At 37.7% G+C, this 72089-nt stretch overlaps 1 protein-coding gene and 1 pseudogene across 1 annotated transcript; one reads left to right on the plus strand and one right to left on the minus strand.

Moving 5' to 3' along the window:
• Positions 1-8211: 8211 nt before the first annotated feature.
• LOC128069505 (F-box/WD repeat-containing protein 7-like) lies at positions 8212-12123 on the plus strand (annotated as a pseudogene).
• A 120-nt stretch (positions 12124-12243) lies between these two features.
• Positions 12244-50978, minus strand: CYLC1 (cylicin 1). The gene is made up of 4 exons (XM_052662678.1): positions 50903-50978; positions 50375-50493; positions 47403-49136; positions 12244-12348 (listed from the first exon to the last, which is right to left on the minus strand). The coding sequence occupies exons 1-4, from the start codon at positions 50976-50978 to the stop codon at positions 12244-12246; spliced, it is 2034 nt and encodes a 677-aa protein (XP_052518638.1).
• Positions 50979-72089: the final 21111 nt, after the last annotated feature.

Raw genomic sequence — 72089 nt, forward strand, 5'->3', positions numbered from 1 at the left:
TGTCTGTTATTAGAGTGGTGTCATCTGAAGTCATGGAGATTGAATTTTCCAACTCCTAGGTTGTTGATATTTCTGATGTTGTTGATATTTCTCCTGGAAATCTTGATTCCAGCCTGTGATTCATTCAGCCCAGGACTTCACATGATATGTTCTTCTTATAAGTTTAAAAAGAAGGGTGGTAACATGCAGCCTTGTCATAGTCCTTTCCAATTTTGAACCAGTCAGTTATTCCATGTCCAATTCTAACTGTTGCTTCCTGACCCACATACAACATTCTCAAGAGACAAGTAACGTGGTCTGGTATTCCCATCTGTTTGAGAATTTTCCACAATTTGTTGTGATCCACACAGTCTAAGGCTTTAGCATAGTTAATGAAGCATATGTAGATTTCTTTTTCTGAAATTCCATTGCTTTCTCTATGATCCATCAAATGTTTGATATTTTCTCTCAGTTTCCTCTGACTTTTCTAAACCAAGCTTGTACATCTGAAAGTTCTTGGTTCATATATTGCTGAAGCCAGCTTGAAGGATTTTGAGCATAACCTTACCAGCATGTGAAACGAGTGCAGTTGTCTTATAGTTTGGACATTCCTTTTTGGTTCCAGTTCTGTGAAAAATGCCTTTGGTAATTTGGTAGGGATTGTATTGATTATGTAGATTGTTTTCTGTGGTATACTCATTTTGACAATATCGATTCTTCTATCAAGAACATGGTGCATGTGTGCATGCTAAGTCACTTCAGTCGTGTCTGACTTTTTATGACCCAGTGGACTGTAGCCTGCCAGGCTCCTCTGTTTATTGGGGTTTTCCAGGTAAGTATACTGGAGCAGGTTGCCATGCCCTCTTCCAAGGGATTTTCCAGACCCAAGGATCAAGCCCATGTCTCCTGTGGTTTCCTTGTTGAAGGTGAATTCTTTACCACTGAGCCACCATGGAAGCCCAATAATATGGTATCTCTCTCCAATTTTTGTGTCATCTTTGATTTTTTAAATCAGCATCTTATAACTTTCAGGGTACAGGTTTTTCCTCTCTCCTAAGGTAGGTTTATTTCTAGTTATTTTGTTCTTTTTGAGGCTATGTAAAATGAAATTGTTTTTTTAAATTTCTGTTTCTCATTTTTTATTGGTGGTGTATAGAAATACAAAAGATTTCTCTATTTTTTGTATCCTGTAACTTTGTCCAATTCATTGATGAACTCTAGCAGTTTTCTGGTAGGATCTTTATGATTTTCCATGTATAATATTATGACATCTATGAACAGTGAGAGTTACCCTTCTCTTTTCCAATTTAGATTATTTTATTTCTTTTTCTTCTCTGATTGTTGAGGCTAGGACTTCCAACATTATGTTGAATAAAAGTGGTGAGATTGGATATTCTTGTCTTGTTCCTAATTTTAGAGTAAATGCTTTTAGCTTTTCACCCTTGAGCATGATGTTAGCTGTAGGTAATTATTATTATGTTTAGGGATTTGCCCTCTATGCCCACTTCTGGAGGGTCTATTTTTTTTTTTAATCATAAATGTGTGTTGAATTTCATCAGAAGCTTTTTCTGCATCTATTGAGATGTTCATATGATTGTTATTCTTCAATTTATTGATGTGGTATATCAAATTGATTGGTTTGCAAATACTGTAAAATCTTTGCATCCCTGGAATAAATCCCTCTTGATTATGGTGTATGAACCTTTGAATGTATTATTGGATTTGTTTTGTAGTATTTTATTGAGAATTTTTGCATCTATGCTCATGAGTAATATTTACCTGTAAATTTTCTCTTTTTTAATTATCATTGCTCACTTACAATCCTCACAGGGTCAGAGTAATGACTCCCACAGAGCAACCCACAATGATGGGGGGATTCTAGGTGTCCCATTAATGTTCTCTTTTCTCCTTTGAGTGATCTGTGATTCAGGGGAGAACTCTCCATGTTGTCTCTGCTCGCCTAGTGGATGGGGAAGGTAGTCACTTTGTAACTGCTTCTCTTAGCCCTTCTAATGTAGTCTGTTTCAGTCTCTGTGGTCCTTTAGCCTCATGTTCATATTCTAGGATTCATTTATTGGTGTCTTTTTCTAGAAAATGTGTTAGTTCTTCTTGTGAAGGAGAACAAAGTCAGAAACAACCTATGCTGCCATCTTGGTGATGCCACTCCCTTGTCTATTTTTTTAATTAAGTTGTTTAAAGTGGAAAAGTTCAATCTCCTCTGGGGAAGGGAATGGCTATCCTCTCCGGTATTCTTTCCTGGGGAATCCCATGGACAGAGAAGTCTGGTGGGCTACAGTCCATGGGGTTGCAAGAGTCAGACATAACTGGGTGACTAACACTCACTTTCAAGGTGCGAGGGAAACTCACTCTTGCTACTTTATTGTGACAAAATAGAAACCTATGTTTAATATTTGAGCTACTAATTCCATTTCTAAAAGATATCCAACAAATATACATAAAAATTTGAAAACTACTTTCACACATAAGGTTGGCTGTTGTTATGAAATACAAGGGGAATATAGAAGTAAATAAGGAACATCCACATAATGGACTACCAAGTAAATGCAAAAGAAGTGAGGAAAACATCTGTGTTTTTTGCTGAAACTATCTTCAGGGTGTATTGTTAAGTGAAAAAAAGTGAGATTAGATTTTAGTTTTATGCTGCCTTCTGTAAATACAGGGGATATAAATATCAGTTCATGTTTTCAATATGTAACAATTAAAGAGTAAACAAAAAGCTAATACAAGTATTTATCTGTGGGAGAGAGGTAATAGTGTGCAATATAGAGGGGTAGAAATGAGATTTTGGAATGCAGTATGTTACATCAATTTTATTTTTCAAGAATACAAAATTTTTACATAATTAAAAATAAAATTTAAAAAGCAATCCTTAGAAATTGAAAATTAAATGTGGCAAATAATCTTAACTGCATATTATATATATCTACTATACAGAGCAATCTCTTCTCACTTCTCCATCATCTTAGTCACACCCTGACAGATCTGCTATGTCACTTAACTGTAATGACATCTTTACAAATAAACAAAAAATCTTTATAATAACTGTGGCACAACTACACAGAGAAAACAATTGTTTCAATTGACTGTAGTTTAAAAAAATTTATTGATGACCTAAATAAATATGTCCAGCAACAAGATCCATAAACACAATGTTACTTAAATAATTTTAATTGTATTTTCCTGATGATCATTATGTTTGGTCACCTGTCTATTTTGTTTATTGGGAATTTGAATGTCTTCTTTTATGAAGTGCATATTCAAGTATTTTGCACATCTTTATTGTAGGAATTTCATTTATTTCTTACAGATTTGTAGGAGCTCTCTATGCAGTCTAGATCCAATCCTTTTTCTTTACTAGAATAGAAAGTATCTTCTTGCTGTCTGTGGCTTACTCTTTCACTCACTTTATGTAGCATATGATGGAAGAAATTATTAATCTTAATTTAGTCACATTTGCCAAGTTTTGAAACTTACTGCCAGCAATAGTTTTTGCTGTTTAAGAAGTCTTTGCTTACTTCATGTCGTGATATTTCATATTTTCTCCTAAACATTATAGCCTTACCTTTCATATATAGGTCTGTGTGTGTGTGTGTGTGCACTCAGTCCTGTCTGACTCTTTGCAACCCCATGGACTGTAGCCCACCAGGCTCCTCTGTCCATGGAATTTTTCAGGCAAGAATACTAGAGCAGGTTGCCATTTTCTGCTCCAGGAAATTTTTCTCAACGCAGGGATTGAATCCATGTCTCTTGCATCTCCTGCATTGGCAGGTGGGTTCTTTACCAACTGATCCCCTAGGAACAGTCCATATGAAATTTATTTTATATATATCTACATTTTAAAATCAATTTATTTTATTTTTTTTTCATATAAACTTCTAGCAAACACAAGTCTGAGACCAGGTGGCTTTACAGTGGATTTTTATCAGACATACAGAAAACTAATACTTATCCTTCTGAAGCTATTACAAAAAATTTAAGAGGAGCGATATTCTACAAGGCATTATCCTGACACAAAACCAACGATACTGTAGAAAAAGAAAATTAGAAGACAGTATCTCTGATAAAAACAGATGCAAATATTTTTAAGAAAGTGCTAGAAAACCAAATCCAACAATATATAAAAAGGATCAAACACTTTGATCAAACTGGATTCATTCCAGGGTTACAAAAATAGTGTGATATTTTAAAAGCAAATCAACAAGTGTGATGTACTACATTAACAAAAGGTAGAATAAAAATCACATTATCATCTCAAAAGACACAGTAAAAGCACTGGAAAAAATTTAACATCCATTTATGATAAAAAATTCTCATCGAAGCAGGTAGAGAGGAAACATCTCAACATAATAAAAGCCATTTATGACAAACCCACAGCCAACATCATACTCAACAATGAAAAGATGCAAGACTGCCCACTAGATTCAAGAACAAGACAAAAACACCCACTCTAAACACTTCTATTTGCTAAGGAAATTAAAATGGAGGTAGTCTTATTCAGATTTCAGAAGCAGGAGAGCAGGCCTCAAACCTTTCTTCTGACCTGCCTGTACATTGCCCAGATTCCATGCTGCCTATAAGCACAGCAAGGCAAGAAGTACTTTAAATAAGAAGAGGAGTATGTCTTGGAGTTCTTGAGCCGCTAGAGGTCTGGCCCACCACTCAGGGCTTAATAAATCCTATGACTCACAAGATAAAGCAAACAACATTGTAACAAGATTGAAGTAAAACCAGAGCTGCATCTTTGCCTGAAAACTGATAATGATATCACTTTGTGCCCTGGGATTATAAGTGGGAACCCCTGAAACTGCAATTTTGAAGTTTCACCTGTGGATTAGACACATTGCCTGGGACTTTTTCCCAATTGGGACTCCAGATTGCTGTTAATCTGGATGTTGATTGGCCCTGTACTCTTTCCTATTGTTTCTATTCCTCTTCCTTTAATGATCATATATTGAAATTAAGTCAATGAATCTTCTACTAAATATTGAAATTGTTTATTGTGTGTAACGAGTGGTTTCTTTTGGTAATGATACATTTATTTATTTTTTGGCTGCATCAGGCTCCTCTCCAGTGGCAGTGTGGACTCTTCCTGGTCAGTCTCCACCTCCACCACTGCCACTGCCTTGACCCAGGAAGCCAGGAGTGCTTTGAACAGTGGGCCACAGTGATGCTCCCCCTTGTCAGGATGTGGAGCCAGGCTCCTAAGCTGGGGCTGTGGAAAGGGCACGGTGGCCCAGCTGACTGGGCCTTCCCAGGTGGTGCAAGAAGCCAGACTGCCCCACCTCCACCGGACTGCATCAACCTGCCCAACTTCTGTTAATGATTTTTTTGAATGTGAAACAAAGGTAAAACTCTTGCCAACACTATTTAAAATAGCATTGGAAGTAATAGCCACAACAGTCAGACAAGAGAAAGAAATAAAATGAATCCAAATTGGAAGACAAAACTGTAACTATTAGGAGATGACTTAATACTTTGTATAGAGAAACCTAAAGCCTCCATTCAAAAAATGTTAGAACTCATAAATTAATTTAGCAGAATTGAAAGATGCAAGATTGATATAGAGAAAACTCTTGCTTTTCTATGCATGAATAATAAAATATTAAAAGTATAAAATTTAAAAATCCAGCTTAAAATCACATCAGAAAGAATGAAGCAACAACAAAAAAAGAGTTCCCTAAGGAGGTGAAAGACCTATACTCTGAACAGTATAGAAAATTGATGAAGAAATTTGAAGATTCTATAATGAAATGGACAGACATCCAATGGTCTTGGAATGGAAGGATTCATGTTTTTAAAATGTTCATACTACCCAAAGTAATCTACTGATTTAATGGAATCCCTATCAAAATATCCATGACATTTTTCACAGAAGTATAACAAATAATCCTAAAATTCAGATGGAACTACAAAAGACACAGAATTGCAAAATGAACTTGAGAAAAGGGGAGAAAGTTAGAGTTCTAACCCTCCTGGACTGCAGAATATAAAACAAATCTCTAGTAATCAAAATAGCATGGTACTGGCACAAAAGCAAATACATAGATCAATTGAACAGAATACACAGCCCAGAAGTATCCATGCACCAATGGTCAACTAATCCATGACCATTGTAGGTAAGAATATGGAAAGAGTGTCTCTTCTACATGTGGTGTTAAAACAACAACAACCTGGACATTGGAGGGAGGGAGACAGCAAACTGATCTCCGGTGGCTACTGCTGCTGTGGCCACCTCGGAGAGCGTAAGAGCCAAGGAGCATCTGAGAGACCCAGAGCCCGTGCACTGGCTGCAGCCAAGACCTCTGCATTAACCTGGGCCAAAGGCAGCCGTGGTCACCCCTCCTCTCCCTCCCTCACCTTTCTGGTGACTGAGCTGGAGCCTGTGGCTGGAGACAGGGAAGTGGCCAGGACTAGTTGGCTGCTCCAAGGTGAGAGGACACTGAGGAGGGGCCAGAGCTTCTGTTCCTCCCGGGGCATGGGGCGAGGGACTCCCAAGGTGGAGGGAGGGGGTCCCAGCCACAGTGACATGTTCGGGAGCTGGGAGCTGGGGCAGCACCAAGCGGAGCCAGCACTCCCCACCTCACTGCCGCTCAGTTCACTGTCTCCCTAGCCCTGATGTCCAGATTGTTGTTGTTTTAACACCACATGTAGAAGAGACACTCTTTTCCATTATATATTCTTGCCTACTTTGTCATGGATTAGTTAACCATTGGTGCATGGATACTTCTGGGCTGTGTATTGAGTTCAATTGATCTATATATTTGCTTTTGTGCCAGTACCATGCTATTTTGATTACTAGAGATTTGTTTTATATTCTGCAGTCCAGGAGGGTTAGAACTATAACTTTCTCCCCTTTTCTCAAGTTCATTTTGCAATTCTGTGTCTTTTATAGTTCCATCTGAATTTTAGGATTATTTGTTATACTTCTGTGAAAAATGTCATGGATATTTTGATAGGGAGTCCATTAAATCCAGTAGATTATATGGGTAGTATGAACATTTAAAAAAATATATGAATCCTTCCATTCCAAGAACATTGAATGTCTTTCCATTTCATTACAGAAGCTCCAAATTCCTTCATTAATTTTCCATACTGTTCAGAGTATAGGTCTTTCACCTCCTTGCTGCTGCTGCTGCTGCTAAGTTGCTTCAGTCCTGTCTGACTCTGTGCGACCCCATAGATGGCAGCCCACCAGGCTCCCCCGTCCCTGGGATTCTCCAGGCAAGAACACTGGAGTGGGTTGCCATTTCCTTCTCCAATGCCGGAAAGTGAAAAGTGAAAGTGAAGTTGCTCAGTCGTGTCTGACTCTTAGCGACCCCATGGAATGTAGCCCACCAAGCTCCTCCATCCATGGGATTTTCCAGGCAAGAATACTGGAGTGAAGTGCCATTGCCTTTTCCGTTCACCTCCTTAGGGAACTCTTTTTCTTGTTTCATTCTTTCTGATGCTATGCAGGGGGCCATAACATCTCGCCACCGGAGTGTAATAGCTGGGGCTTCAAGCTAGGCAAATGCCCCCTGATGGAGGGGTGGGGGTGGGAACCCCGATGTGAAGCAGCATCTCGGCGGTGGGGACAGCAGGACTGGTACTGCAGTCCTTTCCTTCCCTCCCCCCTGCCCTCTGACCCCTCGCGGGTCTTCTTTCTGGGCCAATCGCCCGACTCCTGGCTTCTTGGCTTGACTCAGGGAGGAGTTCTTAGCGCTCCCTCCCTGCTCTAGCCCCGAGGGCTGTGGTGTTGGGGAGGGGACCCGGGGGGCAGGCTGCAGCCTCCGCCCAGAAAAAACTAGAAAACAAAAATCCGGAGCCTCCCAAACGTGACTGTTGGGGAGAGTGGCCTGGGACGGTACCCAGCTTGAAGAGACCCAGGAAGAGGAAAAGAGGAGGTAAGCAGGGCCCCAGCCACCTCTGTGGAAGAGACCCGGGTGGCCCGGATTGGTGATCCCAGCCCCACTTCGTGCTCAGTAACACAGTGGAGCTGCCGAGGCTGCTGCCTGGGTCCCAAGAAGGATAGGAAGCACCTCATTTTCTCAGCACCACTGGTTCTTCTCTAAATTGGAGTCTCAACCATCAGAGAGATTTATAAAAGGCTATCAAATATTTCGAATACTTCCTTAGGATAAATTGCCAGAAGTGGGTGAGAGGAATGTGAAAACCTTTGCATCTTCTGATAGTCTAGCCAAAGTCCAAGAAGTAGCAAGCTGGCTTTTGGAAATGAATCAAGAATTGCTCTCTGTGGGCAGCAAAAGACAACAAACTGGAGGCTCTCTGAGAGGTAACCCTTCCTCAAGTCAGGCAGATGGGGAGCAGATGAATCATGTGGTGGAAGAGGAAGAGCAGCAGCAGCAGCAGCAGCAGCAGCAGCAGCAGCAGCAGCAGCAGCAGCAGCAGCAGCAACAGCAGCAGCAGCAGCTCAGACACCAAGAGGCAGAGCACATTGTGAGGAATGGTGAAGTCGTTGAAGCAGAATCTAGGCCTGGACACCAAAATGATTCTTAGCAAGGACAGCTGGCAGGAAACAACAACTGGTTTATTTTGGTAGATGAAGACTCCTCCAGAAACCAGGAAGAACAGGAGGAAGCAGAAGAAAATGCTGTTGAACAAGATGAGGAGGATGAGGAGGAAGAAGAAATGGACCAGGAGAGTGATGATTTTTTATCAGTCTGATGACAGCAGCAGGGAAGATGAACATACATATAGTAACAGTGTCACAAACTCTAACAGTATTGTGGACCTGCCTATTCACCAACTCTCCTCCCAGTTCTATACAAAGACAACAAAAATGAAAAGAAAGTTGGACCATGGTTCTGAGATCTGCTGTTTTTCTTTGGGAAAGTAACCATGCAAAGTCTCAGAATATACAAGTACCACTGGGCTTGTACCATGTTCAGGAACACCAACAACTTTTGGCGACCTGAGAGCAGCCAATGGTCAAGGGCAACAATGACATGGGATTACTTCTGTGCAACTACCTACAGGCCTCCAGGAATGGTTGAAAATGTTTCAGAGCTGGAGTGGACCAGATAAATTGCTTGGTTTAGATGAACTTATTGATAGCTGTGAACATCATATGTAAAATATATGATGCAAGTGATAGAATCCCAGTTTCAATGAGACTTCATTTCCTTGCTCCCTAAATAGCTGGCACTTTATGCACTTTAATTCCCGGAACCTGAAGACCTGCTACAAGCAGCTCAGACTTGTCTTTACTGGAGAATATTGGCTGAAGACAACTTTCTCTGGAGAGAAAAATGCAAAGAAAAGGGTATTGATGAACAATTGTACATCAAGAGAAGAAAAGTAATAAAAGGAGTTTTCATTCATAGTCCATGGAAAAGTGCATACATCAGACAGTGCAGAATTAATACTAACTAGAGGTGAGGAGAATGCAGGTCTCCTAAGGTGCTGAAAGGACATGATGATCACGTGATCACATGCTTACGGTTTTGTGGTAACTGAATAGTTAGTGGTTCTGATGATAACAATTTAGAAGTTTGATCAGTAGTCACAGGCAAATGTCTGAGAATATTAGTGGGACACACAGGTGGAGTATGGCCATCACATATGAAATCCACATATCATAATTAGTAGATCTACAGATTGGACTCTTAAAGTGTGGAATGCAGACATGGGAAAATATATACACACCTTATATGGTCATACTTCCACTGTGCGTTCTATGCATCTTCATGAAAAAAAGAGTTGTTAGTGGTTCTCGAGATGCCACTCTTAGGGTTTGGGATATTGAGACAGGCCAGTGTTTACATGTGTTGATGGGTCATGTAGCAGAAGTCTGCTGTGTTCAATATGATGGCAGGAGGGTTTTGAGTGTAGCATATGATTTCATGGTGAAGGTGTGGGACCCAGAGACATCCCTTTGCCAACAAAGGTCCATCTTGTCAAGGTTATGGTTTATCCAGTAGTCATTATGGATGTGAGAGTTAGATTATAAAGAAAGCTGAGCACTGGAGGATTGATGCTTTTGAACTGTGGTGTTAGAGAAGACTCTTGAGAGTCCCTTGGACTACAAGGAGATCCAACCAGTCCATCCTAAAGGAAATCCGTCCTGAATATTCATCGGAAGGACTGATGCTGAAGCTGAAACTCCAATACTTTGGCCACCCAATGCGAATAACTGACTTATTTGAAAAGACCCTGATGCTAGGAAAGATTGAAGGTGGGAAGAGAAGGGAATGACAGAGGATGAGATGGTTGGATGGCATCACTGACTCAGTGGACATGAGTTTGAGTAAACTCCAGGAGTTGGTGATGGGCAGGGAGACATGGCATGCTGCAGTCCATGGGATTGCAAACAGTCGAACCTGACTGAGCAACTGAACTGAACTGATTCCTAGGAATATCTCTGGACCTGTTGTGGGCAGTGTGAGATCAGCTCAGATTCAGATTTGGCCTTACTCTAATTTGTACTTGCTTCCAGAGTCAATAATTGCCCCCATAGTCCACAGTCTCAGGCTAATTGTGGCAGTTTAATCTGCTGCACTTGTGGCTGCTGGAGTTCATTCCCTTCTACTTCTTTGGTCACACAACCCCAGGTATTGTGCTTTGGTTTTGTGCCTGCCTCTGCTTGTAGGGTACCTTCTGGTTTCTCTTCACTGCCCAGACAAGAGATGAGGCTTATTAGAGCTAATTTGCTCAGTCAAGTGGGGAGAGGTGGTATGACAGCCACAATTAGACTGTAGTAGGGACTGCATGTGGCATTAGATATCTGCCAGATTTTTTACAGTCTGAAGGAGGTTGTGCACTTACCTCAAGGAACTAGCCTAGAGTCATGGGTTCCTAGGTTGATCCAAGTTGATAAGGCTCTTGGCAAGGTGTGAGCCCTGTGCCCATTCACAGCTTGGTGGCAGCTGCCACCTCTGGGGTCAGGACTGTAGTGGCAGCATTTTGCCCACTGCCTCAGGCACTCTACCTGGGTTTGGCAATGACTACTGGCTTATGTTTCCCCATCTGAGGTAGTAAACTGCAGTTGAATCTAGTCCCACCACTGGTGCTCCTGCCGGCTTTGTTGACTGCCACTGGGGGCACAGCTGCTCTTTGCAAGCATGTAGTATTAGAATGTACCAACAGCAATGATCTCTTGCCTCTCTGGGAGGTCCAGGCTTTTCTCTGGATTCCTTCAGCTGTGTCATACTAGCCTCCTCAGAGTATCTTCATGGGAGTCAACTGCAGTCCTCTCCCTAGGCCCTACCCCCAAAGCCTGGGCCTGATCACCCTGCCCCTACTCACTACTGTAGGCATGAGCATGTAAGCCTTTTCTTGACTGGGAAGTCCTGTTCATTGTGAATTCTTTTTGCTTTGCCTTCTGAACACCTGTTGCTATGCTCCCCACTGAAATTCCCAAGTTCCTTCCTATCCCCACCCATGTGGGGATCTGTGAGTGTGTGGAAACTTTTCAGGACTCCCTTCTGGGAGCACAGTTCTCTGTCCTAAAATCTTTTATGTCTCTCTTTTTAAAATCTTCATCTTTTGCCCTTCCTCATTCTAAGGAGATTGGCCTGCCTTTTTGAAGTCTGGTTTCTTCTGCCTTGTTCAGAAGGTGTTCTGTAACTGTTGCATATGCAGATGAAGATTTGATGTATTTGTGGAGAGGGAGATGATCTCCCTATCTTATTCCTCCACCACCTTGGAAGTCCTCTCTAGATTTATTCTTGATGTATTTGTCTGTAGACTCTTTAATGATGGCCATTATGACTGGTGTGAGTTGATTTTCATTGTAGTTTTGATTTGCAATTCTCTAATAATTAACAATATTGAACATTTTTCATGTGTCTATATATTTTCTTTGGGAGAAGAAATGTTTATCCCTTCTTTAAATTTCCACTAAGAAGGAGAACCGCAGATGAAGTTTGGATGAGCAAATATGGATGGAGAAGTGGATCCTTTTATTGATAGTTATGGGAGTTTGCTGCTCAGATCTCACTTGGAGATCCTGCTGTGAGCAGTGTAGTCACCTGACAGTTTCTAGCTGTTGCAAATTTGAAATCCACCAGTGTGGAATCTGTGTCCACACTCTCACTAGACTGCTCCCAGCCAGTAATTGAGCAGCATGGAAGCACTAAGACCAGAATATTCCTGCCCAACACAGAATCCTGTGCTCCTCATTAGCCTAGTTGAAACTTTCTCTGAGCTATAGTGCAGTGTGGCTCTTCCTACTCATCTCTCCTTTCTTTCTGTTTTCCTTTCATAGCAGCCAAAACTGCATGGTAGTTTAAAGGCGCTCCCCAGCTACTCCTGCTCCCCTTTCCTTTTCTTCTCACCAGTGTTTCCCTCAATAAGTCTTTTATACTTCTCATTATATTTTAGCGTTTGACTCCTTGTGAGTTCCTGGAGCTTTAGGGGAGGAGGCCAGAATGACATTTAAGGTATAGGGTAAGCAATATAAGTGCCATTTACCAACTCTTTTGGAAGTATTTTATCAAAAAATATGGCTTGATTTGTGCATGCTAGCTGAATATCAGTACAGGGTCTGAACTTCATTCTTGTCCCTCATCTATTCATTTCTTGAAACATCATTCCTCCTTTATTGGTAGGTTTATTTATGTGAATTATATATATATATAATGCCATTTTAAAAAATACTATAGCTCATACACCATATACTCTCTTCTGCACCTTGACTTTTTCACTTATATTTATACTGGACATGTTTCCAGCTCACTACATAGAGAGGTAACATTCTTTGTCACATCCATATGACATTTCCATGAGAAGTATTTTTATATATCAACCAATCACTTATTGATAGATTGGATTGTTTCTAAACTTTCTGTATTTACAATGTCTAAATGAAAAACCTTTCACGTGCCATTTAGAGCACATGTAAATTTATAAAATGGGCTATAAAAATGATACCTATTTAAGAATTAGATTTGAAATCTAGTAATTTCTAAGAAAATGGAAGTCAATATAATAATAAAAGGACAGAAAGCAGACTGGGTAAAGTGAAGGAAGTCACCAAGTTTTTATCTGTCTGTGGCCACCATCAGGTGGCCAAAGTATTGGAATTTCAGCTTTGGTCTCAGTCCTTCCAGTGAATATTCAGGACTGATTTCCTTTAGGACTGACTAGTGGACTCTCCTTATAGTCCAAGGGATTCTCAAGAGTCTACTACAACACCACAGTTCAAAAGCATCAACTCTGTGCTCAGCTTTCTTTCTAGTCCAACTCTCACATCCATACATGACTACTGGAAAAACCATAGCTTCGACTAGATGGACCTTTGCTGGCAAAGTAATGTCTCTGCTTTTTAATAAGCTGTCTAAGTTGGTCATAGCTTTTCTTTCAAGGAACAAGGGTCTTTTAATTTTGTGGCTTCAGTCACCATATACAGTGATTTTGGATCTTAAGAAATTATTTCACAGTTTCCATTGTTTCCACATCTATTTGCCATGAAGTGATGAAACCAGATGCCATGAACTTAGTTTTCTGAATATTGAGTTTTAAGTCAGCTTTTTCACTCTCCTCTTTTACCTTCGTCAAGAAACTCTTTAGTTTCTCTTTGCTTTCTGCCATAAGTGTGGTGTCATCTTCATATCTGAGGTTATTGATATTACTTCTGGTAATCTTGATTCCACTCTGTGCTTCATCTACCCAGCATTTTATATGATGTACTCTGCATATAAGTTAAATAAGCAGGGTGACAGTATTCATCCTTGCTGTACTCCTTTCCCAATTTTGAACCAGTCCACTTTTCCATGTCAGGTTCTAACTGTTGCTTCTTGACTTGTATACAGGATTCTCAGGAGGCAGGTAAAGTGGTCTGGTACTTCCATCTCTTTTAGAATTTTCCATAATTTGTTGTGCTCCACACAGTTGAAGTCTTTAGTGTAGTCAACTAAGCAGAAATAAATATTTTTCTGGAATTCTCTTGCTTTTTCTATGATCCAATGGATGTTAGCAGTTTGATCTCTGATTCCTCTGCCTTTTCTAAATCCAGCTTGTACATCTCTAAGTTCTCAGTTCACATACTGTGGAAGCCTAGCTTGAAGAATTTTGAGCATTGCCTTGCTAGCATGTGAAATGAGTGCTATTGTGTGGTAGTTTGAGCATCTTTGATATTCCCTTCTTTGGGACTGAAATGAAAACTGACCTTTTCCAGTCCTGTGGCCACTGCTGAGCTTTCTAAATTTTCTGTCATACTGAGTGCAACACTTTGACAGCACCATCTTTAGGATTTGAAATAGCTCAGCTGGAATTCCATCACCCCCACTAGCTATTTTTGTAATGAGGCCCACTTGGCTTCAAACTCCAGTATGTCAGTCTGTAGGTGACTGATCAGACCATTGTGGTTATACAGGTTATTAAGATATTTTTAAAATAGTTCTTCCATTTATTCTTGACACCTCTTCTTAATCTCTTCTGTTTCTGTTAGGTCCATACCATTTCTGTCCTTTATTGTGGTCGTCTTGGCATGAGCTACTCAGTTCATGGTATTTTTATTATAGCAATCTGAACAGATTGTCTCTTTGTATGTATGTCTATATGCATGCATGTATCTTTTCTTCCACATGCATTTCCCCTCTCCAGAAGGACTATGAAAAACATATTCATAGGAATCTGTATAATGATTGATAAGCACGTTTTATCTTCCTATGGTCACTTGCAGTTTATCATTAAGTAAAATAATTAAATAAATAATTTCTTTTTATTATTTTTTTACTTTTTAAAATTGATTTATTTTAATTGGAGGCTAATTACTTTACAATATTGTGTTGATTTTGCCTTACATTGACATGAATGCTCCATAGATATAAACGTGTTCCCCATCTTGAAACCCCTCCCACCTCCTTCCCCGTACCATCCCTCTGGGTCATCCCAGTGCACCAGCCCCAAGCATCCTGTATCATACATCAAACCTGGACTGGTGATTCTTTTCACATATGATAATATACATGTTTCAATGCCATTCTCCCAAATCATCTCACCCTCACCCTCTCCCACAGAGTACAAAAGACTGTTCTATACGTCTGTGTCTCGTTTGCTGTCTTGCATACAGGGTTATCATTACTATCTTTCTAAATTCCACATATATATGTTAGTATACTGTATTGGTGTTTTTCTTTCTGGCTTACTTCACTCTATATAATAGGCTCCAGTTTCACCCACCTCATTAGAACTGATTCAAATGTATTCTCTTTAATGGCAGAGTAATATTCCATTGTGTATATGTACCACAGCTTTCTTATCTATTCATCTGCTGATGGACATCTAGGTTGCTTCCATGTCCTGGCTATTATAAACAGTGCTGCAATGAACATTGAGGTACACGTGTCTCTTTCAATTCTGGTTTCCTCAGTGTGTATGCCCAGCAGTGGGATTGCTGGGTCATATGGCAGTTCTATTTCCAGGTTTTTAAGGAATCTCCACACTGTTCTCCATAGTCGCTGTACTAGTTTGCATTTTCACCAACAGTGTAAGAGGGTTCCCTTTTCTCCACACCCTCTCCAGCATTTATTGTTTGTAGACTTTTGGATCGCAGCCATTCTGACCAGAGTGAAATGGTACCTCATTGTGGTTTTGATTAACATTTCTCTGATAATGATGATGTTGAGCATCTTTTCATGTGTTTGTTAGCCATCCGTATGTCTTCTTTGGAGAAATGTCTGTTTAGTTCTTTGGCCCATTTTTGGATTGGGTCATTTATGTTTCTGGAATTGAGCTACAGGAGTTGCTTGTATATTTTTGTGATTAATTCTTTCTTGGCTGCTTCATTTGCTATTATTTTCTGCCATTCTGAAGGCTGTCTTTTCACCTTGCTTATAGTTTCCTTTGTTATGCAGAATATTTTAAATTTAATTAGGTCTCATTTGTTTATTTTTGCTTTTATTTCCAATATTCTGGGAGGTGGGTCATAGAGGATCCTGCTGTGATGTGTGTTGGAGAGTGTTTTGCCTATGTTCTCCTCTAAGAGTTTTATAATTTCTGGTCTTACGTTTAGAACTTTAATCCATTTTGAGTTTATTTTTGTGCATGGTCTTAGAAAGTGTTCTACTTTCATTCTTTTAAAGTGGTTAACCAGTTTTCCCAGCACCACTTGTTAAAAAGATTGTCTTTAATCCATTGTATATTCTTGCCTCCTTTGTCAAAGATAAGGTGTCCATAGGTATGTGAATTTATATCTGGGCTTTGTTTTGTTCCATTGATCTATATTTCTGTCTTTGTGCCAGGACCATACTGTCTTCATGACTGTGGCTTTGTAGTAGAGCCTGAAGTCAGGCAGGTTGATACCTCCAGTTCCATTCTTCTTTCTCAAGATTTCTTTGGCTGTTCAAGGTTTTTTGTATTTCCATACAAATTGTGAAATTATTTATTCTACTTTTGTGAAAAATACCGTTGGTAGCTTGATAGGGATTGCATTGAATCTATAGATTTCTTCGGGTAGTATACTCATTTTGATTATATTGATTCTTCTGATACATGAACACGGTATATTTCTCCATCTACTAGTGTTCTCTTTGATTTTTTCGCCAGTGTTTTATAGTTTTTTATATATGTGTCTTTTGTTTCTTTAGGTAGATATATTCCTAACTATTTTATTATTTTCATTGCAATGGTGAATGGAATTGTTTCCTTAGTTTCTCTTTCTATTTTCTCATTATTAGTGTATAGGAATGCAAGGGATTTCTGTGTGTTGATTTTATATCCTGCCACTTTAGTATATTCATTGATTAGCTCTAGCAATTTTCTGGTGGAGTCTTTAGGGTTTTCTATGTAGAGGATCATGTCATCTGCAAACAGTGAGAGTTTTACTTTTCTTTTCCAATTTAGATTCCTTTTATTTCTTTTTCTGCTCTGATTTCTGTGGCCAAAACTTCCAAAACTATGTTGAATAGTAGTGGTGAGAGTGGGCACCCTTGTCTTGTTCCTGACTTTAGGGGAAATGCTTTCAGTTTTTCACCATTGAGGATAATGTTTGCTGTGGGTTTGTCATATGTAGCTTTTATTATGTTGAGATATGTTCCTTCTATTCCTGCTTTCTGAAGAGTTTTTATCATAAATGGATGTTGAATTTTGTCAAAGGCTTTCTCTGCATCTATTGAATTAATCATATGGCTTTTATTTTTCAGTTTGTTAATGTGGTGTATTAAATTGATTGATTTGCAGATACTGAAGAATCTTTGTACCCCTGGGATAAAGCCCACTTGGTCATAGTGTATGATCTTTTTAATGTGTTGTTAGATTCCGATTGGTAGAATTTTGTTAAGGATTTTTGCATCTATGTTAATCAGTGATATTGGCCTGTAGTTTTCTTTTTTTGGTGGCATCTTTGTCAGGTTTTGGTATTAGGGTGATGGTGGCCTCATAGAATGAGTTTGGAAGTTTACCTTCCTCTGCAAATTTCTGGAAGAGTTTGAGTAGGATAGGTGTTAGCTCTTCGCTAAATTTTTGGTAGAATTCAGCTTTTGTTTGCTGGAAGATTTCTGATTACAATTTCAATTTCCAGGCTTGTGATGGGTCTGCTAAGATTTTCTATTACTTCCTGGTTCAGTTTTGGAAAGTTGTACTTTTCTAAAAATTTGTCCATTTCTTCCAAGTTGTCCATTTTATTGGCATATAATTTCTATAATAGTCTCTTATGATCCTTTGTATTTTTGTGTTGTCTGTTGTGATCTCTCCATTTTCATTTCTAATTTTACTGATTTGATTTTTCTCCCTTTTGTTTCTTGATGAGTCTGGCTAGTGGTTTGTCAATTTTATTTATCCTCTCAAAGAACCAGCTTTTGGCTTTGTTGATTTTTGCTATGGTCTCTTTTGTTCCTTTTGCTTTTATTTCTGCTCCAATTTTTAAGATTTATTTCGTTCTACTAACCCTGGTATTCTTCATTTCTTCCTTTTCTAGTTGCTTTAGGTATAGAGTTAGGTTATTTATTTGACTTTTTTCTTGTTTCTTGAGGTATGCCTGTATTGCTATGAACCTTCCCCTTAGCACTGCTTTTACAGTGTCCCACAGGTTTGGGGTTGTTGTGTTTTCATTTTCATTCATTTCTATGCATATTTTAATTTCTTTTTTGACTTTTTCTGTGATTTGTTGGTTATTCAGCAGCGTGTTGTTCAGCCTCCATATGTTGGAATTGTTAATAGTTTTTCTCCTGTAATTGAGATCTAATCTTACTGCATTGTGGTCATGAGAGGGTAACAGGCAGGAAGGCCAGGGGTCTCAAAATGGAGGAAATAGCCTGCAAGTGTCAGACATTTTTATCTCTCTTAAGCGACAGGAGGAAACAAACTAGTGATATTTTTTCCTTCTGTATGCAAATTTAAAAGGAGATTTCTCTTAAAATACTTGTTGCCATAATAACACCTGTTTTCACCTGAAGTTAACTATTCTCAAACCTTGAGATAACCAATGCATTTTTCTTATGAAATGTTTGTCTTAAGCTATGCTAATGTACTATGCATTTACCCCAGACTCTGTCTTCAAGTCGGTTCTGCCTCATGGCTCAGAACTTACTTGACAAACCAGCATGCTATACTCAGATATTTTTTCCCCTAACTTATGTAACTGAAACTATTTGTATGTTAATCTGTCCTTCTACAAGATTCAAGTTAATCACTTTATGGCCCAGGATGGACCATTTGGTGTCATGATTAGCCCAAAATGCATCTTGCATTTTGGGTGAGGGGCCTGGTGCCATTCTGAGTTTTAGGACATTCCTTTCTTTCATTAACAGACTGCTAGTGACTATATAACATCCAGCTGAAGACTAGGAGTGGAGTACTCTTTCTGCCCCCTTCTGATGCCTATCTCAAAGCTTTCTCTATCTCCTTTATACTTTAATAAAACTGTATTACACAAAAGCTCTGAGCGATCAAGCCTCGTCTCTGGCCCCAGATTGAATTCTTCTCCTCCAGGGGCCAAGAATCTCATCATCTTTTCGTTCAACAACAACCTTTCAGTCAGAAAAGATGCTTGGAATGATTTCCTTTTTTTTTTTTTTTTTAATTATTTATTTACCAAGGCTAGATTTATGGCCCCGGATGTGATCTATCCTGGAGAAGGTTCCATGTGCACTTGAGAAAAAGGTGAATTTCATTGTTTTGGAGTGAAATGTCCTATAATATCAATTAGGTCTAACTGGTCTATTGTGTCACTTAAAGTTTGTGTTTCCTAGTTAATTTTCTGTTTAGATGATCTATCCATAGGTGTGAGTGGAGTATTAAAGTCTCCCACTATTATTGTGTTATTGTTAATTTCCCCTTTCATACTTGTTAGCATTTGTCTTACATATTGTGGTGCTCTTATGTTTGGTGCATATATTTTTATAATTTTTATATCTTCCTCTGGACTGATCCTTTGATCATTATGTAGTGTCCTTCTTTGTCTCTTTTCACAGCCTTTGTTTTAAAGTCTATTTTATCTAATTTGAGTATTGCTACTCCTGCTTTCTTTTGGTCCCTATTTGCATGGAACATCTTTGTCCAGCCCTTCACTTTCAGTCTGTATGTGTCCCTTGTTTTGAGGTGGGTCTCTTGTAGGCAACATATATAGGGGTCTTATTTTTGTATCCATTCAGCCAGTCTTTGTCTTTTGGTTGGGGCATTCAACCCATTTACATTTAAGGTAAGAATTGATAAGTATGATCCCGTTGCCATTCACTTTATTCTTTTGGATTCGAGTTTACACACCCTTTCTTGTGTTTCCTGTCTAGAGAAGATCCTTAGCATTTGTTGGAGAGCTGGTTTGGTGGTTCTGAATTCTCTCAGCTTTTGCTTGTCTGTAAAACTTTTGATTTCTCCTTCATATTTGAATGAGATCCTTGCTCGGTACAGTAATCTGGCCTGTAGGTTATTTTCTTTCATCATTTTAAGTTTGTCTTGCCATTCCCTCCTGGCCTGAAGACTTTCTATCGAAAGATCAGCTGTTATCCTTATGGGAATCCCCTTGTGTGTTACTTGTTGTTTTTCCCTTGCTGCTTTTAATATTTGTTCTTTATGTTTGATCTTTGTTAATTTGATTAATATCTGTCTTAGATACCCCAAGACACATTTTGAGTTTACCCTGTTTTGGACTCTCTGGGTTTCTTGGACTTGGATGATTATTTCCTTGCCATTTTAGGGAAGTTTTCAACTATTATCTGCTCAAGTATTTTCTCATGGTCTTTCTTTCCGTCTTCTTCTTCTGGGACTCCTATGATTAGAATGTTGCAACGTTTAACATTGTTCCAGAAGTCTCTGAGATTGTCCTCATTTCTTTTAATTTGTTTTTCTTTTTTTCCTCTCTGCTTCAATGTTTTCTACCATTGTATCTTCTACCTCACTTATCCTATCTTCTGCCTCTGTTATTATACTATTTGTTCCCTCCAGAGTGGTTTTGATCTCATGTATTGCATTATTCATTATTGATTGACTCTTTTTTATTTCTTTTAGGTCTTTGTTAAACCTTTCTTGCATCTTCTCAATTCTTGTCTCCAGGCTATTTATCTGTAACTCCATTTTTTTTTTTTCAAGATTTTGGATCATTTTCACTATCATTGTTCAGAATTCTTTATCAGGTAGATTCCCTCTCTCTTCCTTTTTGTTTGATTTGGTGGGCATTTATCCTGTTCCTTTACCTGCTGGGTATTTCTCTGCCTCTTCATCTTCCTTATATTGCTGTGTTTGGGGTAGCTTTTCCATATTCTGGCAGTTTGTAGAGTTCTCTTTATTGTGGAGTTTCCTTGCTGTGGGTGTGGTTTGACGGGTGGCTTGTCAAGGTTTCCTGGTTAGGGAAGCTTGTGTCAGTGTTCTGGTGGGTGGAGCTGGATTTCTCCTCTCTGGAGTTCAATGAAGTGTCCAGTACTGAGTTATGAGATGTCAATGGTTTTGGAGTGACTTTGGGCAGCCTGTATATTGAAGCTTAGGGATATGTTCCTGTGTTGCTGGAGAATTTGCATGGTATGTCTTTCTCTGGAACTTTTTGGCCCTTTGGTAATGCTTGGTTTCAGGGTAGGTATGGAGGCGTTTGATGATCTCCTGCCAATTAATGTTCCCTGGAGTCAGGAGTTCTCTGGTGTTTTCAGGATTTGGACTCAAGGCTCCTGCTTCTGGTTTTCAGTCTTATTCTTTTAGTAGCCTCAAGACTTCTCCATTTGTCACTTCCAAGGCGGTTCCCTCTGTTTTAGCTTCTTCTGTTTGCTAGTCTCTTCCATGTCTAATTTCCACCCTGACACAGGAGGGCGGTGGTGGACACTTTTTTAGACTAATTTGTTCATTTGTGCTGTGGGGAAGGAGGAACGCTGCAAACAAATAACACTGGTGTCTGTGGGGAGTGCTCCCAGTGTCTCAGCCACACTGGGTTTGCCCCCGCTCATGGTGTGTGTGCTTTCCCAGTCTATACTGCTTAGACTGTAGGTTGTTCTGCTGGGAGCTGTCTGATGCCAGCCCTGTGTTGCATGCACTTCCTAGATCTAAGCCGCTCACATTCAGATACTCGGATACTTCACAAAGGTGCAGACTTGGTTGGGCCTGCATTTTCTGCCCTTCCCTGGTCTGAGCAGCTCAGGTGACCAGGTGTTTGGTGAACATGGTCGGTGTGACTTATCACCTCCCCTATCCCTGCCACTCAGTTTTCTGGGTGTACAACCAGTGCACCTTCTCAGGCAGATGTCAACCGTCCAGAATCCCAAGAAGTCTTGGTTAGCAATGAAGTCTGCTTGCAGTTTGGTAGATGATGCCTCTCTGGGGCCGTAATTGCCCCCTTCTGGCTCTGGCTGCCCTTGCCTGCTTGTCTCCAATGGGGGATGGGCCAGTCCGCAGCCAGCTAGCTCTAGTCAGTCCTTTGTTCTGTGAGCGGGCCTGGCGGTGTCTTAGGTTAGGGCTTTTCACTTTTTCGCGGGGTAGCTATCCCAGGGTTTGGTTTGCTATTCCAAGTTAGTTCCCTCAGATTGCCCTTGGGGCATTCAGGCCCGGTCCTTACTCTAAGCAATGCAGCCCGTGCCTCCCTGCCCAGCCCCCACTTGCTAGTAGGGGATGCAGGTGTCTGCACTGCTTCTCCCCTGGGAGTTATCATTGGGTACTGGGCCCATAATCTGTGGGTTTTAATTATTTATTTTTCCTCCCAGTTATGTTGCCCTCTGAGGTTTCAAGGCTCACCAGACTCGCCAGTGAAAGTGTTTCCTGGTGTTTGAAAACTTCTTTCTTTTTTTAGACACCCTTCCCAGGATGGATTTCCATCCTTACCTCTTTTGTCTCTTTTTATTTTTTATATTTTTTCCTACCTCCTTTCAAAGACAATGGGCTGCTTTTCTGGGTGCCTGATGTCCTCTGCCAGCATTCAGAAGTTGTTTTGTTGTATTTACTCAGCGTTCAAATGTTCTTTTGATGAATTTGTGGGGAAGAAAGTGGTCTCCCCATCCTATTCCTCTGCCATCTTAGGGCCACCTCTCAAAGTGCATTTCTAAAGATGGTTTGCAACAGTCTGGTTCGGTCAGGAAGAAAGAGCAACTACCAGAAACGCAGTGTAATTGTGTGTCTATATGCATGCATGGATGCATGCATGTATCTTTTCTTCCACATCCAGAAGGAATATGAAAGGCATATTCATAGGAATTTGTATAATGATTGATAAGCATATTTTATCCTCCTATGGTCACTTGCAGTTTATCATTAAAGAAAATAATAAACTAAAGAAATAATTTCTAAAGAAAAATGATTGCACTTGGAATTTTATTTATGTATGTGGGTGGTAGGGATTATGATCTACATATATCTCTGTTTATTTTAATGATGTGAAAGATCTGGTTCCTTCCATTTTATTTTTTCTAAATATAAAGTAAAACAGAAATTTAACAGAACACATACGAGAATCCCAAAGAACATTTGAACACAGAAGTAGCTTCCAAAGTGAAGTGATGTAAAATGCTGCAAACCTTTGTCTTGAGTAGATCAGGCTTTTAGTAAATAAATCATACACCTCTATACATCACATTTATAAATTACATGTAAAAAAAAATCAACTCCTGGTGCTCACAGAAGACTTGTTTTTATTTATTACAGTTCCACAGAAGTAGAAATGCTCATTTGAGAGTAGCTATTGTTAATTGTGGTAAGGCCATTCTGTGAAATGAAGTGATCAGTTGTTCTTTAAAGCAGCTTATGAATCCATTTTGCTTCAGGCTGAGGAATAAAGTAACAAAAAGATTAAAATAAATAGTAGCATTGAAAAAAAGCTAGTAATTATAGAGAGTTCCTGATGTGTTAAAGACCACAATAAAACACACAAGTGGAAGCAAACTTGGATATAATTTTTATGTTTTATTATTAAAAATGTAGATCCCTGGATCCCACCCTAGAGTTAGCATTAAAAGCCTGAGATGGGGGTCAGAAATAGCATGTTTAATAATTTCTCTGCATGATCCTAATGTTCCCTTAAAGATGTGAAGTACTGAATACTAGTCCAACCATCAGCATTTGTGTAGGAACCAAGTCCTAAGCAATGTTACATTATGAACACAACTACTTTAATGGACTAGGACTGCAAAAGTTGATAATATAAAAACACAGAAATACATTTTAAATACTAATAGTCTCTCTAAATTCCACCACATTAATAAAAGTGTTTTCACATTTGCACATTATTGTCTATTGTTTGTGGAGTAGTTGCAAATTTCATCTAGTTGCAAACCTATAGTATTTTCCTCTATGTTCTCCCTTAACATTATAGTATAAACTTTCCCCTCTAAACTCAAGGTCTCACAACTTGTATTTTAATGAATAAATACTATGTTTTATATTTTAGAAACCCATTCTTCTAATTTTCTACATTTAGTTTAATTCCAAAATTTTTGTCTTATAGACAGTACTGCAATTGTCATCTTTATGCCCAGAGGGTTTTTTTTTTTTTTTCTTCTTCTGCTGACTTGTTTTTATTACAATACATTCTTACTAATGGGATTACTGAATAGTACCATCCCATTTGTGACTTTTCATACATAGTCCCATATAGGTCTAGAAGAAATTTAACCAGTTTGTCTTGTTCTTCTTTTGCCATCAGCAGTGAATTAATGGTATAGATATATAGATATACATATATCTGTCTATCTTACTTGGAACTGTTGAGGCTTCAGGGATAATGATGTATTTATTAATTTATTCACTATTCAGAGAGTAGTAGTAGAATTTCTCCCATACATAAAATAGTTTTGGGAGTGTTCAAAAAATGGAAATTTGCCTAAGGAAGGCAGATAATGGAATTAGAGCTTATTCTTGACAATCAGACGTCAGCAAGAAGACATCAAAACTAATGGTGAGTGAACGGAAAGGGTAGATTAGTTGCACACTTAGAGCAGAGCAAAGTAGCAGTGTATCAACACAGTTACATAACAGGTAAAAAGAAATATCTTGAAGCTATATAATTTTTTTAAAAAATCAAAGAATCATCATGAAACAAATCAGTATTTTATTCATCTTCCATTTATTTCTAGTTTAGTATTTCTTAAAACAAACAAACAAACACTGTAACTGTAGGAGAGGTATCACAATTTTCTATTGCTGCTTTTATGCCCCTTAGCCTTGCTTTATGCTTACTATGCCTCTTGCCAACTCTGTGTCACTCCCATCAATCATTTTATCTGCTTCCTTGTCTGGAAATTTTGTTTCTTCCTTCAGTTAATATCATCTTTCAATATCATACTCATATTCCATTTCATGATGCAATTTCATAAATTGGTTTTGGTATTAACTAGTTGGGTATTCTTGAATAGAAACTTCTCCCATTGCCTTTGCCTTTCAAAAATCTTTCTTATCTTTCATAACCCAGATCATATATCACTTTTCACCCTGATTGAATGGGTGAATGAGTAAGTTAATTCATAAACTGGGCAGACTAAAATTTCATACTATCTAGCACCATCTGGAGTTTTAAAAATTCCCAGCAATTCTTTCATTCATTTCTTGCTAATTTCTAATAAATGACAAATTAATTGATTTATTAAATTAATATTGAGTCCCAGCCACTCTCTTGGACATATAAGTAAAGAGTTTTTGTCTTCAAAGAGCTTACCTTTTACCAAAAGATACACACAAAAAAAGCATAATAAATAAGTAAATTACATAGTGGAAGGTAGAAAATTTCATAGGGAAAAAAGTAGATTGATGTGAGGACTAGTATGCTGTAGTGGGGATAGTTGCAATTTTAAATTGTATGATTAGATTAACCTCATTGAAAAATTGATATTTGAGCAAATATTTGAAGAGAGAATTAACCACATGGAAATCTGAGGAAATAAGATTCTAGGTTGAAGTGTGGATTTATGCAAAGTCCTATTCCTGGGATGTACGGAAGGATGCCAGTATGGCTTCATCAGACTGATGAAAAGCTAAGATCAGAGAACAGCAAGTCAGATTATCTAGGATCTTATTGGCAATTGTAAACATTTTGACATTCATTCTGAGTGAAATTAAGTACCAGAGTTTGTTGTTGTTCTCAAGTTTTGGTTCATTAGATTTAATTTAACTTTGTTAATTCTAAGTATATATTTTAATAAACTTTATCAATTAAATGGTGTTCAAAAAATTGAATCCATGTTAAGGACATGAAGAGGAAAGATTAGAATCAAGAGATATCTTAGGAGGCTACTGAAGTAATAAAGGAGAGAGATAATAGTGATGAGGACCAGGCGGGTAGCAATGTGGTTCATAAGCGGTCAGATTTTAGATATATACTGAATCAACAGGATCCAAGAAAGATTGTGAAAGAAAAATAATTAAGATGTTTATAATGAATTATAATATTATTCTTGATCTTCAAGAAAATGTGTCTTGAGAGTTTACTGTTTCCTTTCAGTCTTTGTTAGATAGCTATTATCAAGATAAGGAAACTATTCCTTTTTATTTTATTTTTTAATATAAATTTATTTATTTTAATTGGAGGTTAATTACTTTACAATATTGTGTTGGTTTTGCCATACATAAATTGGTGTTTTCATCTTAAGTAAATGCTGAAATTTATCAAATACTTTTCCAAAGACCTACAATTCCAGTTCTCAAGAATAAAGTAGATGAGCAAAGAACATAAAGATGGAAAGTTTGTGTGGTGTTTTTGACTGTTTCTATTCTCAGGGAGCTTCCCAGGTGGCTCAGTGGTAGCCAAGCAGGAGACAGAAGTTCAGTCCTTGGGTCAGGAAGATCCCCTGGAAAAGGAAATGGCAACTCACACCAGTGTTCTTGCCTGGGAAATCCCATGGACAGAGGAACCTGCTGGGCTACAGTCCATGGGATTGTACATGAATTAAAGTTGGACACGAGTTAGTGACTAAACAACAAAAATTCTCGAGGAAGACTATCTTCAAGATTCTTATTGTTCAGTCACTAAATTGTGTCTGACTCTTTGTGACCATATTGACTGCAGCATGTCAGGCTCCTCTGTCCTTCACTATCTCCTGGAATTTGCTCAGATTCATGTCCATTGATCTGGTGATTCTATCTAACATTCTCATCCTCTGTTGCCACCTTCTTCTCTTGCCCTCAATTTTTCCTAGCATCAGGGTCTTTTCCAGTGAGTCAGCTCTTCACTTCAGGTGGCCAAAGTATTGGAGCTTCAGCTTCAGCATCAGTCTTTCCAATGAATATTCAGAGTTGATTTCCTCTGAGATTTACTCTTTTGATCTCCTTGCAATCCAAGGGACTCTCAAGAGTCTTATCCAGCACCACAGTTCAAAAGCATCAATTATTCGGCACTCAGCCATCTTTATGGCTCAAATCTCACATCCATAGATGACTACTGGGTAAACCATAGCTTTGACTATAGGGTCGTTTGTTGGCAAAGTGATGTCCTTGTTTTTTTAATATGTTGTCTAGGTTTGTCATAACTTTCCTTCCAAGGAGCAAGCATCTTTTAACTTCATGATTTTAGTCACCATCTGAAGTGATTTTGGAGCCCAAGAAAATAAAATATGTTACTGCTTCACTTTTTGCCCTTCTATTTGCTATGAACTGATGGTACTGGATGCCATGATTCTAGGTTTCTAATTTTGAGTTTCAAGCCATTTTTTTCAGTCTCCTCTTTCATCATCATTAAGAGGCTGTTTAGGTCCTCTTCACTTTCTGCCATTAGGGTGGTATCATCTGTGAATCTGAAAAGTGAAAGTGAAGTCGCTCAGTCGTGTCCGACTCTTTGCGACCCCATGGACAGTAGCCTACCAGGCTCTGCAGTCCATGGGATTCTCCAGGCAAGAATACTGGAGTGGGTTTCCATTTCCTTCTCCAGGGGATCTTCCCAACCCAGGGATCTAACCTGGGTCTCCTGCATTGCAGACAGATGCTTTACTGTCTGTGTATCTGAGGTTGTTGATATTTCTCCTGGTAATCTTGATTCCAGCTTGCAACTCATCCAGCGATATTTTGCATAATGTACCCTATATCTGGAAGTTCTTGGATCATATCCTATTGAAGCCTAGCTTGAAGGATGTTTAGCATAACCTTGCTAGCATGTGAAATGAGTGCAATTGTACAGTAGTTTGAACATTATTTGGCATTTTCCTTCTTTAGGATTAGGATTGGAATGAAAACCGATCTTTTCTAGTACTGTGGCCACTGTTGAATTTTCCAAATTTGCTGACATATTGAGTCCATCTTTCAGAATTTGAAAGTAGGGTAACAATATACAGCCTTGTGGTATTCCTTTCTCAATTTTTTTCTGTTGCATCTTGACCTGCATACAAGTTTTTCAGAAGACAGGTAAGGTGGTCTGATATTCCCATCTCTTTAAGAATTTTCCATAGTTTGTCATGATCCACACAGTCAAAGTCTTTAGCATGGTCAATGAAGCAGAAGTAGATGTTTTTCTGGAACTCTCTTGCTTTCTCAATGATCCATTGAATGTTAGCAATTTGATCTCCGATTCTTCTGTCTTTTCTAAACCAAGCTTGTACATCTGGAAGTTCTTTGATCATGTCTTATTGAAGCCTGGTTTGGAGAATTTTGAGGATAACCATGCTAGCATGTTAAATGAGTGCATTTGTACAGTAGTTTGAATACTCTTTGGCATTTCCCTTCTTTGGGATTGCAATGAAAACTGACCTTTTCAAGTCCTGTGACCACTGATGAGTTATCCAAATTTGCTGACATATTGAGTCCAGCACTTTACTCACATTCTTTTAGGATTTTAAATAAGTCAGCTGGAAATTCATCACCTCCACTAGCTTTGTTCGTAGAAATGCTTCCTAAGGCCTACTTGACTTAACACTCAAAGATGTCTGGATCTAGGTGAGTTACCACACCATCACGGTTATTTGTATCATTAATACATTTTTTTATATAGTTCTTCTGTGCATTCTTGCCAACACTTCTTAATCTCTTCTGCTTTGGTTAGGTCCATATCATTTCTATCCTTTATTATGCCCATCTTTGTATGAAATGTTCCCTTGATATCTCCAAGTTTCTTGAAGATATTTCTAGTATCCTATTTTATTGTTTTCCTCTATTTCTTTGCATTGCTTATTTAAAAGCCTTTCTTATCTCTCTTTGCTATACTCTGGAAATCTGCAGTCAGTTGGGTATATCTTTCCCTTTCTCCTTTGCCTTTCATTTCTCTTTTTTTCCCCACTATTTGTAAAGCCTCCTCAGACAACCATTTTGCCTTCTTGTAACTTTTTTACCTTTGGGATGGATTTTGGTCACTGTCTCTTATACAATGCTATGAACATCCATCCATAGTTCCTCAGGCACTCTACCTACCAGATCTAATTCCTTGAATCAATTTATTACCTCCACTGTATAAATGATTTGACTTAGATCATACATGATTGGCCTAGTGGTTTTCCCTACTTTCTTCAATTTAAGCCTGAAGTTTGCAACATGAGCTCATGATCTGAGTCACAGTCAGCTCCTGGTCTTGTTTTTGGTGACTGTATAGAGCTTCTCCATCTTTGGCTGCTAAGAACACAATCAGTCTGATACTGGTATTGACCATTTGGTGATGTCCATGTATAATTATCTCGTGTTTTTGGAAGAGGGTGTTTCCTATTACCAGTTTGTTCTTTTGATAAAACTGTTAACATTTGCCTTGCTTCACTCTGTACTCCAAGGCCAAACTTGCCTGTTACTCCAGATATCGCTTGACTTCCTAGTATTGCATTCTAATATACCCTGTGAAGAAAAGGACAACTTTTTTTTTTTTTTTTTGGGTGTTAGTTTTAGAAGTTTGTCTAGAAGTTTAGTTCTTGTATGTCTTCAGAGAACCAGTCAACTTCAGTTTCTTCAGCATTAGTGGTTGGGGCATCAACTTGTATTACTATGATAATAAATGTCCTGCCTTTGAAACAAACCAAGATCATTCTTTCATTTTTTGAGATTGCATCCAAGTATGCAATCTCAGACTATTTTGTTGACTATGGGGGTACTCTATTTCTTCTAAGGGATTCTTTCCCACAACAGTAGATATAATGGTCGTCTGAATTAAGTTCACTCAATTCTGTCCATTTTAGTTCACTGATTCCTAAGATGGCAAAGTTCACTCTTGCCATTTCCTGCTTCACCACATTCAATTTATCTTGGTTCACGGACCTAACATCCCAGGTTCCTAAGCAATATCTTTCTTTACAGCACTAGACTTTCCTTTCACCATCAAACAAAGTCACAGAAAAGCATCATTTCTGCTTTGGGCTACCCACTTCATTGATTCTGGAGCTATTTGTAATTGCCCTCCACCCTTCCCCAGTAGCATATTGGATGTCTTCTGACTTGGAGGACTCATCTTCTGGTGTCATATCTTTTTGCCTTTTCACACTGTTCATGGGGTTCTTGTGGAAAGAATACTAGAGTAGTTTGCTATTTCTTCCTCAAGTGGACCACATTTTATCATAACTCTTCACTCTGACCTGTCCATCTTGGGTGGCTCTGCATGGCATTACTCATAGATTCACTGAGTCATGCAAGTTCTCTTGTCACAACAAGGTTGTGATCCATGAAGGGGAACTTTAATAAAGAGTACAAGTGAAAGATGTGCTGCAGGCATTTTCATTTCCTGGGAGAAGATCTTATGTTTTACGACAGAAATAGACATGTATCTGTGTATCTGCTTTGTTTAGTTCAGTGTTTGACACAGAATATTTGTTCAAGAAATATTTGTTGACTAAACAAAAAATGAAGACAGATGATTCTACTGAATACCGAATTTTTCTAAATATATTTACAATTCTAAATATAAATTTTTTGATGTAACTGATAATAAAACCAGAGATTGCTCTTGCTCTGGCAACATCTCAAAGTTCATCAGTCAACCTTCCTTACACGGCTTTATTTTTTTTTCTGGATGACTTAACCAAATGCACAAAATAACTCCTATTTAGTGGTGGAGTTAAGTCTCAAATCCAGTTTTTGCGTTTCCTTCAACTTAGAAGTTGAATGAAAGGAGACAACCTACAAGAGTATGGATAAAAGAATAGGCTAGGGATACAGATTTGGAGATGCACACAGAAAGGTGAAATTAAAGACATAATAATAGATGAATGCTTCCAAGTACAGTGGAAGATAGAAACATAACATAGTCAGATTCAAACATGCAAAAAAAGCATATCTAATTATTTAATCCATATCTTTATGAGTGGTTGCTTGTTTTTGGAATAGGGTGTTTGCTCTGACCAGTGCGTTCTCTTGGCAAAATTCTGTTAGTCTTTGCCCTGCTTAATTTTGTATTCCAAGGCCAAATTTGTCTGTTACTATACCTGTATATTTGAACAATTGAACTCATCTCACACGCTAGTAAAGTAATGCTCAAAATTCTCCAAGCCAGGCTTCAGCAATGCGTGAACCGTGAACTCCCTGATGTTCAAGTTGGTTTTAGAAAAGACAGAGGAACAAGAGTTCAAATTGCCAACATCCACTGCATCATCAAAAAAGCAAGAGAGTTCCAGAAAACATCTATTTCTGCTTTATTGACAATGCCAAAGCCTTTGACTGTGTGGGTCACAATAAACTGTGGAAAATTCTGAGAGAGATGGGAATACCAGACCACCTGACCTGCCTCTTGAGAAACCTGTATGCAGGTCAGGAAGCAACAGTTAGAACTAGACATGGAACAACAGGCTGGTTCCAAATAGGAAAAGGAGTACGTCAAGGCTGTATATTGTCTCCCTGGTTATTTAACTTATATGCAGAGTACATCATGAGAAACGCTGGACTGATGAAGTACAAGCTAAAATCAAGATTGCTGGGAGAAATATGAATAACCTCAGATATGCAGATGACACCACCCTTATGGCAGAAAGTGAAGAGGAAATAAAAAGCCTCGAAAGGGGAGAGTGAAAAAGTTGGCTTAAAGCTCAACATTCAGAAAACGAAGATCATGGCATCTGGTCCCATCACTTCATAGCAAATAGACAGGGAAACAGTGGATGACTTTATTTTTCTGGGCTCAAAAATCACTGGAGATGGTGACTACAGTATTAAATTAAAAGATGCTTGCTCCTTGGAAGAAAAGCTATGATCAACCTAGACAACATATTAAAAAGCAGAGGCATTGCTTTACCAACAATGGTCCATCTAGTCAAAGCTATGGGTTTTCCAGGAGTCATGTGTGGATGTCAAAGTTGGACAATAAAGTGAGTTGAGCACCAAAGAATTGATGCCTTTGAACTGTGGTGTTGGAGAAGACTCTTGAGAGTCCCTTGGCCTGCAAGGGGATCAAGCCAATCAATCTTAAAGAAATCAGTCCTGAATATTCATTTTAAGCACTGATGCTGAAGCTGAAACTCCAATACTTTGGCCACTTGATGTGAATAACTGACTCACTGGAAAATACCCTGATGCAAGGAAAGACTGAAGGCAGGAGGATAAAGGGATGATAGAGGATGAGATGGTTGGATGGCATCACCAACTCGATGAGTTTAAGTAAGTTCTGGGAGCTGGTGAAACCTCCAGGGAAGCCTGGAGTCCTGTAGTGCATGGTGTTGCAAAGATTTGGCCACAACTCAGCAACTGAACTGAACTGAACTAATGAGTGGTTGCTAGTACTGATAATTAGGGGCAGAAAAATTAACTTGCTGGAAGTAAGTATATTTTTTATGGCTTATAACAGTCTCTTCAAGGTTAACCCCGAAAATGAACCATAGGAAAAATACTGAGTTTGGCGTGGGATGAAGAATAAGTGACAAACATGAATATAGATACATAGTAATTAGGAAGGATAAAAGAAAACAATAGTTGTAGACATTCAAAAATAGTTAAGGGTGGAGACATTTCCAATGAAAGGAAGAGGTCACAAGATAATGAGGATGGAGACAAGGCCATAGTGTTTGGTGAAAGATTATTTCAGGACATCCCTAAAAGAATGCTTTTAATAGAAAAACTAGAGTAAGGGGACAAGAAAGGAGAACTGAAGAGAAAAATTCAAGAGCACTAGGAAAAAAAATTACAAATACAATGTTTCAAGTTACAAGTGTAATTAACAAATGAACTAAAAATAAAGATTCATATTAGACAAAGAGAAGATGAATAAAATCTTCCATTTTGGAAGCAAGCCAACAGAAAATGTATAAAACTGAGAAAAACTATATAAATACATTATGTAGAGATATAGAAGGGTCACAAAGAGTCAGACACAATTGAGCAACTGAACTGACTGACTGACTGCTCTGTATTCTAATCCAATCATAGGCAGACATATTGCCTACATATTTAAACCACCAGTAGGGAATACCAAGCTCTTCCTCCTGTGCTGTCTACAGTTACAATTTATAGTTCATCTAGTTTGAAATGAAGAAACACGTTTGGAGTAAGAAAGGGATTTATGTGCCTTATTTTATCATGAAGCAACATGTGTTTTAGGAAGAAAGTATATTTTAAACCTAGTTCTATAATTCAACAATTCCTATCTGTTTAACTTCAATTTGTAATTTGGCTGATTTTGAATAGAATAAGTATGCTGAAGTCTTGAGGCTACTATTGGAGAAGTATCAAAAGTCAGAGGCAGGAGACTTAACTCCAAAACTTTAGAATATCATAGAATTCCTGACTCCAAGGTACATTAATAGACAAGAGGTCACCCAAAAGTTTCCATACCTACACTGAAACCAAGCTCCACCCAAGAGCCAACAAGTTCCAGTGCAAGACACAGCACAATAATTCTCCAGGAAAATAGGAACACAACCATGAGCATTAAAAGATGGGCTGCCCAAAGAGATGCCAAGCCCATAGACTATCCAAAAGTCATTACTGCACACCTCATTGCAAGCCAGAGAGTGGATCCAGCTCCACCAACCAGAACAGAGACACGAATTCTCCCAACCAGGAAACCTTTACAAACCACTGGTCCAAACCCATCTTCAGGGAGCAGTCTCCACAATAAACAGGAATCATGAACTTCCAGCCTGCAGAAAGGGCACCCCAAACACAGCAATCTAAACAAAGTGAAAAGGCAGAGAAATATTCATCAGGTGAAGGAACATGATGAAAACCCCCTGAACCAAACAGAAGATAAGGAGACAGGTAGTCTGCCTGAAAAAAAATTCAGAATAACAATAGTAAATATGATCCAAAATCTTGAAAACAAAATGGAGTTACAGGTAAACAGACTACAGAAAAGAATTGAGAAGATGCAAGAAATGTTTACAAGACCTAGAAGAAATACAGAGGAGTCAATCAATATTGAACAATACAATAGCTGAGATTAAAGCACTATGGAGGGAACCAGCAGTAGAATGACTGAGGCAGAAGAGAAGATAAGTGAGGTGGAAGATAGAATGGTAGAAATAAATGAAGCAGAAAGGAGAAAAGAAAAATAATTAAAAGAAAGGAGGACAATCTCAGATACCTCAAGGACATTGCTAAATGCCCCAACATTCAAATCATAGGTGTCCTAGAAGAAAAGAAAAATAAGGGGCATGAAAAAGTACTTCAGGGGATACTAGTCGGAAACTTTCCTAAAATGGAGAAGGAAATAGTCATCCAAGTCCAAGAACCCAGACAACTCCTAACAGGATAAACCCAAGGTGAAACACCCCAAAACATGTATTAATCAAACTTACAAAAATTGAAAACAAAGAACAAATATTAAAATCAGCTAGGGTAAAGCCAGAAGGGAATGGTTGGACATACTTAAAGTGAAGAAAGAGGAAAACCTTCAACCAAGACTACTCTACCAAGCCAAGATCTCATTTAGATATGAAGGAGAAATCAAAAGCTGTACAGACAAGCAAAACTGAGAGAATTCAGAACACCAAACGAGCTCTTCAACAAATGCTAAAGGATATTCTCTAGACAGAAACACAGAAGAGTCTTATAAAAACGAGCCCAAAACAAAGGAAATGGTAACAGGATCACACTTATCGATAATTACCTTAAATGTAAATGGGTTAAATGCTTCAACCAAAAGACAAAGGCTGGGTGAATGGATACAAAAACAAAACCCCTCTATATGCTGTCTAAAACAGACCCACCTCAAACCTAGGGACACATGCAGACTGAAAGTGAGGGGCTGGAAAAAGATATTTTATGCAAATGGAGACCAAAAGAAAGCAGGAGTACGAATACCCATATCAGATAAAATAAACTTTGAAATAAAGCCAGTGATAAGAGACAAAGAGGACCCTACATAATGACCAAAGTATCAACCCAAGAAGAAAATATAGCAATTATAAATATATATGCATTCAACATAGGAGCACCAAATACATAAGGCAAATCCCAACAAATATGAAAGGAGGAATTAACAGTAACACAATAATAGAGGGGGACTTCAATACTGCACAGACACCTATGGATAGATCAACCAAATAGAAAATTAGCAAGGTAACATAAGCTTTAAATGATACAATGAGCCAGTTAGACCTAATTGATATCTACATGGTATTTCACCCAAAAACAATGGATTTCAACTTTTCTCAAGTGCACACGGAACATTCTCCAGGGTAGATCACATCCTAGGCCATAAATCAGCCTTGGTAAATTTAACAAAAATGAAATAATTTCAAGCATCTTTTCTAATCAAAATGTGCTAAGATTAGATGTCAACTACAGGGAACAAAAACATATTAAAATCACAAACATATGTAGGCTAAACCACATGCATCTAAATAACTAACCGATCATGGAAGAAATCAAAATATGCATAGAAACAAGTGAAAATTAAAATATGACAAACAAAACCTATGGAATTCAGTAAAAGCAATGCTAAGACAGAGATTCATAGCAATACAAGCCTACTTCAAGAAACAAGAGAATCATCAAATAAACAACCCAACTTTTCACCTAAAGCAACTAGAAAAAGAAGAAGAAAAAGAACTCAAAGTTAGTAGGAGGAAAGAAGTCATAAAAATCAGAGCAGAAATAAATGGGAAAGAAAAAAAAAGAAACTATAACAAAGAACAACAAAACTAAAATTTCTTTCTTGAGAAGATAAACACAATAGACAAACTGTTAGCCAACTCATCAAGAAAAAAGGGATACTATCAAATTCATAAAATAACACATAGAAATGAAGAAATCACAACAGACAAAACAGAAATATGAAGGAACATAATTGACTAATGTGAGCAACTATATGCCAATAAAACGGACAGTTTGGAAGAAATGGACAAATTTCAAAACTGAATCAGGAAGAAATAGAAAATCTGAACAGACCCATCACAAACATGGAAACAAACTGAAATCAAAAATCTCCCAACAAAAGACCAGGACCAGATGGCTTCAGAGGTGAATTCTACCAAAATTTTAGAGAAAAACTAACACCTATCCTACTCAAATGTTACAGAAAATTGCAGAGTAAGATCAACTCCCAAACTCATTCTATGAAGCTACCATCACCCTAATACCAAAACCAGGCAAAGATGCCACAAAAAAAAAAAAAAAGAAAGAAAAGAAAACTGCAGGTCAATATCACCGATGAACATAGGTGCAAAAATCGTCAACAAAATTCTAGCAAACAGAACCCAACAACATATTAAAAAGACCATACATCATGACCAAGTGGGCTTTATCCCAGAGATGCAAGGATTCTTCAATATTTGCAAATCAATCAATGTGATACACCACATTAACAAATTGAAAGATAAACACCAAATGATTATCCCAATAGTTGCAGAGAAAGCCTTTGACAAAATTCAATATCAATTTATGATAGAAACTCTCCAGAAAGCAGGCGTAGAAGGAACATACTTCAGTGTAATAAAAACCTTATACAACAAAGCTACAGCAAATACTATCCTCAATGGCGAAAAATTGAAATCATTTCCTCTAAAATAAGGAACAAAACACGGGTGCCCACTCTCATCACTGCTATTCAACATAATTTTGAAGTCTTAGCCACAGCAACAAGAAAAGAAAAAGAAATAAAAATAATCTAGATTGGAAAAGAAGTAAACTCTCACTGTTTGCAGATGACATGATACTCTACATAGAAAACCCTAAAGATATCGCCAGAAAATTACTAGAGCTAATCAATGAATATAGTAAATTTGCAGGATATAAAATTAACACACAGAAATCTTTTGCATTCCTATAAATTAACAATGAAAAACGGAAAGAGAAATTAAGGAAACAATCCTATTCATCATTGCAACAAAAAGAATAAAATATTTTGGAGTAAATGTACATAAGGAAACAAAAGATTTGTATATAGAAAACTATAAAACACTGATGAAAGACCTCAAAGATGACACAAATAGATGGAGAAATATACTATGCTCATGGATTGGAAGAGTAAATATAGTGAAAATTAGTACACTCCCAAAAGCAATCTATAAATTCAACACAATCTCTATCAAGTTACCAATGTTATTTTTTAAAGAACTAGAACAAGTAATTCCACGATTTCTATGGAAACACAAAAAAAACACGGAAAGCTAAAGCAATCTTGAGAAAGAGGAATGGAACTGGAGAAATCATCCTTCCAGGCTTCAGAATATACTACAAAGCTACAGTCATCAAGACAGTATGGTACTGGTGCAAAGACATAAACGTAGATCAATGGAACAAAATAGAAAGCCAAGAGATAAATCCATGAACCTATGGACAACTTATATTTGACAAAGGAAGCAAAAAAAAGAAAAAAAAATACTATGGAGAAAAATCAATCTCTTTAACAAGTGGTGCTGGAACAACTGGTCCACCATATGTAAAAGAATGAAACTTGAACACTTTCTAACACCATACACATAAATAAACTCAAAATGGATTAAAGATCTAAATATAAGACCAGAAACTATAAAACTCCTAAAGGAAAACAGGCAGAACACCCTCTGACATAAATCACAGCAAGATCCTCTATGACCCACCACCCAGAATAATGGAAATAAAAATGAACAGATGGGACCTTATTAAACTTAAAAGCTTATGCACAATGAAGGAAACTGTGCAACGTGAAAAAGCAGCCTTCAGGATGGGAGAAAATAATAGCAAATGAAACAACTGATACATAATTAATCTCCAAAATATATAAGAAGTTCTGGCAGCCCAATACCAAAACATGAACAACCCAAACAAAAAGTGAGCCAAAGAACTAAACAGACATTTCTCCAAAAAATACATACCTATGGCAAAAAAACAAACAAACAAACACATGAATAGATGCTCAAAATTACTGATTATTGGAGAAATGCAAACCAAAACCACAATGAGGTATCATCTCATGCTGTTCAGAATGGCCACCATGAGAAAGTCTATAAAAGATAAGTGCTAGAAAGGGTATGGAGAAAAGTGAACCCTCTTACACTATTGATGGGATTGCAAACTGATCCAGCCACTATGGATAACAGTGTGGAGATTCCTTAAAAAACTGGAAACAGAACTGCCATGTGACCCAGCAATCTCACTTCTGGGCATACACACCAAGGAAACCAGAACTGAAAGAGACACACGCACCCCAGTGTTCATTGCAGCACTTTTTATAATAGCTAGGAAGCAACCTAGATATCCATCAGATGAATGGATAAGGAAGTTGTGGTGTATATACAAAATGTAATATTACTCAGCTATAAAACAGAATATTTTGTATCAGTTCTAATGTGGTGGATGAAACTATAGCCTATTATACAGGGTGAAGTAAGCCAGAAAGAGAAACACTTATACAGTATATCAATGCATATATATATGGAATTTAGAATCAGTAACAATGATCCTATAGGGTAGAAAAGAGACACAGACAAATATTGATATTGAATTTCTATACATAGAAAATCCTAAAATAACTAGTATAGCTCATCAGTGAATTTAATAAAGCTATGATACAAAGTAAATACACTGAAATTTCTTGTATATCTGTTCAGTAACAATTAAAGATCTGACAAAGAAATTAAATTAAAAAAATTACATTTGCCATTGCATCAAAAAGAATAGTGAAATACCTAGAAATAAACCTACCTAAGGAAGAAAAAGACCTGTAGTCCAGAAACTATAAGATGCTGATTAAAGAAATCAAACACAACACAAACAGATGATGATATATACTATGTTCTTGGATTGGAATTATCAATATCATCAAAAAGAATATCCTACTTAAAGCAATCCCTGTCAAATCACCAATGAAAAATTCCCCATAAGTACAACCAAAAAATAAAAATAAATAAAAACCTTACAATTTTTATGGAAACACAAAAAGACCCCAAATAGCCAAAGGAATTTTGCAAAAGAAAAGCAGAGTTTGAGGAATGAGACTCCCTGATTTTAGGCTGCACTACAATGCTACAGTCATCAAAACAGTATGGTACTGGCACTGAAATTGAAATATACACCCAATAAACTGGATCAAAAGCATAGAAATAAAGCCACACACCTATGGTCAACTAATATAGGACAAAGAGGGCAAGGATATACCATGGAAAAAAGGCAGCATCTCCAATAAGTGTTTCTGGGAAAAGTGGACAGCTACATGTAAAAGAATAAAATTAGAAAATTCTATAACATCATACACAAAAATACACTCAAATGGGTTAAAGACATAAATGTAAGATAAGATACTTTAAAATTATAATATCATATAAGAAATGAATCGCCAGTCTAGGTTTGATGCAAGATACAGGATGCTTGGGGCTGGTGCACTGGGATGACCCAGAGGGATGGTATGGGGAGGGAGGTGGGAGGGGGTGTTCAGGATTGGGAACATGTGTACACCCGTGGCAGATTCATGTTGATGTATGGCAAAACCAATACAATATTGTAAGGTAAAAAATAAATAATAAAATAAAAGATTAAAAAAAAAAACTCTTAGGGGACAGTATAGGCAGAATGCTCTTTGACATAAATCATAATAAGTTCCTCTATGACTCACCTCCTAAAGTAATGGAGATAATAGCAAAAAATAAGCAAATGGGATCTAGTTAAAGTTAAAAGCTTTTGCATAGCAAAGAAAAACATAAACTAGATGAAAATAAGACCCTCAGAATGAGAGAAACAATTGCAAATGAAAGTGAAAATTGAAGGCACTCAGTCGTGTCTGACTCTTTGCAACCAACTGACAAAGGATTAATCTACAAATATCCAAGCAGCTCAGGCAGCTCAACATCAGAAAAACAAACCACCCAATCAAAAATGGGCAGAATACCTAAACAAACATTTCTCCAAAGAAGACATACAGATAGCTATTAAACACATGAAAAACTACTCAACATGGCTTGTTATTAGAGAAATGCAAATCAAAACTATAATGAAGTATCACCTTGCACTGGTCCGAGTGGCCATCATCAAAAAATTTACAAATAATAAATGCTAGAGAGAATGTGGAGAAAAGGGAATGCTCTTGCCCTGTTGGTGGGAATGTAAATTGATACAGCCACTATGGAGAACAGTATAGAGATTTATTAAAAAAAATAGGAATAAAACTGCATGTGACTCAGTAATCCCACTACTGGGCATATAGGGTGAGAAAATCACAACTTTAAAAGGCACATGTATCTCAATATTCACTGAAACACTATTTACAATAGCCAGGACATGGAAGCAAAACAGATACCCATTGGCAGATGATAAGATGAAGAAGTTATGGTACATATATACAGTGGAATATTACTCAGCCATATAAAGGAACACATTTGTGTCCGTTCTAATGAGATGGATGAACCTAGAGCCTGTTATAAAGAGTGAAGGAAGTCAGAAAGAGAAAAGCAGATATCACATAAAAATGTATATATATGGAATCTAGAAAAATGGTACTAATGAAGCTGTATTTAGGGCAGGGTTAGAGATGTAAACAGAGAATAGACTTGTGGACACAGTGGGGGAAGGAGAGGGTGGGACAAACTGAGAGAGTAGCGTGGAAACATATACATTGCCATATATAAATATCCAGTGGGCATTTGCTATATGACAGAGGGAACTCAACCCAGTGCTCTGTCACAAGCTAGAGGTGTGGGATGAGGTGGGAGGAGGGTGGAAGATTAAAGAGGGAGGGAAAATATGTGTACCTATGGATGATTCATATTGATGTGTGGCAGAAACCAACACAACATTGTAAGGCAATCATCCTACAATTAAAAATAAATTGTTAAAAATGTGGTACATATATACAATGGAATATTACCAAATTATTAAAAAGAACAAAATACCACCATTTGAAGCAACATAGATTGACTTATAGATTGTCATACTGAGTGAAGCAAGAGAGAAAGAGAAGGACAAATATATGTTATCACTTATATGTAGAGTCTAAAAAAAAAAAAGAGGTGCAAATGAAACTATTTCCCAAACAGAAATAGAGTCACAGATGTAGAAAATACATTTATGTCTACCAGAGGGATAATAGGAAGGGAGGGATAAATTGGGAGATTAGGATTGACATATACACACTACTAGACATAATACAAATGCCTAATAAGGACTTATCCTTCAGGCCAGGGAATTCAATACTCTGTCATAATCTATATGGGAAAGGAATCTATAAAAAAGTGAATATATGTACATGTATACCCTGTATCCTTAGAGATAACAAGAGAATATTTCATACAAAGATGGGCACAATACAGGACAGAAATGGCATGGACCTAACAGAAGCAGAACATATTAAGAAGAGGTGAAAAAAATACACAGAACTATACAAAAAATCTTCACGACCTAGGTAACCACGATGGTGTGATCACTCACTTAGAGCCAGACATCCTGGAATGTGAAGTCAAGTGGGCCTTAGGAAGCAACAGTACGAACAAAACTAGTGGAGGTGATGGAATTCCAGTTGAGCTATTTCAAATCCTAAAAGATGTTGCTGTTAAAGTGCTACACTGAATATGTCAGCAAATTTGGAAAACTCAGCAGTGGCCACAGGACTAGAAAAGGTCAGTTTTCATTCCAATCCCAAAGAAAAGCAATGCCAAAGAATGTTCAAACAACCACACAACTGCACTCATCTCACACATTAGTGAAGTAATGCTCAAAATTATGCAACATTATGTAAATTCAACAGTATGTGAAACAATAACTTCCAGATATACAAGCTGGATTAAGAAAAGGCAAAGGAACCAGAGATCACATTGCCAACATCTGATGGATCGTAGAAAAAGCAAGAGAATTTCAGAAAAACATCTACTCTGCTTCACTAACTACACTAAAACCTTCCACTGTGTGGGTCGCAATAAACTGGGAAACTTCTTAATGATATGGGAATGCGAGACCACCTTACCTGCCTCCTGAGAAGTCTGTATACAGGACAAGAAGCAACAGTCAGAACTGGACATAGAACAATGGCTGCTGCTAAGTCACTTCAGTCGTGTCTGACTCTGTGTGACCCCATAGACAGCAGCCCACCAGGCTCCCCTATCCCTGGGATTCTCCAGGCAAGAACACTGGAGTGGGTTGCCATTTCCTTCTCCAATGCATGACAGTGAAAAGTGAAAGTGAAGTCGCTCAGTCGTGTCCAACTCTTAGCGACCCCATGGACTGCAGCCTACCAGGCTCCTCCGTCCATGGGATTTTCCAGGCAAGAGTACTGGAGTGGGGTGCCATTGCCTTCTCCGATAGAACAATGGACTGGTTCCAAATTGAGAAAGGAGCATGAAAAGACTGTATATTGTTACCCTGCTTATTTAACTCATAAGCAGAGTACACCATGTGAAATGTCAGCTGCATGAAGCACAGGCTGGAATCAAGATTACCAGGGGGAATATCAATAACCTCAGATATGCAGATGACACCACACTTATGGGAGAAAGTCAAGAGGAACTAAAGAGCCTCTTGATGAAATTGAGAGAGTGACGTGTATCCCAATGTTCATCGCAGCACTGTTTATAATAGCCAGGACATGGAAACAACCTAGATGTCCATCAGCAGATGAATGGATAAGAAAGCTGTGGTACATATACACAATGGAGTATTACTCAGCCATTAAAAAGAATACATTTGAATCCGTTCTAATGAGATGGATGAAACTGTGAAGTAAGCCAGAAAGAAAAACACCAATACAGTATACTAACACATGTATACGGAATTTAGAAAGATGGTAATGATAACCCTGTATGTGAGACAGCAAAAGAGACACAGATGTATAGAATGGACGTTTGTACTCTGAGGGAGAGGGAGAGGGTGGGATGATTTGGGAGAATGACATTGAAGCGTGTATACTATCATGTAAGAAATGAATCACCAGTCTATGTTTGATACAGGATACAGGATGCTTGGGGCTGGTGCACAGGGATGATCCAGAGAGATGATATGGGGTGGGAGGGGGGAGGGGGGTTCAGGATTGGGAACTCATGTACACCCGTGGTGGATTCATGTCAATGTATGGCAAAACTAATACAGTATTGTAAAGTAAAATAAAAATAAAAATTAAAAGAAATAAAGCTGACTTAAAAGTCAACATTCAAAAAAGGAAGATCATTGCATCAGGTCCCATCAGTTCATGACAAATAGATGGGGAAACAATGGAAACAGTGACAGACTTTATTTTCTTTGGCTCCAAAATCACTGAAGATGGTGACTTCAGCATGAAATTAAAAGACCTTTGCACCTTGGAAGAAAAGCTATGACCACACTAGATATCATATTAAAAAGCAGAGACACTACTTTGCCAACAAAGGTCCATATAGTCAAAGCTATGGTTTTTCCAGTAGTCATGTATCGATGTGAGAGTTGGACTGTAAAGAAAGCTGAGCACTAAAGAAGTGATGCTTTTGCACTGTGGTGTTGGAGAAGACTCTTGAGTATTCCTTGGTCTGCAAGGAGATCAAATCAGTTTTCCTAAAGGAAATCAGTCCTGAATATTCATCAGAAGAAAAGATGTTGAAGTTGAAGCTCTAATATTTTGGCCACCTGATGTGAAGAACTGACTCATTAGAAAAGACCTGATTCTGGGATAGATAGAAGGCAGGAGGAGAAGGGGATGACCGAGGATTAGATGGTTGTTAGACATCACCAACTCAGTGGACATGAGTTTGAGCAAGCTCTGGGAGTGGGTGATGGACAAAAACCCCATGGACTGGGGTCACAAAGAGTCAGACACAACTAAGCAACTGAGCTGATCTGATGAACATGTATAAGTGATTTTCTTTGCTGTACACCAGAAACCAACAACATTGTAAATTAACTATACCTCAGTAAAAATTTTAAAAAATAAAATATTGTGTGATATCATATACAGAAAATTTAGAAAGAAAAACAAAATACTAAATTACGGAGAACAGATTGGTTGTTGTCAGATGTGGGGAGTGTGGGTGGTGGACAAAATGGTTCAAAGGAGTTAACAAGTACAAACTTCCACTTATAAAACAAATGTCATGGAAATATAATGTACAGAAGGGCAACTACAATTAATATTACTGTACCTATGTTTGACAATGTTAAGAGTGCTTTTTAAAAATTTTTATCACATAAAAATAGTTTGTAGCTATGCACAGTGATAGAGTTGCATATACTATTGTCATGATTATTTCTAAATATATAAAAATATCAAATCTTATGTTGTAGACCTGAAACTAAAATGTCAGAGTATGCCAATTATATCTAAATAAAAATAGAAAAATTAGAATGGAAAACAAACACTCTAAACTTAGTTTTCTACCTACATTAAATGGAACAAAAATAATTCTTCATTCAAACTTGAGGAGCGAGTCAGTTTTCACAAGCATAATTTCATTGTGAATTATTTTAATCCAGGAATAATGCTGACCCTGAAACAAGGTACTAGCCTTATTTATGTGCTGCTGTAAGAATCAGAAAGACTCTGATTGGAGGAGTAAGGACATGGTTTTTCAAGCTCATACAGAAAAAGACTTAAGATGCATTAACACATTCTGATCATTAATTTCCCACACAAAAGTGAGGTTATATATATTTTCTATTCAAATATCAATTTAGAATGTAACTTGCACTATTGTGACTTCTTTCCTTCTAAAATGTCTTATTTGTTCATTTTAGTCTAATATTGCTAGAAAAGAAATACTTAACAAAATGGATGTCAGATATGATATGATTTGCAGCTCTTTTAGAGATATCAAATTCTTAACCAATGAAATAAAGGCCAGGTGACACTTTTTGAACTGTGGATACAGATATAAAGAATAATAAAGGTCAGGTTCACTGTTGTATGGAGCCTAAATTCTAATGGTTAATATAATTATCAAACATGAATAAACATACATTTTATATTAAGATACATTCTATGAAGGGGCTTCCCTGGTGGCTCAGTGGTAAAGAATCCACCTGCTGATGTAAATGTGGATTTGGTCTCTGGGTGGAGAAGATCCCTTGGAAAAGGAAATGGCAAGCCATTCCAGTATTCTTGCCTGGAAAGTCCAATGGGCAGAGAAATTTGGCAGACTATAGCCCATAGGTTTGCAAAAAAAGTCAGGCATGATGTAGCAACTAAACAACAGCAACAACAACAACAATAATATTCTATGAAGAAAAATAAAGTAGGATTCTGAGTTAGAAGAGTAACTGGACAGTTGTGGGAGGGGATAACATAAGATATAGTAAATCAGGGAAGGCTTATCCAAAAAAATAATATTTAAGTTGAAAAACCAAATGATGAGAAGGACTAGTCATGCAAAAACTGGGGAGAATTCCAAGCGGAGGGAACAGCATATGCAAAAACTTGGCAAGAGAGCAATCTTAATGTATATGAGAAGCAAAAATAATAGTAGTATGGGTAGGTCAAAAAATAAAATGGGTAACTGGTTCAAGATGAGGGTAGAAAATAGAGGCTGGATAATGTAAGCATTGAAAGCCAGGGTAAGAAGCCTGAGTTTATTATGAATGCAATGGGAAACTGTTAGTGTTTTAAGCAGTGGACAATAGAGGTAGCAAGACTCTTCCAGTACTTCAGCAAAGATTATGATGAGTATTGGGACAATTTAGGTAGTAGTAGTTGAGACAGAAGAAGTGGACTGATTCAGAATATATTTTGGAGGTAAGGTAGACAAGTTTTAGTGATTGATCTCATATGGGGATGAGGAAAAGAGCAGAATCATAGATGATATCCAGATTTTAAAAGATTAAATGGGTGGATGGCAGTGCCATTTACTAAGATGGAGAATACTGGGAAGGACTAGGTTTTGAAATGGGTTAAGAGTGTTATTTATATATGTTAAATTTGAGATGTCCAGTAGACTCTACACTGAAAATTCCAAGTAGGTGTTTAGAATTTGTAACTCATTGGAAAGACCAAAGTTGGCTATGTTACTTTAGGAGTAATCAATACATAAATGACATTTAAAACTATTGAATTGGATGAACTCACCAAAGGAGAATTTTAGAGAGAAGGTCCAGGACCAAGTCTTAGATCATTCTAACATTAAAGGTGAAGAAGAGTAAGACATAATAAAGGTGGTGAAAAGCTACCAGTAAGTAGAAAGAACAGGATAGGATAGAGTCAAGTTAAGTAAGTGTTTTTTGAAAGAAGAGGTTGGTTTACATGATGCTGGATTATAGAATAACATGAGGAGAGAAGAGAGCTCAGTATGTGTGGCTACAAGAAGATATTTGGTAATCTTGAAAAGAACACTTTTAATAAAATAGTAGGGATGGAAGAGCCTGATTAGATGGTAGTTATACAAATCTAAGCTTATTACAGTGATAGTATGCATATATGCAAGGCCAGAACATATCCTGGAAGTTTCAAGGATTCAAGGATTTTGTAGTATTTCTTGTATTTTACATATTTTTTTTTTAATAAAAACTGCTTTTGGAAGAGAGTTCAGCTTTTGGAGGGTCTCTTCTTCTCAATTACCTTAAAATTATCCACCAATATATTTTAATTTCTTACAAATTTTTTTTTGCTTTCCTGGTTATCTGCCCACTGACTTAGACTGAACCCTAAAATATGGGGTCATTAACCAGCTTTGTCACAAAGCTGACATTTTGAGTCTGCCAGGAGAAAAATGGACTTAAAATCAGCCTTTTTGAAAGAGATAATAAGGATTAATTAATCTCTCCCACAAATGTAAAATATATGAAGAGCAAATGGAAGTCAATACATAAAGCTTTATTATAAATAAACCAAGGGTAGAAAAAAACTTGGAATACAATGTAAAGTGAGATTCCCACCATTCAGAAAAGGAAATGGAAGCCTTTTGAGAGATAAGAACAAGAATGGGGGGACAGAGAGGACGAGGAAGAAAGGGTGGGGGAAAATTAATTAAATATAAGGTCCAATCCCAGCCATATCTACAGACATTCTGAATTTAGCAGGACAGAGAACATGAAACCTACCATGCTGAGAATAGTCAATTAACACTGTGGGAAAGCAGAGGAAATACAAACTGATGCCCAGAAACCATGCAAATGAATCACACCTCGACCAAAGATCAGAGAGCCAACAAGTGAGATGTTTAACTAAGCTTCCCTTTACAGCCATGTTTTAAAGGAAGGGGTATTGAAAGGGAGATCCTCTGTAGGAGAAAAATAGAAAACTTTAAATTTACAGATCCAAAGAGATTGGATCAACCTTGAAAATACTCCCCGCCCCCTCGATTATCAGTACTAGTGACAATTCATAAAGATACTGTTAAAAATTAAATAATTAAATATACTTTTTTGCATAGCTGAATCCTAGTATGTTATGTTTCCATCTTGCTGTGTCTGAATTTGGTTGAGTTTTTTTTATCATATTCAGCAACTTCCTAGGAAATGTCTTTATATCCTACTAAAATATGCCCCTTGAAAATTTTAGCCATTTTCCTTTTTTTTCTTTCATAAGTGTAGGACAGTTACCACATTTGTAATATGATCCTTTTTACAAATAATTATGAATGATTATTTTTCAAATTATTTTTCAAATTGTTTTACAAATAATCATGAATAGTTTCTTAAATCCCAAGCCAGTTCTCTCTGCTCCAATCTAAATACAATTCTTAACTTTTTGACATTTGTTTTGCAACTCTTTTGGGTCCTGTGGAAGTACTCTATCTTTTCTCATCTGTGAGTCTCAAACTTGTCAATATTCCAGTAAAAGAGAACTAATCTTCAGAGAAAATATGAATTCAAAATTTAAAATATATCTTTCATTTTTAATCCAATTTTCTCTAAAAATAAAACAGGAGCAAACATACCAAAGGAGCATATCTTGGCTTTAGAGGTGGAGGAGGCATCTGGCACCGACAGAGATGTTTGACTATAGGTGATGGCAGTATAGGCTCACAAGGAGGTAGTGGTAGTCTTTCTCTTGACGGAGGAACTCTACTTGCACCTATTTTTTTTCCTTTTTCTTTGAATGTAGTCCTCCGAGATGGCATTTTGATTCCTCTTTTTGGTTCCACTGCATTCTTCTTTGAATCTGTAGATGTGGCATCTGATTCATCAACTCTCTTTTTAGGCCCAGGTTTAAATAGAGACTCTTCAGATTCAGCATCTGAACTTTTGAACATTTCAGTCTTCTTTAGGTATCTTTTGGAAGACACATCAGATTCAGCACCACTAGACTCTGTGTCCTTTGCACTCTTCTTGGCGTCTTTCTTTGAATCTCGCTTAACCTTCTTTGACTCCCAATCAGACTCAGTTTCAGTAGACTCTCCAGACTTCATTGTAGACTTCTTTTTGTCATCTTTCTTTAAAGCTTTCTTATCTTTCTTTGAATCTTTTTCACTCTTTTTTGCATCCACTTCAGATTCAGAATCAGCATCAGTAGACACAACATCCTTCTTGGCATCCTTTTTATCATCTTTCTTGTCCTTTTTCGAATCTTTCTTTGCATCCTTTGAGTCTCCAGATTCTGCATCAGTAGACTCTGCATCTTTCTTGGCATCCATTTTTTTATCATCTTTCTTGCCCTTTTTTGAATCTTTCTTTGCATCCTTTGAGTCTCCAGATTCTGCATCAGTAGACTCTGCATCTTTCTTGGCATCCTTTTTCTTATCATCTTTCTTTGAATCTTTCTTGCCCTTTTTCAAATCCTTCTTTGCATCCTTTGAGTCTCCAGATTCTGCATCAGATGCAGCATCCTTCTTGGCATCCATTTTCTTATCTTTCTTTGACTCTTTCTTGCCTTTCTTTGCATCCTTTGAGTCTCCAGATTCTGCATCAGTAGATTCTGTATCCTTCTTTGCATCTTTCTTGGTGTCTTTTGTTGCACCCTTCTTATCTTTCTTTGCATCTTTCTTTGCATCTTTTGAATCTGCAGATTCAGCATCAGAGCCCTTCCCTTTTGCATCTTTTTTTGCATCCTTCTTTGTTGGTTTCTTGGAATTATTCTGTGAATAATTCTTTAACCACATATCAAATTCCATGGTCTCAGCATCCGACTCCCCTAAATGTACCATTAAATCCACATTTGAACTATTTTTTGAGCAAGTCTCTGATATGGTATCAGAATTATTCTTTGAGCTCTTAGAGTACTTCTTTGTACTTATGGATTCAAAATCCATCTCCTTGGAATCTTTTGAATATATCTTTTCTTTTTTTTGATGCTTTATTGAAACTGGCATAGAATCTTTGGATTCTGGGTTTGTTTCTGATTTGGACTTTGACTCCTTAGATAGTTGACTTCCATGTGATGACATTGATGGAGTTTTTTCTGCTTTATTTCCTCTTTCAGGTTTCTCATCTATTTCATGTGGGCCTGTATCTTTCTTGGAAATTTTCTTCAAAGCTGTTCCTTTTTTGTCATCTTTGTACTTTTTAGATTCTGCCTTTTTAGAATGGCTTATATGAGTATAAGGATGTCTGAATGAGGCCTGTCTCATGATGGTTAAATTAATAGATGGACTTTGAAATTTTTTCCTTAAAGAATGCCTTATCCATATATGAGCTGGCTTCTGAAGTTCATCTAAATTTCTTTTATCATGTCTCTGAAAAAAAAAGTTAGAATAATGATGTTTTTAAATCAGTTATATCTTTTTTATATTGAAACAAATAGTCTAGGTTTTCAATGACCATCTATTTAGATTGTGGCTGTTTCTTTTTCAACATTCTGTGTGTGTTTGTATGTGTATGTGAGAAAACTCCACTTTGGAAATAAAACGAATTTAAGAAGAACCTCAGAATATCTTCAGTGATTCATATTAAGATAGAAGGGGGTCCACAGTGATTCATGACACTTCAGGACCTGGCTTCACAATAGATAATAAATTCCTTTAGAACTCCTACATAGGAGAGATATTTTGAAATATTTCATGTATCCTTCTGCCCCAAAATAGATTAAAAAAATAAACTGATACTCTTGAAGTGTGCCATGATAATTCTTACAATAGTTTACAATTCTGTAGGCTTCAGGGTTAGCCTGATTTCTACATATACTTTCAATTTTTTTTTTTTTTACCAAATTGAGAGCCTAAGATCTCTGCTGTCAAGCACTGCTGAAAACAAATACATAAAATAAAACAAGTGTCTTATTCTCATTAATTAGTGTAGCAGTAGCATATTATAATTATTAGTTTTTTATTTCTGTCCAAACATTTGTCAAGGCTGGTTGCCACAGTGACCATATAGACTAATTTTACATTTACTTCTCATATTTCTTCCATTGTTATATGGAATGAAAGGAAGCCCATGAAGAGAAGCATGAAACTTGGGTCTCTATAGGTGTAAATAAATGACCCTTGAATAAATGCTCTGCTTTGGGAGATGCTTTTAAAACATATTTTGCTATCACTATGGGTGACCTCTGTAAGCTAACTTTTCTTTTGGCTAGTTGTAAGAATAACTCCATCTTATAAAAGCAATAGAAAATTGGAATCTCCAAGTATCTAGTATTTGAATGCTACATTAAAGAAGATGTAAAGGCCCTGAAACCTCAAGATTGGCTCCTATTCTAAGGCTCAAATTTTATATGTTTTTGCAGCTGGTAAACATTGCCTGAGAGATCCCACCAGTTTCGGTATTGTATTCTCCAGGTTACCTAGCTTATAAGCTTTAAAATGCCTTTGAAATGGAGGAACATGTATAAATAAAAGTTCAGTCAAAAACAGTTGGGGACAATCTGCTATACAGGGAATTATACACCTAAAATATCTGCCTCCTAAAGATATCAAAATTCAAAATATGTATTTTATTTGTATGTATGTATTGTGATCTTGTCAATACTCACAGGAACTGTGATTTGTATTTCTGAAGGTCTTAATCTCTTTTTTCCACCTGGCTGGGATGATTTGGGAAATGTTATAGTGAAATATTGTTGATTCCATAATTTTTTGCTTGATTCACCGACTGAAATGAGAGAGGATAAGAAACAATTTTGCAGCTAATAGCCAGACTTTCATCAGTTCTGAAAAAAATTCCTGAGCAAGGAATATAGTTTAAACTAAATTATAACTCAAAATATAGTCCCCCCCCCTCAGAGTTTGTAGTTTATTTGCATGCCAGTTAAGGAAAAATAAAAATTGATCAGTCCATTTAGAACCAAATTGTGTTTAAAATGATATTTGTAATTTTACTTTCTAGATTAAACCAATACATGCACTACCATGTATAAAATAGATAGCTAATGGGAAGATGTTGTATAACACAGAGAGCTCAGCTCGGTACTCTGTGATTACAGAAGGGGTGGGATGGGGGAGTGAGAGGGAGGCTCAATAAGGGGGGGGTATATATGCGGGGCTGAGAGGAGCTACTTCACGTCCAAGGTGAGGAGGGGTGGCAATGAAGAGATACCCCTCGTACAAGGTAAGGAGCAGTGGCTTTTGCTGGAGCATCCGTGAAGAGATACCCCACGTCCAAGTTAAAAGAAACCCAAATAAGATTGTAGGTGTGGTGAGAGGGCATCAGAGGGCAGACACAATGAAACCAGAATCACAGAAACTAGCCAATCTGACCACATGGACCACAAGCTTGTCTAACTCACTAAAACTAAGCCATGCCATGTGAGACCACCCAAGACAGTCGGGTAATGGTGGAGAGGTCGGACAGAATGTGGTCCACTGGAGAAGGGAATGGCAAATAACATCAGTATTCTGGCCTTGAGAACCCCATGAACAGTATGAAAAGGAAAAATGATAGGATACTGAAAGAGGAACTCCCCAGGTCGGTAGATGCCCAATATGCTACTGGAGATCAGTGGAGAAATAACTCCAGAAAGAATGAAGGGATGAAGCCAAAGCAAAAACAATACCCAGTTGTGGATGGGACTGGTGATAGGAGCAAGTTCGATGCTGTAAAGAGCAATATTGCATAGGAACCTGGAAAGTTAGGTCCAGGAATCAAGGCAAATTGGAAGTGGTCAAACAAGAAATGGCAAGAGTGAAAATTGATATTCTAGGAATCAGAGAACTAAAGTGGACTGGAATGGATGAATTTAACTCAGATTACCATTATATCTACTACTGTGGGCAGGAATCTCTTAGAAGAAAAGAAGTAGCCATCATGTTCAACAAAAGAGTCTGAAAAGCAGTACTTGGATGCAATCTCAAAAATGACAGATTGGACCTTGCGAAAAGATGGCGGAGGAATAGGACGGGAAGACCACTTTCTCCCTCACAAATTCCTCAAAAGAACATTTCAACTCCGAGCAAACTCCACAAAACAACTTCGGTAGGCTGGCAGAGGTCATCAGGCATCCAGAAAAGCAGACCATTGTCTTCAAAAACAGGTAGGAAAAAATATAAAAGACGAAAAAGGAGACAAAGGAGGTGGGGAGGGAGCTCCGTCCCGGGAAGGGAAGCCCGTCCCGGGAAGGGAATTTTAAGAAGAGAGGTTTCCAAACACCAGGAAACACTCTCCCTGCCGAGTCAGTGGCGAATCTTGGAAACACAGAGGGCAACATAACAGGAAGGAAAAATAAAGAAATAATTAAGACCAAGAGATTACAAGCCCAACAGTAACTCCCCCAGCGGAAAAGCGGCACAGACGCCTGCGTCCGCCATTGGGAAGTGGGGGCAGGGCAGGGACGCGCGGGAGGCGCGGGCTGCAATGCTTTGTAAGAATCGGGCAGGAACACCCCACACGCAACCAGAACGATCTAACTTGCGCTAGCAAACCAGACTGTGGGATAGCTACCGCCCGAAAAGCTCGAACATAAGACACCGCCAGGACCGAGCACAGAACAAAGGACGGAACGGAAAAAGCCGGCTGCAGACCATCCCCCGCCGGGGACAGGCAGCCAGAGCCGTAAGGACTGGAAAGGGGCAATTGCAGACCCGGAGAGACTTTACTTACCTAACTGCAAGCAGGCCTCTTTGCTAAGACTTCTGGAGGTGCTGGACACTCACAATCTGCCTCACGGGGGACGCCAGCGGACCACCCAGAAAGCTGAGCAGCAGCGGCAGAAAAGGTGACACGCCGCGGCGATCGCGCTCGCCAAACTCCTGAGCTACTCGGACCTGGGAAGGGCACAAAGCGCAGTCCCAGCCGAATCTGTGCCTCTGAGGGCGGCCTGAGCGGCTTGGACCGGGGAAGTGCACGCAGCCTAGGGCCGGCCCCAGACGGTTCCCGGCTGAGCATCGTAGAGCCGGAGCGGTTTGTACGCCGCAAGAAGGGACAAGTCAGGCGGGGCTGAGACACTGTGCACACGACAGTGCTATTTGTTTGCAGCATCCCCCCTCCCCACAGCGCGACTGAACTAGTGAGCCTAAAAAACCAGCAAACAGAAGAAGTTAAACAGAGGGAACCACCTTGGAAGTGATCCCACACGGCCCAAAACATCAGAGAACGGCCAGATATATTTTTAATAATTTTAAAATCATTCCTTTTTTTTTTTCCTTTTTTTCTTCTTTTTTTTCTAACTATTTTTTTAATTGTTAAGTCTTCTATTTATCCTCTAATTTTTATTTCTATAACCTACTATTACTATTTAAAAAAAAAAAAGACTTTTTTTTTTTTTTTTTTTAAGGCAAACACCATATATAGCCTTTGGATGGTTGTTGGTGGTTTTTTGTTTTTTGTTTTTTTTTGGTTTGTTTTGTTTTTTTGTTTGTTTGTTTTTTAAATAATTCTTGTGTGTTTTTTTTCTTTCTTCCTTTTTCCTTCTGCTTCTTTTCTTTAATATTGTATTTTTTAAAATCCAACCTCTACTCTAGATTTTTAATCTTTGCTCTTAGGTTTCTGTTGTCAATTTTGTACATTTAAAAACCCAAACTTCACTACCCAAGTTTACCTGAGAGCGAGATTACTGGCTTGACCACTCTCTCCTCCTTTGGACTCTCCTTTTTCTCCACCAGGTGGCCTCTGCCTCTTTTCTCCCCCATCTCTTCTCTATCCAACTCTGTGAATCTCTGTGTGTTCCAGCCAGTGGAGAACACCTAAGGAACTGGTTACTGGCAGGATTTGTCTCTCTCCTTCTCATTCCTCTCTCTTATCCCCCTGGTCACCTCTGTCTACTTCCTCCCTCTCCTCTTCCCCGTATAACTCCGTAAATACCTCTGAGCGGTCCAGACTATAGAACACACATAAGGAAGTGACTACTGGCTAGCTTGCTCTCTCCTCTTTTGATCTCACCACATCTAATTCCAGTTACCTCTAACTACCCCCTCCATCTTCTCTTCTCCTTGTAACTCAGTGAACCTCTCTGAGTGTCCCTCAATGTGGAGAAACTTTTCATCTTTAACCTAGATGTTTTATCATCGGTGCTGTATAGTTGGAGAAGTCTAGAGGCTACTGTAAAAATAAAACTGAAAACCAGAAGCAGGAGGCTTATGTCCAAAGCCTGAAAACATTAGAGAACTCTTGAATTCAGGGAACATTAAGCAATAGGAGCTCATCAAATGCCTTCATACCTACACTGAAACCAAGCTCCACCCAAGGGCCAACAAGTTCCAAAACAAGACATACCACTCAAATTCTCCAGCAACACAGGAACACTCCCCTGAGCTTCAATATACAGGCAGCTCAAAATTATTCCAAAACCCTTGATGTCTCATAACCCATTACTGGTCACTCCACTGCACTCCAGAGAGAAGAAACCCAGCTCCACCCACCAGAACTCCAACACAAGCCTCCCTAACCAGGAAACCTTGACAAGCCACTGATAGAACCCCACCCACAGTGAGGAAGCTCCGTAATAAAGAAAACTCCACAAACTACCAGAATATAAAAAGGCCACCCCAAACCCAGCAATATAACCAAGATGAAGAGACAGAGGAATACTCAGCAGGTAAAGGAACAGGAGAGTTGCCCACCAAACCAAACAAAAGAGGAAGAAGTAGGGAATCTACCTGAGAAGGAATTCCGAATATTGATAGTGAAAATGATCCAAAATCTTGAAATCAAAATAGAATCACAGATAAATAGTCTAGAGACAAGGATTGAGAAGATGCAAGAAAGGTTTAACAAGGACCTAGATGAAATAAAAAAGAGTCAAAATATAATGAATAACGCAATAAATGAGATCAGAAACACTCTGGAGGCAACACATAGTAGAATAACAGAGGCAGAAGATAGGATTAGTGAAATAGAAGATAAAATGGTAGAAATAAATGAATCAGAGAGGAAACAAGAAAAACGAATTAAAAGAAACGAGGACAATCTCAGAGACCTTCAGGACAATATGAAACGCTCCAACATTCGAATTATAGGAGTCCCAGAAGAAGAAGACAGAAAGAAAGACCATGAGAAAATCCTTGAGGAGATAATAGTTGAAAACTTCCCTAAAATGGGGAAGGAAATAATCACCCAAGTCCAAGAAACACAGAGAGTTCCAAATAGGATAAACCCAAGGCGAAACACCCCAAGACACATATTAATCAAATTAACAAAGATCAAACACAAAGAACAAATATTAAAAGCAGCAAGGGAAAAACAACAAATAACACACAAGGGGATTCCCATAAGGATAACAGCTGATCTTTCAATAGAAACTCTTCAGGCCAGGAGGGAATGGCAAGACATACTTAAAGTGATGAAAGACAATAACCTACATCCCAGATTACTGTACCCAGCAAGGATCTCATTCAAATACGAAGGAGAAATCAAAAGCTTTACAGAGAAGCAAAAGCTGAGAGAATTCAGCACCACCAAACCAGCTCTCCAACAAATTCTAAAGGAATTCTCTAGACAGGAAACACGAAAAGGGTGTATAAACCCGAACCCAAAACAATAAAGTAAATGATAACGGGATCATACTTATCAATAATTACCTTAAACGTAAATGGGTTGAACGCCCCAACCAAAAGGCAAAGACTGGCCGAATGGATACAAAAACAAGACCCCTCTATATGCTGCTTACAAGAGACCCACTTCAAAACAAGGGACACATACAGAGTGAAAGTGAAGGGCTGGAAAAAGATATACCACGCAAATAGAGACCAAAAGAAAGCAGGAGTGGCAATACTCATATCCGATAAAATAGACTTTAAAACAAAGGCTGTGAAAAGAGACAAAGAAGGCCACTACATAATGATCAAAGGATCAATCCAAGAAGAAGATATAACAATTATAAATATATATGCACCCAACATAGGAGCACCGCAATATGTAAGACAAATGCTAACAAGTATGAAAGGGGAAATCAACAATAACACAATAATAGTGGGAGACTTTAATACCCCACTCACACCTATGGACAGATCAACTAAACAGAAAATTAACAAAGAAACGCAAACTTTAAATGATACATTAGATCAATTAGACCTAATTGATATCTATAGGACATTTCACCCCAAAACAATGAATTTCACCTTTTTCTCAAGTGCTCATGGAACCTTCTCCAGGATAGATCACATCCTGGGACATAAATCTAAACTTGATAAATTCAAAAAAATCGAAATCATTCCAAGCATCTTTTCTGACCATAATGCATTAAGATTAGATCTCAATTACAGGAGAAAAACTACTAAAAATTCCAACATATGGAGGTTGAACAACACACTTCTGAATAACCAACAAATCATAGAAGAAATCAAAAAAGAAATCAAAATATGCATAGAAGCTAATGAAAATGAAAACACAACAACCCAAAACCTGTGGGACACTATAAAAGCAGTGCTAAGAGGAAAGTTCATAGCAATACAGGCATACCTCAAGAAACAAGAAAAAAGTCAAATAAATAACCTAACTCTACAACTAAAGCAACTAGAAAAGGAAGAATTGGAGAACCCCAGAGTTAGTAGAAGGAAAGAAATCTTAAAAATTAGGGCAGAAATAAATGCAAAAGAAACAAAAGAGACCATAGCAAAAATCAACAAAGCCAAAAGCTGGTTCTTTGAAAGGATAAATAAAATTGACAAACCATTAGCCAGACTCATCAAGAAGCAAAGAGAGAAAAATCAAATCAATAAAATTAGAAATGAAAATGGAGAGATCACAACAGACAACACAGAAATACAAAGGATCATAAGAGACTACTATCAGCAGTTGTATGCCAATAAAATGGACAACGTGGAAGAAATAGACAAATTCTTAGAAAAGTACAACTTTCCAAAACTGAACCAGGAAGAAATAGAAAATCTTAACAGACCCATCACAAGCACGGAAATTGAAACTGTAATCAGAAATCTTCCAGGAAACAAAAGCCCAGGTCCAGACGGCTTCACAGCTGAATTCTACCAAAAATTTCGAGAAGAGCTAACACCTATCCTACTCAAACTCTTCCAGAAAATTGCAGAGGAAGGTAAACTTCCAAACTCATTCTATGAGGCCACCATCACTCTAATACCAAAACCTGACAAAGATGTCACAAAAAAAGAAAACTACAGGCCAATATCACTGATGAACATAGATGCAAAAATCCTCAACAAAATTCTAGCAATCAGAATCCAACAACACATTAAAAAGATCATACACCATGACCAAGTGGGCTTTATCCCAGGGATGCAAGGATTCTTCAATATCCGCAAATCAATCAATGTAATTCACCACATTAACAAATTGAAAAATAAAAACCATATGATTATCTCAATAGATGCAGAGAAGGCCTTTGACAAAATTCAACATCCATTTATGATAAAAACTCTCCAGAAAGCAGGAATAGAAGGAACATACCTCAACATAATAAAAGCTATATATGACAAACCCACAGCAAACATTATCCTCAATGGTGAAAAATTGAAAGCATTTCCCCTAAAGTCAGGAACAAGACAAGGGTGTCCACTTTCACCGCTACTATTCAACATAGTTCTGGAAGTTTTGGCCACAGCAATCAGAGCAGAAAAAGAAATAAAAGGAATACAAATTGGAAAAGAAGAAGTAAAACTCTCACTGTTTGCAGATGACATGATCCTCTACATAGAAAACCCTAAAGACTCCACCAGAAAATTACTAGAGCTCATCAATGAATATAGTAAAGTTGCAGGATATAAAATCAACACACAGAAATCCCTTGCATTCCTATACACCAATAATGAGAAAGTAGAAAAAGCAATTAAAGAAACAATTCCATTCACCATTGCAACAAAAAGAATAAAATACTTAGGAATATATCTACCCAAAGAAACTAAAGACCTATATACAGAAAACTATAAAACACTGATGAAAGAAATCAAAGAGGACACTAATAGATGGAGAAATATGCCATGTTCATGGATTGGAAGAATCAATATAGTGAAAATGAGTATACTACCCAAAGCAATTTACAAATTCAATGCAATCCCTATCAAGCTACCAGCCATATTTTTCACAGAACTAGAACAAATAATTTCAAGATTTGTATGGAAATACAAAAAACCTCGAATTGCCAAAGCAATCTTGAGAAAGAAGAATGGAAGTGGAGGAATCAACTTGCCTGACTTCAGGCTCTACTACAAAGCCACAGTCATCAAAACAGTATGGTACTGGCACAAAGACAGACATATAGATCAATGGAACAAAATAGAAAGCCCAGAGATAAATCCACACACATATGGACACCTTATCTTTGACAAAGGAGGCAAGAATATACAATGGAGTAAAGACAATCTCTTTAACAAGTGGTGCTGGGAAAACTGGTCAACCACTTGTAAAAGAATGAAACTAGATCACTTTCTAACACCACACACAAAAATAAACTCAAAATGGATTAAAGATCTAAATGTAAGACCAGAAACTATAAAACTCCTAGAGGAGAACATAGGCAAAACACTCTCAGACATACATCACAGCAGGATCCTCTATGATCCACCTCCCAGAATTCTGGAAATAAAAGCAAAAATAAACAAATGGGATCTAATTAAAATTAAAAGCTTCTGCACAACAAAGGAAAATATCAGCAAGGTGAAAAGACAGCCTTCTGAATGGGAGAAAATAATAGCAAATGAAGCAACGGACAAACAACTAATCTCAAAAATATACAAGCAACTTATGCAGCTCAATTCCAGAAAAATAAACGACCCAATCAAAAAATGGGCCAAAGAACTAAATAGACATTTCTCCAAAGAAGACATACGGATGGCTAACAAACACATGAAAAGATGCTCAACATCACTCATTATCAGAGAAATGCAAATCAAAACCACAATGAGGTACCACTTCACACCAGTCAGAATGGCTGCGATCCAAAAATCTGCAAGCAATAAATGCTGGAGAGGGTGTGGAGAAAAGGGAACCCTCCTACACTGTTGGTGGGAATGCAAACTAGTACAGCCACTATGGAGAACAGTGTGGAGATTCCTTAAAAAATTGCAAATAGAACTCCCTTATGACCCAGCAATCCCACTGCTGGGCATACACACCGAGGAAACCAGAATTGAAAGAGACACATGTACCCCAATGTTCATCGCAGCACTGATTATAATAGCCAGGACATGGAAACAACCTAGATGTCCATCAGCAGATGAATGGATAAGAAAGCTGTGGTACATATACACAATGGAGTATTACTCAGCTGTTAAAAAGAATTCATTTGAATCAGTTCTGATGAGATGGACAAAACTGGAGCCGATTATACAGAGTGAAGTAAGCCAGAAAGAAAAACACCAATACAGTATACTAACACATATATATGGAATTTAGAAAGATGGCAATGACGACCCTGTATGCAAGACAGGAAAAAGACGCAGCTGTGTATAACGGACTTTTGGACTCAGAGGGAGAGGGAGAGGGTGGGATGATATGGGAGAATGGCATTCTATCATGTATACTAGCATGTAAGAATTGAATTGCTAGTCTATGTCTGACGCAGGATACAGCATGCTTGGGGCTGGTGCATGGGGATGACCCACAGAGATGTTATGGGGAGGGAGGTGGGAGGGGGGTTCATGTTTGGGAACACATGTAAGAATTAAAGATTTTAAAATTAAAAAAAAAAAAAGTTACCCTATGACAGGTAACATCTTTCACGTCATTAAAAGTGAAAGTAAAAGTTAAAAAAAAAAAAAATGACAGATTGATCTCTGTTCATTTCCAAGGCAATCCATTCAATACCACAGTAATCCAAGTCTATGCCCCAACCAGTAATGCTGAAGAAGCTGAAGTTGAACGGTTCTATGAAGACCTACAAGACCTTTTAGAACTAACACCCCAAAAAGATGTCCTTTTCATTATTGGGGACTGGAATGCAAAAGTAGGAAGTCAAGAAACACCAGGGGTAACAGACAAATTTGGCCTTGGAATATGGAATGAAGCAGGGCAAAGTCTAATAGAGTTTTGCCAAGAAAGCGCACTGATCATAGCAAACACCTTCTTCCAACAACACAAGAGAAGACTCTACACATGGACATCACCAGATGACCAATACCAAAATCAGATTGATTATATTCTTTGCAGTCAAAGATGGAGAAGTTCTATACAGTCAGCAAAAACAAGACCAGGAGCTGACTGTGGCTTTGATCATGAATGCCTTATTGCCTAATTCAGAGTTAAATTGAAGAAAGTAGGGAAAACCACTAGACCATTCAGGTATGACCTAAATCAAATACTTATGATTATACAGTGGAAGTGAAAAAGAGATTTAAGGACCTAGATCTGATTGAGTGCCTGATGTACTATGGACGGATGTTTGTGACATTGTGCAAGAGACAGGGATCAAGACCTTCCCTATGGAAGAAATGCAAAAAAGCAAAATGGCTGTGCGGGGAGGCCTTACAAATAGCTGTGAAAAGATAGGAGGTGAAAAGCAAACGAGAAAAGGAAAGATATAAGCATCAGAATGCAGAGTTCCAAAGAATAGCAAGGAGAGATAAGAAAGCTTTCCTCAGAGATCAATGCAAAGAAATTGAGGAAAACAACATAATGGGCAAGACTAGAGATCTCGTCAAGAAAATCTGTGCTATCAAGGGGACATTTCATGCAAAGGTGGGTTTGATAAAGGACAGAAATGGTATGGACCTAACAGAAGCAGAAGATATAAAGAAGAGGGGCAATAATACACAGAAGAACTGTACAAAAAAGATCTTCACGACCAAGATAATCCTGAAGGAGTGATCACTCACCTAGAGCCAGACATCCTGGAATGTGAAGTCAGGTGGTCCTTAGAAAGTATCACTGAAAACAAAGCTAGTGGCTGTGATGGAATTCCAGTTGAGATCTTTCAAATCCTGGAAGATGCTGCTGTGAAAGTGCTGCACTCAATATGCCAGCAAATTTGGAAAACTCAGCAGTGGCCACAGGACTGGAAGAGGTCAGTTTTAATTCCAAAAGGAAGGCAATGCCAAAGAATGCTCAACCTCCACACCATTGCACTCATCTCACACACTAGCAAAGTAATGCTCAAAATTATCCAAGCCAGGCTTCAGCAATACGTGAACCATGAACTTCCAGATGTTCAAGCTGGTTTTAGAAAAGGCAGAGGAACCAGAGATCAAATTGCCAACATTCACTGGATCATGGAAAAGCAAGAAAGTTCCAGAAAAAAAAAACCCCTCTATTTCTGCTTTATTGACTATGCCAAAGCCTTTGACTGTGTGGATCACAATAAACTGTGGCAAATTCTTCAAGAGATTGGAATACCAGACCACCTGACCTGCCTCTTGAGAAACCTACATGCAGACCAGGAAGCAACAGTTAGAACTGGACAGGGAACAACAGACTGGTTTCAAATGTGAAAAGGAGTACATCAAGGCTGTATATTGTCACCCTGCTTATTTAACTTACATGCAGTGTACATTACGAGAAACGCTGGGCTGGTAGAAGCATAAGCTGGAATCAAGGTTGCCGGGAGAAATATCAATAACCTCAGATATGCAGATGACACCACCCTTAGGACAGAAAGTGAAGAGGAGCTAAAAAGCCTCTTGATGAAAGTGAAAGAGGAGAGTGAAAAAGTTGGCTTAAAGCTCAACATTCAGAAAACGAAGATCATGGCATCTGGTCCCATCACTTCATGGGAAATAGATGGGGAAACAGTGGAAAGAGTGGCAGACTTTATTTTTTGGGGCTCCAAAATCACTGCAGATGGTGATGGAAGCCATGAGTTTAAAAGACACTTACTCCTTGGAAGGAAAGTTATGACCAACCTAGATAGCATATTCAAAAGCAGAGACATTACTTTGCCGACTAAGGTCCGTCTAGTCAAGGCTATGGTTTTCCCAGTGATCATTATGGATGTGATAGTTGGACTGTGAAGAACGCTGAGTGCCTGAGAATTGATGCTTTGGAACTGTGGTGTTAGATAAGACTCTTGAAAATCTCTTGGACTGCAAGGATATCCAACCAGTCCATTCTAAAGAGATCAGCCCTGGGTGTTCTTTGGAAGGAATGATGCTAAAGCTGAAACTCCAGTACTTTGGCCACCTCATACGAAGAGTTGACTCATTGGAAAAGACTCTGATGCTGGGAGGGATTGGGGGCAGGAGGAGAAGGGGACGACAGAGGATGAGATGGCTGGATGGCATCACCGACTCGATGGACACGAGTTTGGGTGAAGTCCAGGAGTTGGTGATGGACAGGGAGGCCTGGAGTGCTGCAATTCATGGGGTTTCAAGGAGTTGGACACGACTGAATGACTGAACTGAACTGATATGTATATTTATAGCTGATTCATGTTACTGTGCAGTAGAAACTAAGACAACATTGTATATCAGTTATCCTCCAATTTAAAAAAAAATAATGAAAATAAGAGTTACAGTTATATAATCAAACAGTAAGAATGGAAAATAAAAATTAACTGTTTCCTTCCATACATCTCCATCACCTCCACTACCTTCATTTCATTTTGTTTAAATTGTAGAGCATATGACTTCCTCTATAGTCCCCACAATATCTATTAATAGCACAATAGCATAATAGCTATTAACAGACCATCAGTTAAAAATCTCAATTGATTAAGTGTTTATGTTTCTCCTCATCTAACCTCAATGACATCCCAAGCCATAAAAATTAGGGCCATAGACCGAAATGCTTCATTCATTTCTGACACCTTTATGGCATTGAAACATTTATATTATCATACGTATAATGAATCACCAGTCCACGTTTGATGCATGATACAGGGTGCTCAGGGCTGGTGCACTGGGATGACCCAGAGGGATGGGATGGGGAGGCAGGTGGGAGGGGGTTCACGATGGGGGACACATGTACACCCATGGGAGATTAATTCCAATGTATGGCAAAACCAATACAATATTGTAAAGTAATTAGTTTCCAATTAAAATTAAAAAATTGAAAAATTAATTAAAAAAAAAAAAAAAGAAAAGAAAGGGCATGTACACATTTGAGGGCACCCAGAATAGAGTGATCAGGAGGATCAAGCTATCTGGAAGCTATCAAAAGAAGAAAAGTGGGATAGTTTAGATAGTTCTTCTGGAGATTAACAAGAGATGTGATCATTATACTCAAATATTTAAAGAGTTGTTACATAAAAGAGTAGAAGAAGCATAGTAATAGTAGTAATATGATAGCTGCAACTGCTAAAACATATATAGCACTTGCTATATGCTGGACTGTGTTTTAAGTAGTTTATATATATCAACTCTTAGTCATTGCAAAACTTTGAATTAGTTAATATAATTTATATTGACTCTATTTTACAGATGTAGAAAAATAAAGCACCTAGAGAGGTTAAATTACTTGCCCCCAAATCATAAATTTAGCATAAGAGTTAAGATTCAAGTACAGATAATTTGGCTCCAGAGTTCATGCTCTTAATTACAATGTCAGAGACTTCTTTGTTTCCTAAGGGAATAACTAGAATCAATGGATAAATTTGTAGCAGTGCAGGTAGATTTCAACTCAATATATTAAGAAATTTCCTAAGGCTTTACCTGTTCAACACATGAACTGTCAACTTTTTTCTTTCTGACTATAGAAATAGTTTAAACACACACATACACACACATACACACACACCAATATTCATGCTTCTCTTAGATTTTAACAAAATCTCAGGGTTTTTAATGCTTTATCACATTGAATGGAAGAGACAAGTCATTTTCCCTAAATTCATTTTCAAATATAATTTTAATTCTTACTTGGTATGGAATTATCATATGTTTTGATGGTTATTTCTTGCCTGTTTAAAAAAGAAAATGTTTTAATTGAATTTGTATTATGTCTGATAATAATAATAATAGTGACTATTATTACTAAGATGCCTTTAATAGTAATGCTATCAGAAATTTGATGTGTTCTCTGAATTCCATTATTTAAGACTGTACCTATAATCCACAATTCCCTTCCTTTAAATCAAATTATAGATGTATATGACTGTATTTCTCATCAGAAACTTGAATAAAAATAGACTACAGATCAAAACTGAAATAAAAACACTCCAGTTAAAATAAATAAATAAATTTATTTAAAAAAACTTGGTAAAGAGAAGGAAATATAATCTTATGTGCATATCTAAATAAACTTACTAATGACAAATTTAACTTAGTTAAAAAAATGCTAATTTGAAAACTTATATAACATGTAAAATATTTAATTATATAGAACAATAAATAAAATTAGTTCCCCTGCAATTTTCTAATGAAAACATGTAAATCAGTATGAACCATATATCTTCTAAATTCACTACATAAAATTTGAAGACAACCTACCATGTTTAACTAAAAAGCTTCTTGACAAAAGTGAAAATGGAGATTGAAAAAGTTGGCTTAAAGCTCAACATTCAGAAAACGAAGATCATGGCATCTGGTCCCATCACTTCATGGGAAATAGATGGGGAAACAGTGGAAACTGTGTCAGACTTTATTTTTTTGGGCTCCAAAATCACTGCAGAGGGTGACTGCAGCCATGAAATTAAAAGACGCTTACTCCTTGGAAGAAAAGTTATGACCAACCTAGATAGCATATTCAAAAGCAGAGACATTATTTTGCCAACAAAGGTCCATCTAGTCAAGGCTATGGTTTTCCCAGTGGTGTATGGATGTGAGTGTTGGACTGTGAAAAAGGCTGAGCACCGAAGAATTGATCCTTTTAAACTGTGGTGTTGGAGAAGACTCTTGAGAGTCCGTTGGACTGCATGGAGATCCAACCGGTCCATTCTGAAGGAGATCAGCCCTGGGATTTCTTTGGAGGAAATGATGCTGAAGCGGAAACTCCAGTACTTTGGCCACCTCATGCGAAGAGTTGATGCATTGGAAAAGACTCTGATGCTGGGAGGGATTGGGGGCAGGAGGAGAAGGTGACGACAGAGGATGAGATGGCTGGATGGCATCACTGACCTGATGGACGTGAGTCTGAGTGAACTCCAGAAGTTGGTGATGGACAGGGAGGCCTGGCGTGCTGCGATTCAGATTCATGGGGTCGCAAAGGGTCGGACATGGCTGAGCGACTGAACTGAACTGAACTGAACTGAACCACGTTTTAATATTCTTAGTACTTAAATTAAACCACTAATGATGTGTGAGAGGGGAATGTATAAGTGCTGATCTGCAGTTTGAGTTGCTGCTATATGTGGGGAAATTGGTCCACGGTATCTTCCATTTGGAAAGTATTCATTTAATTTTGTAATGATTGTGTTGTCTATCGAAGATATACATGGTATAATGTTTTTAATTTTAAAATTTTTATCTTTTTAAAATTTTACTTTATTTAACTATTACTTCCTTATTAATTAGCAGGAACAGTAGATTGTGACCATTGCTAATTCTGAGGTTGTACTTGTGTGTGCTAAGTCACTGCAGTTGTGTCTGACTCTTTGCAACCCAGAGTCTCTAGGTGTGGCTCAATCAAGTCTATCTAAAAACTCTCACAGGTTGTTTGGACACTCAGTTCTAGTTATGAATCACGCTCAGTTTTATGTATGAATTCATGGTCCTGAAAAAGAAAACTTCATAGATTTATGAAATTGTCCAAGCTTGTGATGTTTGCTTTTTCAAAAAAATAGATCAATGGTCTATTCATCTGTATTGAAACCACATTTATTCTATAGCATAGCTAGAAGGTTAAATGGCCTGGGATCCTGAAAACTTAAAAGTTTGGAAGTTTGAAATGCTGGTTGGGTCACTGACTTCACATTCTGGGAAAAATACTTTGCACCTGTATTGATTTTTACTTCTTTGCTACAGTCTAAAGTAATCCTCTTCAAACTTTGTTTTGAGCATGACTCAATATGTGTGATGTGTGGATAATTCAAATTCTGCTGTAATAATATACCTTATAAAGTATACATTAAGATATAAAATTTTAAGAGATGAAATAAACTACATAAATTGAAGTTGTAATATCCTGTTCACATATTCCAATTGATTATCTTGCATGTACATCTCATTTTGGAAAACACTAGAGAAGGCAATAAAGAAACAATGAGAAATGGGAAAACAGTCAAATATCACAACATTTCTACCTTGTATATGGGCTTCCCAGGTGGTAAAGAACCTGCCTGCCAATTCAGGACATGAAAGTGATGTAGGTTTAATCTCTGGGTTGGGAAGATTTCTGCCACTATTTTTGTCTGAAGAATCCCATGGATAGAGAAGCTTCTCAGGCTATGGCCCATAGGGTCACAAAGAGTTGGACACTATTGAAGTGACTTACTGCCTTATATACAAGTGGCCTCAGTCTCAAATCATTAGGGCTTTAATAAAGTTAAAATCCTGAGAATTTTTATTCATTCCAAAGTGTACATCTTAGTGCAAGAAATGATTGTGTGCATACAGTTTTGTTACATAAGTGACCTGAACCTATATTTTGAAATAAAGAGGAAAACTAGTGACAGAAGTCAGAAGAGAATGGAAGGCATATTTAGTTCTTAAAAAACAAAACAAAACAAAAACAAAAACAACAACAACAAAAAACACTGACAATTTAAGATTTTTATCACAGCACAAATATTTTTCAAAAGTGAGTGTGACATAAAGACATTGTTTTTATATTAAAATAAAACAAATTTGTGAGAGATGTATGGGTAGCAGAAAGTACTAAAACAAATGCAAGTAAGAATTCTTCAGGTAGAAGGAAATGGCCTAAGATAATACATACTTAAGATAAAATAAAGAGCATAAAACAGCACATATTTGGGTGCAGAACATGAATATTAAGTATTTACACATAATAATGATAATCTGGTAAGCTTAAAATAAAATTTATAAATTTAAATTCAAAATTTATAATGGTAATAAAGATTGGTGAAATAATTGGAGTTAAGGTGTTATAAGAAGCTTGATTCCCTGGGAGTTGTAAAGATACAAATTTATGATATAGTTCCATAAATTAAAACATAACCACTAAAGAATAACTAAAATTGTATAAATAAAATAATAGAAAAGGAAATATAATTAAAATGTTTGATTAATATAAAGGAAAGCAATAAAGGATAAATGAACAACAACATGGGACAAATAATAAAACTAAAATGATAGATGTAAATCCAAACATAAAGCTATTACATTAAAAACAAATGGACTGGGGACTTCCCTGGTGTGCAGTAAGAATTTGTCTGCCAAAGCAGGAGACACAGGTTTGATCCCTGGTCTGGGAAGTTTCCACATGCTGTAGAACAACTAAGCCTGTGAGCCACAAATACTGAGTTTGTTTGCCACGACTGCTGAAGCCTGTGCACCTAAATCCTGTGGTCTGTAACAAGAAGCTACTGCAGTGAGAAGCTCATGCCCAACAAGAGTAGCTCCTGCTCACCACAGCTAAACGCCTGCATGCAGCAACAATGCAGCAAATTCTTTACTCTCTGAGCCACCAGGGGAACCCAAGAATACTGGAGTGGGTATCCTGTCCCTTCTCCAGGGGATTTTCCTGACCCAGGAATCGAACCAGGGTCTCCTACATTGTAGGTGGGTTCTTTGCCACCTGAGCTACCAGGGAAACCCAATAAAGACCCATTGCTGCCCAAAATAAATAAAATTTAAAAAATCAAATAGGCTAAAATCAACAAGTTATAGAGCTTTTCTGCATAACACTGGGCCTATAATTAACAATACTGTGTTTTACACTTAAAAATTTGTTGAGTAGTTCTCATGGTTAATTTTCTTACCACAGAAAAGTATATGGACTAAGTACACCACTTAAAACATGAATCTGCACAGTGGATTATAATAAAGGTAAAATATGAGAACGTGATTTTTTTCTTTTTTGATTTTAATGGAAAAGGAATACACTGTGTACCTTAATGGATAATAAGCTTGTGGAGTTAAACTAATGTCAAAGTTAACTTTAAGATACATAAAAATAAGCAGGAATATTTTATAATGGTAAAGGGGTTAATCCAACAGAAAGATGTAGTAATTCTAAATATGCATGCACCCACTGACATAGCTCTAAAAACCATAAAACTATAATTTATAAAAGGAAAAGTAACGTGCAAACTGACAATTATAGTTGGGAACTTCAGCATATTTATTTAAATAACTAATAGAACAAGAAGAAAAGAATATACAGTGGAGATATAGAAAAGTTGAATACCATGATTGACAAAAGTTGGCATAATATAAAGACATTACACCAAATAACTGCACAATACTATACATTTTTTTCAAGTTCACATGGAACATTTAACAAAAGTGACCATAGGCTAGGCAATAAGTGAGTTTCAACAAGTATCAAAGTACTAAATCATATGGCATATGTGGCTGCTCACAATTGAATAAAGCTAGAAATCAACAACAGAAACTAAAAAATATCTAAACAATTGGAAATTAAAAATACAATCTATGGATCAAAGAATGAATTACAATGGAAACTAGAAAATATTTTAAAAACATATTGAAGAGCATAAGGTAAATACAGTATTGAAATATTTGTGGGATGTAAAAACCTATTTAAAACTTTATAACTTTAAATTTGTAAATTAGAAAAGAGGAATAGCTGAAAAGTCAAGGACTTAAATATGTAGTTTAAGACGCTAAAAACAGAACAGCAAAATAAAGCCAACGTATATAAGAGGAAAAAATAATAAAATTATCATCAGAAAGAAATGAAAGAAGCAAAAACTTTATGCTAATATATTGAAAATTTTGATGAAATAGGCAAATTCCTATTTTAAAAAAAATATGAAATCTGAAACAAGGGTTAAGTAGAAAATATGGATTATTGTATGTATACTAAAGACATTGTTTGATCATTAAAAACGTACCAACATAGAGAATTCCAGGTGTGGATGTCTTCATTGATTAAGTCTCCCAAACACCTAAGGAAGAGAAAGTAACAATTATTCAAAAAAATCTTCCAAAGAACAGAAAAAGAAGAATGACTTATCAATTTATTCTATGAAAAGAACATAACCTTGATACCAAAATCTGATGAGGTCATTAATAGAAAAAAAAAAATCACAGACTTATATCTCTCATAAATATAAATACCCCAATCCTTAAATATTCAATCTAATTCGATACATAGAAAGGGTACTCTACCACAATCAAACAGGATTTAATTCAGGTTAAACATTTGGAATTCACCACATTAACACATCAAAATAAAGAAAGGAAAATTATATGAATATTTCAACATGCAGTCTAACAAATCAATGGTAAAATTTTAGCAAATAAAAATTGGAAAGAAATTTCCTTAACCTGATAAAGGATATGTACAGAAAACTAGAGAAAATACAAATACTCAATGCTGAAGCATTAGAAATATTCCCCTTAAGCTCAGGAACAACAAAAGGATATCTGCTAGTCAACTTCAATGTAATATTTTACTGGAGGTTCTAGCTAGTGCAATACGGAAAGAAAAATATAAACACAATGTCAAGAATAGGGGAAAAAAGAAATAAAACTGTTATTATTTGCATAACATCATGTTTATGTAGAAAATCCATAATACCTATAGACACTCAATTACAATTAATAAGATAATTTAGCAAAATATAGATATAAGATTAAATGTGAAAATAAATTATATTTAGATATACAACAAAACAATTAGAAAATATTTTAATAATACAATTTGTCAGTTCAGTTCAGTCGCAGTTGTGTCCTACTCTTTGTGACCCACGGACTGTAACACACCAGGCTTCCCTGTTCCTCACAAACTTCCAGAACTTGCTCAAACTCATGTCAATCAAGCCAGTGATGCCATCCAACCATCTCATTCTCTGTTGTCCCCTTCTCATCCCACCTTAAACCTTTCCCAGCATCGAAGTCTTTTCCAATGAATCAATTCTTCACATCCAGTGGCCAAAGTATTGGAGCTTCAGCTTCAGCATCAGTCCTTCCAATGAATATCAGGACTGATTTTTTTAGGACTAACTGGCTTGATCTGTTTGCACTCCAAGACTCTCGAGAGTCGTCTCCAAGACCACAGTTCAAAAGTATCAATTATTTGGCATTCAGCTTTCTTTATAGTCCAACTCTCACATCCATACATGACTACTGGAAAAACCATAGCTTTGACTAGACAGACTTTGTCTGCAAAGTAATGTCTTTGCTTTTCATATGCTCTCTAGGTTGGTCATAGCTTTTCTTCCAAGGAGCAAGGGTATTTTAATTTCATGGCTGCATCCACCATTTGCAGTAATTTTAGAGTCAAAGAAAAATAAAGCTTATCATTGTTTCTATTGTTTCTCCATCTATTTGCCCTGGAGTGATGGGAATGGATATAGGATCTTAGTTTTTTGAATGTTGAGTTTTAAGCCAGCTTTTTCACTCTCCTCTTCTACTTTCCTCAAAGAGGCTCTTTGGTTCCTCTTTACTTTCTGCCACAAGGGTGGTGTCATCTATGTATCTGAGGTTATTGATATTTCTCCCAGCAATCTTGATTCCAGCTTGTGCTTCATTCAATCATCGACAGCAAGAAGTTGGATCCAACCAAAATATGATACCCCACATCCAAGGGAAAAGAAGAAACCCCAACAAGATGGTAGGAGGGGCAAAATTTCATTTAGAATCAAACCTTATACAGGCCAGAGATGCTTGAAGGGTGCTAACAAAGCCTTGTGTGCACAGGACCCAGGGACCCCCACAGGAGACTGAGCCATACCTGCCTTTGAGTGTTTGAGTGTTTCCTGCAGAGGCACAGGTCAGTAGTGGCCTGCCTCAGGGACAGGGTCTCTGACTACAGCAGACCTGGGAGGCACAACATGTGCCATAAGACCTTTTGTAGGAGATTACCATTAGCCCCATTATAGAGCCACAGAGCAGAGGACTCACAAACTGGAGAAAAGTAATACCAAAGAAGTTCTTGCAGTGTTACAAAAGTTCTATGGGCCAGAACAGATTTCCCAACCTGGGGATTGCAAAGGGACTGTGAACTTCCAGGGAATTTGAAGGCCAGTGTGATTTGACTACAGAACGTCCACAGGACTGGGGAAACAAACATTTGGATGGCACAAACAAAATCTTGTGCACACCAGGACCCAGGAGAAAGGAGCAGACTGAGCCAGACTTGCCTGTGAGTGTCCAGGAGTCTCTGGTGAAGGCATGGCTCAACAGTGGCATGCTGCAGGGTAAGGGGCACTGACTTCAACAGTCCTGGGAGCCACATGGTGCTGGCATAAGTCTTTTGAAAGAGGTCGCCATTACTGTCATTACCCTTACCATAGTTTTGCCTCAGGCCAAAGTACAGGGAGGGAACACAGTACCACATCAACAGAAAATTGGATTAAAATTCTACTGAGCAAGGCCCCACCTATCAGAGCAAAATCCAGTTTGCCCACAACCAGTACCTAGTAGGGCTTCCCTGGTGGCTCAGACAGTAAAGTGTCTGCCTGCAATGCAGGGGACCTGGATTTGATTCCTGGGTCGGGAAGATCCCCTGGAAAAGGAAATGGCAATCCACTCCAGCACTCTTGCCTGGAAAATCCCATGGATGGAGGATCCTGATAGGCTACAGTCCATGGGGTCACAAAGAGTCAGACAGGACTGAGTGACTTCACTTTCACTTTCAGTACCTAGCATCAGGAAGCTTCCACAAACTTCTTATCCTTATCCATCACAGGGCAAACAGAATGAACAGGACAATTACAGAAAACTAACCAAACTGATCACATACATCACAGCCTTATCTGACACGATGAAATTATGAGCCATGGCATGTAGGGCTACCCAAGACAGATAAGTCATGATGAAGAGTTCTGACAAAAAAATGATCCACTGAAGAAATGAATGGCAAGCCACTTCAACATTCTTGCCTTGAGAACCCCATGAACAGCATGAAAAAGCAAGGGGATACAAAACTGAAAGATGAACTCCTCAGATCAGTATGTGCCCAATATACTACTGGAGAAGAGTGGAGAAATATCTCCAGAGGAATGAATAAGCTGAGCCAAAGTGGAAACAATGCCCAGTTCTGGATGTGTCTGGTAGGGAAAGTAAAGTCCAATGCTATAACAATGATAATGCATAGAAACCTTGAATGTTAAGTCCATGAGTCAAAGTAAATTGGAAGTGGTCAAACAGGAGATGGCAAAAGGAAACATAGACACTTTAGGAATCAGTGAACTAAAGTGGGCTGGGATGCATGAATTTAATTCAGATGACCTTTACATCTACTACTGTGGGCAAGAATCCCTTAGAAGAAATGAAGTAGACCTCATAGTCAACAAGAGAGTAGAAAATGTAATCAGTTCAGTTCAGTTCAGTCGCTCAGTCATATCCGACTTTGCGACCCCATGAATTGCAGCACACCAGGGC

The sequence above is a fragment of the Budorcas taxicolor genome, chromosome X (assembly GCF_023091745.1).
Source record: "Budorcas taxicolor isolate Tak-1 chromosome X, Takin1.1, whole genome shotgun sequence".
NCBI classification, from domain to species: domain Eukaryota; kingdom Metazoa; phylum Chordata; class Mammalia; order Artiodactyla; family Bovidae; genus Budorcas; species Budorcas taxicolor.

Excerpts from the sequence above, each read along its gene's own strand:
- CYLC1 (XM_052662678.1), bottom strand. The coding sequence starts at position 50,978 with ATGCTCCAGCAAAAGCCACTGCTCCTTACCTTGTACGAGGGGTATCTC. Across the intron at positions 49,137-50,374 it reads AAATACAAATCACAGTTCCT|AGACATGATAAAAGAAATTT; the intron begins GTGAGTATTGAC and ends TTTTTTTTTCAG. Across the intron at positions 12,349-47,402 it reads AGCCAAGATATGCTCCTTTG|CTCCAGGAACTCACAAGGAG; the intron begins GTATGTTTGCTC and ends CCTCCCCTAAAG.